General features: G+C 39.8%; 3 protein-coding genes, 1 long non-coding RNA gene and 2 other non-coding genes across 6 annotated transcripts; 1 reads left to right on the plus strand and 5 right to left on the minus strand.

Annotated features, from left to right (window-relative positions):
* Positions 1-16,522: 16,522 nt before the first annotated feature.
* Positions 16,523-23,924, minus strand: LOC141652190 (uncharacterized). Its single transcript, XR_012547018.1, has 3 exons — positions 23,829-23,924; positions 23,604-23,711; positions 16,523-16,779 (listed from the first exon to the last, which is right to left on the minus strand). It is a non-coding gene; the product is annotated as an uncharacterized LOC141652190 (long non-coding RNA).
* LOC141654409 (U2 spliceosomal RNA) lies at positions 21,408-21,603 on the minus strand. The gene has a single exon (XR_012547970.1). It is a non-coding gene; the product is annotated as a U2 spliceosomal RNA (small nuclear RNA).
* LOC141654127 (small nucleolar RNA U3) lies at positions 23,281-23,495 on the minus strand. Its single transcript, XR_012547698.1, has one exon. It is a non-coding gene; the product is annotated as a small nucleolar RNA U3 (small nucleolar RNA).
* Positions 23,925-25,203: 1,279 nt separating the features above from the next.
* LOC141653396 (uncharacterized protein At4g13200, chloroplastic) lies at positions 25,204-28,644 on the minus strand. Its single transcript, XM_074461149.1, has 3 exons — positions 28,333-28,644; positions 26,547-26,701; positions 25,204-25,587 (listed from the first exon to the last, which is right to left on the minus strand). Exons 1-3 carry the CDS (start codon positions 28,550-28,552, stop codon positions 25,360-25,362), a joined length of 603 nt encoding a protein of 200 aa, XP_074317250.1. The 5' UTR covers positions 28,553-28,644; the 3' UTR covers positions 25,204-25,359.
* Positions 28,645-30,471: 1,827 nt separating this feature from the next.
* On the plus strand, positions 30,472-31,637 carry LOC141651341 (uncharacterized). The gene is made up of 2 exons (XM_074459059.1): positions 30,472-31,487; positions 31,616-31,637. Exons 1-2 carry the CDS (start codon positions 30,472-30,474, stop codon positions 31,635-31,637), a joined length of 1,038 nt encoding a protein of 345 aa, XP_074315160.1.
* A 16,866-nt stretch (positions 31,638-48,503) lies between these two features.
* LOC141651342 (uncharacterized) lies at positions 48,504-52,616 on the minus strand. Its single transcript, XM_074459060.1, has 4 exons — positions 52,416-52,616; positions 49,928-49,997; positions 49,471-49,840; positions 48,504-48,822 (listed from the first exon to the last, which is right to left on the minus strand). The coding sequence occupies exons 1-4, from the start codon at positions 52,614-52,616 to the stop codon at positions 48,504-48,506; spliced, it is 960 nt and encodes a 319-aa protein (XP_074315161.1).
* Positions 52,617-72,089: the final 19,473 nt, after the last annotated feature.

A 72,089-nucleotide genomic window follows, 5' to 3' on the forward strand; every position in this document is an offset into this window, starting at 1 on the left:
GCTAAAAGAAAATAAGAGTATGAAAATGAATTAATAAGTGGGGTTAATATCGTAAATTCAACATGTTTTACACCGGAATCAGCGTAGCTGCGTAGGGGGTAAAATTTGATCAGAAGTGTTTTATAAGGGTGTAAAATATTAAATTTTTTTATAAGGGTATAAATTTAGAAAAGTTGATTTTATAAGGGTGTAAAAATTAATTGATCCTAATAATAATGAGTCCATGCAATAGTATAGTACTCCGTACTATAATCTTTGCTATACACCTTTATAACAATCTCCAAAACTTCTGGTAACAAAAAAATTAAAATTGATATATTTAATACCTGTTACATCGAGAGTATTACATCCGACACTCACACTTTGACACCGTGTAGTGTACTACTACGTGTTACATCTTGAACATTTTTTTTTTAAATTCATAGGAGACTCCTATTACAAATTGTACCTCTATAAGGCCGGAATTTGTAAGCTTTTTAAAAATAAACTATGACTTGTTTTGCACATTATGTTCATCAAATTAGTTCCCGTCCCAGTTTCTTTATTTAGTTTTGGCGCAAAGACCAAGAAAAGAGGAGTGAACCAATTATTTGATGACAAGTAGATCAAATTGCGATCCGAATTCTCTCCATTATTTGAAAAGAAATGAACCTCCATTACTTTCGAACGGTCCGAATTAAATCTTGGAACGATCTAGTGGTTATAATATTTCATAAAAGTAATGTTTTAATGAAGGGAGAGAGAAAATATATTAGAATAAGAGTGTATTAGAGAGGAAATTGAGAGAAAGTAATGGAGAGGATTCAAATTCATCAAATTGAGTGAGATTGATGATCAAGTCACCCATTAAAGGCCATTCCTAAAATATAAAGGTAAACAATTGACAGGGAAACCAAAAAATAGAATAGATAAACGAATAACCGGGACAAATGGAGTATATAAAAGTCATTAAAAGATACTCTGTACAAAACAATACAAATAAACCAACTTCAACTATTGGTAGTTCAATTTTAAAAAGCTTAACAACATTAATTTTAGCCCTTTTCCTTTTACGGAGTACAAAAATATAATAGATCATAGGTAGAAAATGCCAATGAAACTTGGTAGCATGCAAAAAATGTGTACTAATAAAATAAAAATATGATTTATATTTATAATAGCCTTTAACAAGAAGCCAGACAACAAAAAACAGTTTCACCCCAAGTATATTAATGCACCATAAAGTCACAGACCATACATATTGTGCTTGTCAAGTGGAGCTGCATGGTCATAGAGGACACTGTGTATACGTTGTACGTGGACACTATGTACTTCAACACTGTTGGGAAAAAACTCGTATTTCCCTCTTTGTGTAATTACGGGAAAAATAAATAAAGTGAGTAAATTAAATTGACAAAGACACAATAGAATTTTTGGTTACGCGGAAAAACCCAAATAGGTAAACAACCGCGGGACGAGTAGTCCAATTCTTCCACTATAATATTTGTAGTAGGATTACAAGTCGTCACCTTAATAAGGTGGATATCTCTCACTATTAATAGTGGCTCTCTTCTCTTACAAAACTCTCACAATAATAATACTAATTATTGTGGAATAGTAATATATGTTTTGTTGTTGTGATTGATGAAATGAACTCTCTAATCTCACGTATTTATAGGTGATCATAGAGAGAGTAACATATGCTTTCTTAAAAGCTTAAGATGAATGTTTCTCATACATTCATTCAAGCAGGCGTTTGTGTGCATTTGTAGAATGAACGCATCTTACAAACTCATTCAATAGATGAGTTACATAGCATTGAAGCCATGAAACATCTTGAGATCACTTAATGTGGAAATTCCCTCAATAAAGTAGATAATAACCCAACAAATCTCCCCCTTCTCGACTTAATTGGAGGGCATCACCACACCGGAACCATCGCAACAATCATCAAACTTCTTTGTTGATATGGTCTTGGTCATCATGTCGGACCAATTGTCATCAGTGTGAACTTTATCAAGTTGAAGCTTCTTTTCTTCTAACACATCTCGAATCCAATGATATCGAACATCGATGTGTTTGGATCTTGAATGGTAGGCTGGATTTTTAGCTAAGTGAATAGCGCTTTGATTATCACAAAGTAGAACATATTCTTCTTGCTTTTGACCAAGTTCTAGCAAGAAATTCTTCAGCCATAACATTTCCTTACAAGCTTCGTAACGCAATATACTCGGCTTCGGTAGTTGACAACGCAACACATTTTTGCAGTTTAGATCGCCAAGATACGACTCCCCCGCAAAAGTAGTCAAATAACCCGATGTCGATTTTTCGGAGTCGACATCGCCAAACCATGTTCGCATCACAATAACCTTTTAGCAAAGGTTCGCCTTTTCCAAAACATAAGCATCTATTGCTCGTTCCCAGGAGATATCTAAATATCAATTTCACAAAGCGGACCAATGTTCCTTTAGGGATTAGATAAATGGCGACTAACTACTCCGATCGCATAAGCAATGTCGGGTCTTGTACATATCATAGCATACATTAGATCGCCAACAAGCGGAAGCATAAGGGACATTCTGCATCTCTTGCCTTTCATTCTCACTAACTGGACTTTGCTTCTTACCGAGTTTGATATGTCCAGGAAGTGGCATACTAACCGGCTTGGCATTGTTCATCTTGAATTTCTCAAGGACTTTCTCAATATATCTCTCTTGGGATAGCCATAAGAGTTTCTTCTCTCGGTCACGAGTAATTTTTATCCCAAGGATCTGTCTCACGGTCCCAAATCTTTCATAGCAAACGATTTGCTTAGAGCTTTCTTGAGCGATACAATTTTCAGCTTATCTTGCCCAACAATTAACATATCATCAACATATAACAATAGTATGATGAAATCACCACTTGCGTACCTCTTCATGAAAACACAATGATCAGTTTGTGTTTTGTTAAAACCGTGCTCGGTCATGAAGGAATCAAATTTCTTATACCATTGTCGTGGTGCTTGCTTCAAACCATAAAGACTTTTGTTAAGACGACAGACGAGATTTTCTTTACCTGGTTTTTCGAATCCTTCAGGTTGCTCCATATAAATCTCCTCGTCAAGATCTCCATGTAAGAATGCAGTTTTCACATCGAGTTGCTCAATCTCCAAATCTAGACTAGCAGCTAGACCCATTACAACTCGGATGGATGACATCTTCACAACAGGGGAAAATATCTCATCAAAATCAATCCCCTTTTTCTGATTGCATCCCTTAACAACAATTCGAGCTTTGTATCGAGGTTTAGGATTGTTCTCTTCATTCTTGAGTTTGAACACCCATTTACATCTCAACGCTCGTTTTCCTTTAGGCAACTCCACTAGATCATAAGTGTAATTCTCGTGCAAGGATTGCATTTCTTCTTGCATAGCTTTCTCCCATTCTTCTTTATGATCGCTGGTTAGTACCTCTCGATAATTCTGAGGCTCCCCCGCATCAGCGATAAGTTCATACTCTTCTTCACTATATCTAGTGGATGGACGTCGTTCTCTACTGCCACGACGTGGTTCATCTTGAACTTGAGTATTTATATCATCTGCTTCAAATTGTTCAGTATTCTGATCATGATTTTGTTCTCTTTCTTCTCTCCCTACATCATCTGGTACCACAGGGGATGGTGAAGAATTATCACGAACAATAATATGAGGCTGAGACTTCTCGGACTCCTTTAGGTCTTCTATTGTCTGATCCTCGAAAAATACAACATCTCGGCTTCTCACGACCTTTCTTTTGACTGGATCCCATAATCTATAACCAAATTCATCTTTGGGTGAGCCAAGGTAAATACATTGCCTGGTTTTTGAATCAAGTTTGGCTCGCTCGTCCTTCGGAATGTGGACGAATGCGCGACAACCAAATACCTTCAGGTGATCATAAGATGTCTTCTTTCCCGACCATACTTCATCTGGAATGCCTCTATTTAAAGAGTTTGATGGCGAGAGATTGATAATATTAATAGCATTATTCACAGCTTCTCCCCAATATGAGTTTGGGAGTTTTGCGTGAGATAACATACATCGAACTCTTTCACAAATAGTCCGGTTCATTCTTTCAGCTATGCCATTTAGCTGAGGTGTCTTTGGAGGAGTCTTTTCTAGTCGAATGCCAAAAGACTTGCAATAATCTTCAAATGGACCACGGTATTCACCACCATTATCAGCACGAACGCACTTTAACTTCTTACCCGTCTGACGCTCCACCATGGCATGGAATTCCTTAAAGGATTGGAGTACCTGATCTTTGGTTTTCAACAAATATAACCAAACTTTTCTCGAATGATCATCAATAAAGGTGACAAAATATGATGCACCTCCTTGAGATTTTTCAGTCATAGAGCAAACGTCAGTATGAACCAAATCTAGGATATATTTTCTTCTAGATGGCGAACTGGATCTTTTAAATGAGACTCTATGCTGCTTTCCTGCTAAGCAGTGTGTGCAGGGATCAAGATATTTACCTTTCACCTTTGGTAGTAGGTCTTTTTGTGAGAGAATTTGTAAACCTTTCTCACTCATATGTCCTAACCTTTTATGCCATAGTTCTAAGGAAGAATTATTATGAGCAATATTTGCCTCCCCCTTGAATAGGCGCCCATGGGTGAAATATAAGGTACCTTCTTTCTTTCCTCGAGCGACAATCATATTACCATTGGTGAGCTTCCACTTTCCGTCACCAAAGTAATTCATATACCCAGCATCGTCAAGTCTACCAGCTGACATCAGATTAAGCCGCATATCGGGTACATGTCTCACATCCTTCAACATAAGCTTACAACCGGTACTAGTCACTAGTTGAATATCCCCTAAGCCAACAATTTTGCTTGTGACTTGATTTCCCATTTTCACCGTACCGAAATCACCTTTCTTGTAGGATGAAAATAACCATTCATGTGGGGTGATGTGAAACGATGCACCTGAATCGACAATCCATAGGCTTTCATCAGAAGCTAAATTGAGATAATTGTCTTCTCCGATTATAAATATATCGGTTTCTTCCTCAATTGCGACAGCGCTGGTGCTTGGTTCTTCTTTCTTCTTTGGGTCAATTTGATCTGGCTTGACCGTACCATTTTTCTGGTCTCTTTTCAGATTTCGACATTCGGGTTTTCTATGACCCGGTTTACCACAATAATAACAAGTGACGCTTGCTCTAGAACGAGATTTGGATCGTCCTCTTGACTTGTCACGCCCCTTGTTTCTTGAATTATCACGATTTTCACTTCTGCCTCTGTTTTCAACAACATTAACATCGGAATGTGTTGAAATTCCACGCTCCTTTCTTCTTGCTTCTTCATTTAGAAGACTGTCAGTAACGACATCCATGGTGAGATTTCCTTCAAGGGATGAGTTACTGAGTGTAACAACTAAAGTGTCCCAACTCTCAGGAAGAGAGCTTAAAAGCAATAGTGCTTGTAGCTCATCATCAATCTTCATATCCACCTTGGTTAACTGGTTTACAAGACCCTTGAAATTGTTCAAGTGTTCAATCATGCCTTGACCATCTTTATAATCTAACTTCACCAATCGTCTTACAAGAAGAGCTTTATTTCTAGGAGTTTTCTTTTGAATCATAGATTCAAGTTTTGTCCATAATTCATGGGCATTAGTGAAAGTAGCCACATGCTCAAATAAACTTCGGTCGATATATTTACGTATCATAGCGACTGCTTTCCGATTAAGGAGATCCCAATCTTTGTCTGATTTTCCTTCCGGCTTGTCTTCACTAATGATAGGCTCATACAAATCTTTACAATATAAATGATCCTCCATCATCGGTTTCCAATAGGAATAATTATCAGCCGTGAGTTTAAACATATCACCATCATAATGAGCGATGGTAGTCTCCATAATAATACACAAGAAAATATAATGAGCCCACTAACGTGGCTCTGATACCACTGTTGGGAAATGTACTTCAACACTTAGGTCGCGTGCTCGGACACTTAAACTGTCCACCATGACACTTCACTTGGAAAAAAAATCCTCTCTAAAATTGAGAGTTCCTCTAAAAAATAGAGTGTTTTCCTTAGCTGCCTTTTACCCACCGCCTAACTTTATCTAACACCACCTCCTTTTTTTCCTTTTCTCGCCTAATCCCCCCCCCCCCAACTTTGTGCTGCTGTCCATCATGCAACAGGCTTGGTTGACACATCATCAACCTCTTGTCTCCCCTCCACCTTTTTAACCACCTTGTCCTCCACCTTCTTTCACCTTCAACCGCCTTTAACTAAGAAAATCTTCCTGGTTCTTTGTTTAATCTCTGTTTTTATCTGCTTTTGGTTTCAAAATCAAACATGGCTTCTTCCTCTTCGTCTAATCCCTGTCAAGCTGGTGTTAGCCTTAAGTTACCGTTGCATCTTTATGCTGATTTCACAGGGGTCGATTTTTCCAAATCGCTCCTTGCCAAAATTATGGACCAACGTTATCTGGCTATTCCTCGAATTTACTCTAAGATCCTCACACATTGGACCCTCAATGGCACGGTTTCTATCCGTGCCATGAAACCTTATTACATCTTCGAGTTTTCGTCTGCAGCTGACCTTGCCTATTTTAGACAGAGACAAACAGTGACCATTGAGGGAAGCTTATTTGTGTTTCGCTCTGTTACAGCTGCTACCATACCGGATAACTTGCTTTTTCACATCGCTCCTATTTGGATCCGTGTGAAACATCTTCCTATTCCTCTTCTGAACACTTCAGTAGCTGCTTTTCTCCTCTCCCATGTCGGAGATATTTGTGAGGAGGAGAATTATCCGTCTCTAATTCCTCCTCGCAACTTTGTGCGAGTTAAAGTTTGGGTCGATCTTTCGAAGCCGCTGATTCCTGGCTGTTTTTTGGCTTTTAATGATCGAGAGCATCAATGGGTTGGATTCTCCTATGAAGGAGTTTTTCGATTTTGTAAAATTTGTGGACATGTTGGACACCGTGTGTCTTTCTGCCCTTCTGGTAAGGTGCAGGGGACTCGTGGTATACAGGCACGATTAGATGAGCTTACAGCTCGTGGTTTGTTGGTTTTACATGGACCCCCAGATTCTCCCTTTTACAGTCCTGAAATTTTGGGCCTGCCAGCACGTTTGAAATACTTGAACTCAGAATTGTGTTCTCTTGCCTCATCAGACCCTGTTATTGTTGATTCGGGTGGTGAATCACCAGTTTTCTCGTTCTCTTCCTCTTCCTCGGAAGATGATTCTGATGACAATGGTTTTGATTTCCCTCCGGACTTGACTGTCCATAAGGATCAATCAAGAGAGGTTTTACTTGAGTCTTTTCCTCTTGTCAGAGGCCCGGTTGTTCCCGGACCATTTGGTTTGGAAGTTGGGGAACCGTCTCATGCTAGAGACCCTTCCCCTGCTTTTCGAATGACTGTGCCTGATGATGAGTTTGATGCGTCTTCTGACCTTGGTCTTGCTGACCCTGCAACTCCACCACGGTCAGTGGATGTTACATGTCTTTTTCGTCCCTCTGATTCTGCCTCTGTTGCTCATCCTCCTGCTATGGACTCTCTTGGCAGGACGGTGAAATTTGTCTTTAAACGCAAGGTAGGAATCGGGTTTAATTTTTACAGCCGCACTCGATTTAAACACACTAATAGATCGGGTTTTATTGACTTGGCTGTAGATTCGGTCTCTGAACCAACTCCGGTTGAGTTGTTGTCTGGGTCGTTTCCTACTTTGCCTTTTCGTTTTAAACCGCCTGATGTTTGCCATGTTCCTTGCTCTTCGGTTTCGGGGAAAAAACGAGCCCTGTCTTCTTTCGATTTATCTTTACTGGACTTACATGTGAGAAAAAAACCTTGCTTGGAACAAGCCGGTCCATTTATTTTTATGAATGGATCTTCGCTAATGCTTGTTCCCTTTTCTTTGTTCAGAGATGAAGCAGTTGCTCCTGGTTTGGGTCTGGTGGCGGACCTTAATTCGCCACCCGTTTTCCGATGAAGATCTTTTGCTGGAATTGTAGGGGGCTAGGATCGACGGATGATCCTACAATTCCGTTTATACTTCGAAGTGTCCAGCAACATCATCCGTCCATTTTGTTTTTGCAAGAAACCATGACTTCTTCTGACTCGGCTTCTTATAGGACTTCCCATTTGGGCCTGCCTCACTATTGCGGTGTAGATTCGACTGGGCGTAGTGGAGGCCTTCTTTTGCGATGGGATAGTTCTATAGATTTAACTACCTTAAGTTTAGATTCTCACTTTATCCTCTGTAAATTATCTTCCCCTGGGGCACCTTGTATAAATAATATAATCTATGTTTTATTTATATATGGTGAAGCACGGTTTGAGTATCGACAAGCTTTATGGAATCATATAAGTTCCAAGATTTTGGGGCTTTCTCCTTTGTTGATACTTGGGGATTTTAATCAAGTTGAGTTGTTCGCTGATAAATTTGGGGGCACAAGCTTTATACGTGGCCAAAGTGCTTTTACCTCTTGGAAAATTAACAATGGCCTTTCAGATGTTCCTTTCTTTGGTTCCCGTTTCACTTGGATGAACAATCAGTACAATGGTAATATCATCATGGAACGTCTAGACCGCGCTTATGCCAATCAGGAATGGTTTACTCTTTTCCCTTTCACGTCTATCTCGCATCTCCCCATTCTGATTTCTGACCATGCACCTGTCATCCTTTCTCTGAGTCCGGATTCTAAACCACGTAAAAGGCCATACCGCCTCGATAATTGGTGTTTATCTTTCCCTGAAGTTCAGGATCTTGTTTCACGAGTTTGGAATACTCCTTTTTTCGGATCCTCGATGTTTGTGCTGTCACGAAAATTAGCTACCATTCGCCGTGCTATCTTGAATTGGGTTATACGTCACCGTATTTCTAATGGAATTAACTGGTCGGAAATAGAAGCTGATTTGGATTTATCTGCTGCAAGTATTGTGGATGAACATTCAGCAACACAATTTCAGCATCTACGCTCAGCTCGCCTTCAGCTTATGCGAAACCAGCGACTTTTTTGGATTCAACGTTCGAAAATCAAAGCTGAGGTTTTAGATGGTTATCCAACTCGCTTCCTTTTTAATCGAGTTAAACAACGAGCTACCAAGCATCGTATAATGGCTCTTCGAACATCTGATGGAGTTTGGTTGAATTCACCAGCTTCTGTTACAGATGAAATTGTCAACTATTTCACCAATTTGCTCTGTAATAATTCTACAAATGCACATGCCGGCCCGGGGGGTTTTATCCATCAGTTTTTGTCTAACTTGGATTTGCCCAAGCTCGGAACAGTTGAATGTTCTTTATTACAAGCCCCTTTCTCGGAAAACGATATTCTGATTGCTCTCCGAGGTATGGATGATTCAAAATCTCCGGGTCCTGATGGTATGACACCAAAATTTTTCAAGACTTTTTGGCCGCAAATAGGTCAGTTAGTGACTTCGGCAATTCTGAGATTCCTTAACTCTGGAGTTATGTTGAAAGAATGGAACAATACCATCATTGTTCTGATACCAAAAGTTGATAACCCGGAGTTGGTCTCGCAATATCGACCAATCAGCCTATGTAATGTCGTATACCGTTTAGCTTCCAAGTGTATGGCAAATCGACTCAAATTGGTGATGTCGTCTATTATTTCTGAATCCCAACAAGCGTTTGTCCCAGGTCGTCTTATGTCTGATGGATGCCTTATTGCTCATGAGATAATGCATTATATTAACAAGACTAAGAACGGGACAAACTGCTACTCGGTGATCAAACTGGATATGCATAAGGCTTTTGATAGAGTATCCTGGCATTTCCTCATGTCCGTGCTAGATCATTTTGGTTTCCCGCAGTCTTGGAGTAATCTGATATGGGAATGCATTTCAACAGTTACTTACAGTATCATGATAAATGGTGAACCTTCGCCCTCCTTTCATCCGTCTTGTGGTCTACGCCAGGGAGATCCTCTCTCTCCTTATTTGTTTATTATGTGTATGGAAGTTCTATCTCGTCACTTTCAGAAGGCTGAATCCCAGAAACAACTTGTTGGACTTAAAATTTCTCGGTATGCTCCGCCTCTTTCCCATCTTTTTTATGCAGACGACGCTTTCATCTGCTGCAAAGCTACACCTGCTTCCTTTGAGACTATCCGAGATATTTTTCAAGACTTTGAGAAAACCTCTGGACAAATGGTTAACCTCCAGAAATCTTTTATTAAATTCAGTCCCAATTCACCGGAGGACTTTAAATCCCATATGACCTCGATTCTGCGTATGAAAGCTTCTGATTCTTTTGGTACATATTTGGGAGTTCCGGTTGACATTCCTAGATGCAAGAAGACAGCTTTTAATGATATTCTGGATAAGATTACCACACGGATTTCATCATGGTCTTCTCTTCACTTATCTCAAGCCAGTAAGTTTGTTATTATCAATTCCATCCTCCTTGGTTCGTTGTTTCACATTTTGGCTGCTGTTCCTCTTCCTCTATCCGTGTCAAAGAAGATTGACTCTTTAATTGCTGCCTTCTGGTGGAGTAAAAATTCTTCACACCGATCAATTCATTGGCTATCTCAGCCGCACTTGCATGTTCCAAGAGACTCAGGAGGTTTGGGAATTAAATCGGTAACAGTTCTCAGTCAGGCTTACCTTATGAAAAATTTTTGGCGCTTACATCATAAGCCGACTGGTTTTTTGGCAAAATATCTAGCTCCAAAATATCGGAAGGACCTTCCAATTCCCAACCTCAAGTCCAAAGTTACACAGCCTTCCTTTGTATGGCAAGGTATTTGTCGGGTAGCTGCTATGTGCTCTGAAGCTATGGCTTGGAAAGCTGGAAATGGCAAATCCATGGATCTTGTTCGCAGCCATTGGGTACAAGGTCATCCCCCAAGTATGAAACAACCAGAGGATACCCACTTGCCTTCTTTTTCTGATTTTGTTCGCGAAGATGGTACATGGAATCCGTGCAATATTTTTCGTTTCTTTAATAGCTCAACTGCTAAAGATATTTTGGCCATGGAACCACCCATTCTTCAAGATGATGACTACCTGTACTGGAAGTACACTGAAGATGGTTGCTATAACCTTCAGTCGGGATATTCATATCTTTTATCCAAGCATTTGCCAGCAATTCCACAGTTTCCCTCTTTTCCTTGGAAATTGGTATGGCTTTTCCCGTTTTCAAGTAAATTTCCTCTTTTTATCTGGAAACTTGCCCATCATATCATCCCAACGAGGACAGTTCTGGCCCATAGGGGTTTTCATCTTGATACTTTTTGTCCTTTATGTCAAACGGATATGGAAACTCCTGAACATTTGTTCCGATCCTGTGATGTAATTCAACATATCTGGCGGTCATCATCACTTGGCATTCACTCCTTGGCTAATCCGAATGTCTCTTTTGTCCGCTGGCTTGCTGATCAAATTTCATATCTTCATAGAGCATCTTCTTCTGGGTTTAATTGTTTACTTCACTTTTATGCAATCTTAAGATCCATATGGCTCACACGTAACTCCATTGTCTTTGAGAACCGTGAGTTTGTGCCTGAACGCATCCTTCATCTAGCTGAAGCGCTACACCAATCACACCTGCAGCTGCCTTCTCTCCGATACGACGGCATTCCGAAACAAGCTCTACAACTTAAAGCAGGTAATCATTTTTCAACTTTGCAGCCTGCGATTTTTTTATCGGCTCTTCATCTGCAGGAATTCTCTACAAAATGGATATACAACTATGGTTGAGTCAGACTCTTGCGTGGCTGAATTCTCCTACATGCGTGCCTCATCCCTTTTTGTTGCTTATTCTCAAGCTCTACTTCAAGTTATGATCCGCCAGGAGACAGCTACCTACCCTGTAATTACTTTTGTGGTATCATCAAAAAAATTATGTTCAGTTCTGGCTTCTCAAAAGCCAGTACCAATAACTGTGCGAAATTCGCTACATGCAATTCGCACTTTTCTTCGTTTACATCGTAACTGGTCAGTTAGTCTAGCCACTGGTTAACTTCTAAGCTTTGGTTGTATTTGTAATAACGTTTTATCTATGCTTTTAATATATCGGTTTACCTTTGTCGAAAAAAAAATGACACTTCACTTTAGAGAAAAAAAAATGAAAATTTTGCAGAAAATAACTTTAAGGCATGGCCTTTTTGTAAAATGTTAAGAGTTAGTGTTAATCTTTCATTAGCCGCATTAGGAGATGCCATGGACGATGAAGCCAATTATGATTTTAAGGCGGTAGTTGATGTGAAGATATTGGTTTCAATATATTGATGTGGGAATAATGCACACCTCATCAAAGGAGCTTATTATGCTTGTATTTACTATTTAGGCAAATGATAATGTTAATTATCGAAGTCAACTATCTTTAAACTAACTTAATAATGTTTGCATTACTAACGTTTTTTAGTCGTTTTCTAACTTGCAATGTAACATCGGAAAATAAGAATTACACGGATATTTGAAATGGCGGATGTAGAGTCTTTAAGAGTACTAACTATTGTGAACTTGTACTTCTTAATAATATAACATGGAATTTTTTTAATTTACCCTAAGAATTTGAATTCCATATACAACTCACTAAGAATTTGATGATAACAGACAAAAATGTGTACTAATAAAATAAAAATATGATTTATATTTATAATAGCCTTTAACAAGAAGCCAGGCAACAAAAAACAGTTTCACCCCAAGTATATTAATGCACCATAAAGTCACAGACCATTCATATTGTGCTCGTCAAGTGGAGCTGCATGGTCATAGAGGACACTGTGTATACGTTGTACGTGGACACTATGTACTTCAACACTTAGGTCGCGTGCTCGGACACTTAAACTGTCCACCATGACACTTCACTTTAGAGAAAAAAAAACGAAAATTTTGCAGAAAATAACTTTAAGGCATGGCCTTTTTGTAACTAGTTGTCTCTCCGCGCGCGGAGTTCCAAGGACCATCTCCGTAACAAACAATGTTTTTCACGGAGCATTGCAGCGGATTCTGGACTGTTGGTGCACAGACGACTGTTACTTTGCTTGATTCTCTAGCTCGGGAAAGAGCAACATACAACTTATTAACCCGGTAAGCAAAGCAAACATGTGAGAGTTAATGAACATACGTTAACCTTGTGAGGATGCATATGAAGCAGCCTTAAAAAATCAAATGCATGACACACCTACAGGAGGATATTGCACACACACATTACTACTACAAAGAGTCATTACATGAACACCAGTTTGCACTAAATTCATTACATAATATATAATAAAGATATTGCCTTCACTAAAGGCTAATATGCTAATCAAAATACAGCTTCGACAGGTGGTCTACCGGACCGGCAAAAAAGAATGTTGATTGTTGCTAACAGGCAACTATAAGTAAGAGGATAGCACAGTAGTTCCACAGCATTAGATGCACTTGATAAAACCAAAAAGGTGAAAGAAACCAGTAGCAGACAATACCACACCTGCAAAGCCCTATGAACCAATTTTTTACGCATTCCTTGCACGCCTGCTGCCCATTCGCTGTTGCTTTGGCATCTTGTAAAAAAACGGGATAAGGACCTGCCAGACATACAACTACGTTTCTAGGACTTGCGAGACGTCGGCTTCTATGCGACCTTGTTCGCACAGGTGCTGGAGTAATTGTTGGTATGTCAGCACTTGCATTTTCAAATGCCATGTCATCCTGCTCCACAAGTAGGCAGGAATATGCAGGTTCATCAGGGATCCCAGTTATCCGTTCCCTTATTGTTAGGTAGCTCTCTTATTCAAGTTTATATAGTAAAGAAGCGAACTTAGAATCCCGGGATCCATAATTTGCATCAACAATCTCAAGATGGTATGCAGGTATTAGATACATGATGACTTTCCTAGCCATTTCGCTCTTTGCGTGTGCAAAAGTATCACAGCTTGGGCCAATAAGTACTTCTTTTGATGCATTGTTGAATAGAGGTTGGACTGTAATCCAAGATGTGTAACGACCATCGCAGTGCCTGACACTTTTCAGCGGTGTAGCCTGAACCGCAATGATATTGAAAATCTTCCTCAGAAGAGGCATATAATCTAGAGAAACATGTTTAATGCGGTTAGGGAGATCAGGCACATTTTCTTCAAGGTCGCCTCTGCTTTCTCCTTTAACAACATCTTCTAATTCATTGCGCTTGAGCCTGTATAGTCGGCTGCAGCGCTCTAAACTCCTGTATCTGTCAAAGGTTAAGTCTTCCACATGAAACGGAATGGTAATCCTATTAGCCGTCATGGGAAGCACCTGCAGGTTAAATATGTAAGATCAACTTTACACCTAAGGACTATGAAATGTAAACATGTACTGGTGCGCATTAAATGGCAGTACAAAATTATATGATGCCCGAGCAACATATTGCATTTATTATACTAATGTGGAAGCCGACGAAAATGTCCAAGAGAATCATAATGGAAGCGTCCTATTACACATAAAAAATTGATGCACCAAAAGTACAACAAAGTTCAGATTTTGTGCTAAAATTTCTTTCGATGTCAGCTACCATAACATAGATAAATCTGAAAATAACCTTAACATAGACAGAACTGAAAATAGCCTGCTATTTCATTCGACTTAACGCACTGTGCAGTGGTAGAGATAGGGGTTTTCGATGTTTACAGTTTTTAATTTTCGTTTTTTTAGTGTACCTTATGAAATTAAAAACCTAAATCGAAAAGTAATTCCCGAAATCACCAAAACTCGAGTAAGAAATGATCCAAATCAGAAATTACAATGATTAGTTGCTGCAAAAATTCAGAATGAAAAGCAATACCAGAAATTACCAAACTCGACTAAGAAATTCATTGCAGTCCTTATTTATCTGATTTGATACATGGCCATCACCTCCATGTTATCTTTTTGTAGTGAGCTTACAGCCAAGTCATGTCTCCCTTGCAAAAGGGATCAAATCCATTACGAATAAGATCAATACTATTAATACAGTACTCTCCAAATCTCGGAATTGGAAAGCATATGATTTCACAAGCAAGTTTCTTAAGGTTTTATTAATGGGTGAAGACGAAAATCAAAACACAAATGGGAGATTAAATCACCAACCCAACGCTAAACTTCAATTTTTGGCCTTGTAAAGAAGAAGCAAGCCACAATGAAGTGACCAGGAGGTATTACCACACCGGGAAGTTTAAGGCCACTTCGTTAGCCACATCCTTATGAAATCAAACAAACCAATCAAAAATCCAATTAAAACCCTAATTTTTACACAAAATTATACCAACAAAATAAAAAATCAAATCCATTACGATTAAGATCAATACTATTAATACAGTACTCTCCAAATCCACAGCCTCTTTGAAAGAGAGGAAATTAAAACACAACAAATCAGTAAATTAAAAGAGAGGAAATTAGCAAATGAAATCAATACCTGGGCTTGAGCGAGTTATAACCAGATTCACGAAAAATTTCCAGATCCACAACCTCTTTGAAGTTAGTACCCAGATTGAATGATTAATTATAGAGGCTATGGGGAATCATCAATACCTGTAGCCCTAATCGTAACAAAGGCGAGCAATCTTCATCATCAAAAATACGACCATCGATTCAGATTGAATTAGAGAATGAGGATGAGATAAGGATAAGAGAAGAATTTTAGAGAATTAGGATGAGAGAAGGATAAAAAAATGAGTGATGAAGAAACGAAGAGAGAAGGAGGAGCAACAGAGTGATGCAGAAATGAAGAAAGAAGGAGCAGTAACGGTAGTAGAAGATGGAGAAGAGCACTGTAGCAAGACTGTGTATCACATGTTGTGCACGGAGAGTAAGGCGAGCAATCTTCATCATCAAAAATACGACCATCGATTCAGATTGAATTAGAGAATGAGGATGAGATAAGGATAAGAGAAGAATTTTAGAGAATTAGGATGAGAGAAGGATAAAAAAATGAGTGATGAAGAAACGAAGAGAGAAGGAGGAGCAACAGAGTGATGCAGAAATGAAGAAAGAAGGAGCAGTAACGGTAGTAGAAGATGGAGAAGAGCACTGTAGCAAGACTGTGTATCACATGTTGTGCACGGAGAGTACTGCTCTACTGTTCCTCTTAGAGTGAATTCCCAGAGTTTGGACATTTAGAAGGGTCTTAGAAATGTTAAGAGTTAGTGTTAATCTTTCATTAGCCGCATTAGGAGATGCCATGGACGATGAAGCCAATTATGATTTTAAGGCGGTAGTTGATGTGAAGATATTGGTTTCAATATATTGATGTGGGAATAATGCACACCTCATCAAAGGAGCTTATTATGCTTGTATTTACTATTTAGGCAAATGATAATGTTAATTATCGAAGTCAACTATCTTTAAACTAACTTAATAATGTTTGCATTACTAACGTTTTTTAGTCGTTTTCTAACTTGCAATGTAACATCGGAAAATAAGAATTACACGGATATTTGAAATGGCGGATGTAGAGTCTTTAAGAGTACTAACTATTGTGAACTTGTACTTCTTAATAATATAACATGGAATTTTTTTAATTTACCCTAAGAATTTGAATTCCATATACAACTCACTAAGAATTTGAATGATAACAGACAAAAAAATACCTAATGATAACGTGTTTGTTCATTCATTCAACTAATGTTATGCAATATATACAATACAACTAATGCTAATGATAACAGACAAAGAAATTCCATATATTAACACCAATATATACAATACAACTAATGCTATGAAATATAGGGTTGTAAAAAACCGCAACATTCATTCATTCAATAAGTGAATATACTATCTTAAGTATACAATCTTATCAGTTATCATTGCTCTTTGCCTCTTTTGTCAATCTATATCACAAATCCTGAAAAAAAAAATTCTTTAATTGAAATAAAGATAATAAGACAACCACACACTAAATTAAACTATAATTGATGACAACCACACGTATAATTGCTTTGGTAGGTATTTTATGAGGGGTATCATACATATAAAATTTTTATTTTGCGCCTACAATGCTTATATAGTATCTTAGATGTCATGTACCTCTACAAAGTTGGTAGGAGTGTAATTGAACTATGTTTCTTTGTCTGTTATCATTAGATTAAGTTTCACAGTTTTTTTAAATATCTTAATTCAACGTGTTTGTTCATCCTTACCCTAATAAGAATCTGAATTCCATATACAACTCACTTCGGCATAGTTTATTTGCCAAGGCTAATTAAAAAGAGCGTGTTTATGGTTTAATGTAGAACATAACTCCCTCCTATTCAGCCGAATATTCTTCTTTCTCTAATATATGTGATGAATATTATAATATTCAGCCGAATATTTCTCTTTCTCTAATATATGTGATGAGTATTATAATGAAAGGAGACATTAGACTGATAGGAGGGAGTATTATACAAAGTACTCCGTACTTGCGTTACAAACAATTTTAGTTAATATTACTAGACCAATATAACAAAGGCCTTAGATTGCAGAGACAAACTAATAATTAGGGAGAGACGTGCTAATATTTTAGCAGTAAAGAGGAAATTGTAATTACGTCAGATTATCCATTGGAGAGAAGTAACCACGCTACTAAATCCCTCGTACGATGGAAGAACAAATTTTATAAAATTTCAGCTGCAAGCGAAATAATTTTACCCAAACACAGATAGTCAAATAATTACCGAAACACAGATAGTCTAAGGCTCTGTTTGGCAAAACTACCTGAAAAGGTATTTGAAACGAAAAAGGTACGAAAACTAAAACCTGAAAAAGCTAATCAAACGAAAAGGAATCGATAAGGTAATGAAAATTAGGATGATAAGAATCGATCATATAAAAATGTGTTTGACAAACTAGTGAAAAGGTAGCTGATTTTGGTAAAATGACGTAAAAGGATATGAAAATTATTTAATATTATAGAATAAAAGGGGTACAAAATGGAAAATAAGTCATTTCAGGTACCTGATTTCCCAAATGCTACCTGAGGTAGCATTTCATTTCAGGTACCTTATTTGACCAAATAAGCTACTTGCCAAACACTTACAAACAAATCAGGTAGCTGAAATTTTGGTCAAATAAGCTACTTTGGTCAAATAAGCTACCTGAAGTGTCGTGCCAAACAGAGCCTAAAGATCTACATAGTATAAAAGCCAAGTTCTTTCTTGGCTTTTGATTGGCTGCTCAATTTTAGGGATGAAAAAATAAATGGACCCCACCATCATTTCTATTAATTATTTACCCTCTCTCCTCTTTCCTTATTCTAATCTGTTTTCTTATTTTTTTCATCTACATATTCCATTTTATAGATATGATAATACACATTATATAACCTAAATTATACAAAGTACAAATTAAATGTTACATAGACATAAATTAAATAGCCTAAATAAATAAATAAACAAATAGAAAATTAAAAATAATTTTCTTCTTTTGAGCCAGAGACATTATTCAATCGTAAATTTGGCGGATGATTAGACGTTTTTTTTTTTTATGGAACAAATCAGAAAAAAATGTGAAAATTGCAGATCTATATATTTTGGTATTAGATTGTAGGATACTTACATGAATCTTTACCAACAATTAAAGTTCTTTTTGATATAAATCGGAGATGGGTGATAAAAAAAATTGAAGAATTATAAAAGATGGATGATGAAGATAAAATATCTTGATGAAAATAAAAAAGCCCCGAAAAAATCCATATTTTCGAAAAATATGGAACAAATCATAAAAAATGTGAAAATTGCAGATCTGTATATTTTGATATTAGATTGTAGGATACTTACATGAATCTTTACCAACAATTAAAGTTCTTTTTTGATATAAATCGGAGATGGGTGATAAAAAAAAATTGAAGAACTATAAAATATGGATGATGAAGATAGATGAATTGTGGAAAATGAGATGATCAGCTTTAGTGAAAAATGAAAGGAAAGAAGATGAATGACATGGGTAGGCACTATGCAGAGGAAGCAAGGAGGCGAAATTTGAGAAAAATTGTGAGTATTAGGTAAGTGAGGGTGGGTTTGGGTTTTCAGGTGTTTAGTTTAGGATTTATTTACTTCTATATTTAGATTTCAACTTAGTTTAATTATTTGGGACATAAATATTTATACTCTATAACTTAGTATTTCGGTGGGTTTGGGTTTTTATCATTATGGTGTTTAGTTTAGGGTTTATTTTAATTTAGTTTGGGCGTATATAGTATAATTATTAATTTGTATCACGACTTACATCGGATAATATTAATAGCATTTAAAATATAATTTGTTTTCAGTACTTCTGAATTTAGTAAGTATTTAAATATTCAATCATATGGAGCTATATCTTCATGAGTACGGAGTATAATTTATAACATGTTATTATCATTATACATCATATTATTGTATTATCACTTGAGAATAATATTACGCCAGACCACATTTTCACTAAACGAGATTTTGAATATCAGAATTTTAAAAATAACCGTGCATTTTTAAAATGCACGGCATATATTATCAAAACAAGTTGACCTAATATAAAAAAAATTAGGAATCCTTGATCTAACGGGTCGACAGGGGTCGATAAGGTCTCAAAATGGGTTATTTTGGGTTTGGGTCAATTCTAAACCACATATTATAATATACACTTTCTAACAAATATTACCAATACAATATGAACAAGTAAAAATTACAAATTGAATAATTAAAAAAGAAAAAAAAAAGCATTTCACAATTAGCCTTTAAGATGAATAAAGTACTCATGTTTTTTGTTTAGTTCAACGAAGCGCACATTTAATCGCATTGCACTAGAGTCTAGAGGGGAGGGGGAATCGAACCTGAGACCTATTGTCAAGGATAGCTCTGTCTTAACCACTAGACTAAGTACTTAATGATTAAAACAATAACACATATAGCTAAAATAAAATTTTCAAAACCGATAAATCATAAGCATAAAATCTTATCTCATATTATTATACATTAATGAATTATACAGAAGGAAAATAAGATAGCGTATAACCTAAACCTATGTCATCTGCCATTAAAAAACTACATAAAATGGCTTATAACCTAAATCTATGTCATCTGCCATTAAACAACTACACTGTAATAAAAATCAAATTACAAAAATCAAATTATCAAAATTTACGGTATACAAGGTTAATATTATTTTGTCTTGAGTTTTGCAATTATCTATTATGGTATAAAGATGATCATAAGCCGTATGGTCCAATATTTGTAATTTTATTATATTATTTATATTTTATACCTTGACGTACATTAGATGATTGATTAGTATTTAAAGTTAAAATATGTGGAATTGTGTTTTTAATTTTTATCCGTATTTAGTGTAGTCGTTGAATATTCAATCCCGTGCAATTTTTTTGCACGGGTTTAAAACTAGTTTAAAGCTTAAAACTGAGTTGGAGAGGTGCACCAGGCACAAGCAATAGTGCAACACATGGGCGACACGGGCCCGAACTGCTTGAAATCAACATTGGAAGCCAAAACAAAAGTATACTTTGGACCTCAAATAAGATATTAGGATAAAAGAATGCAAGTCGTGTAGTCATTAAAATTCCAACGCTCAGAAAATATCGAATTTTAATGACTACATGACTTGCATTCCATACGAGTGTATATCGTCTATTTTTAGAAACCCCACGCATCATATATGTCTGAAAGTACGATTGGTGATACAAGCAACTCAAGTGGTTTTCACCTAAACTTTGTTCTCATTTTATCAACACCATAATTTAGCAGCCACCCAGTGGCCAATGCTTTTTAGTGGCTTAAAGTACTATACAGTAACTCAGATGCAAAGGGGGCCTCCTAAATCTGATTGTTGATGCCTGATGGTGGGGTTACACCGGTAAATGCCTGATGGTGGGGTTAATATCGTTTTTTATTTTCTTGATTATGGAGTAGCAATCGGTAAATGTTGCTTACCTTGTGAGTAGCCGCTCTACAAATTTTGCTTCAAATCTCTCTACAAATTTCATGTGAACATTAAACATTTAAATCTATGAAACTGAGGTGGTGTGCTAATTTGTAGGAACAAATACTAATCACGTATCAATGGCAATCCAAAGCAGTTGCTGATTATATATGACCAAACACTAGTGAACATCATCTGAACACACAGCAAAATATGTACTGATATTGTTTCGCGTATAGAGTTCCTAATTAGTGATTAGAAGTTAGAACACATAACTAGAATTACTGAGAAGCAACCATAATTAAATTAATGTTAAAACAAACTTGATTTGTCACTTGCATATTGTGAGACGGGCAAAATCCGTCTTCAGCTTGTGACAAATAGTACCCGTCCTCAATGAGAATTTGTTAAAAACAAACCCATATAATTCGTTGATAACTTGGATCACTTGTGCAGGTGAAAAACAAATGTGCAGGTGAGTGGAATGTAAACTTTGTACACCTTGTGAAAATTATGCCCAGTTTCATGCCTTGATAATCGTCCAAGGAAAAATACATGAGAAGCAATAAAAATTAAACTGAACTGGAGAGGTGCGCCTGGCCCAAGCAATAGTGCAACGCATGGGCGACGCGTGAAGGTCCAGGCAGCAAGCTACCTTAATGGGCCTCCCCTCTTAAAAAATAAATTTAATATCGTGTGAGCCAATGGCCCACATATCAGATATTAAACTGATAAGAACAGATACTACACTTGATCTTAGCCAAAAGGCCGAGAAAGGTATGCTTATTACAATAGCTCATTGCCTATTTTATAGTATGACAAGTCCTTTCCTTTGAACTATTTGCTCGATGTGGGACAGAACTAATTTTTTATAACTTTTCTGTTTATCATTGCAGCCTATCACTCTCTCTATTGTGTAATGCTCCTACATGGCTACATGAATCCTAATCTCACCTAAAGCTATAGCCTGGTCTCAAACTTATTAATGTAGTCTCTAAATATTTAGTTCACTTTTCACAGGGGTGAAGGGGACTTGATGCCTACACCAGAACCTTTGATATATATTATTAAAACAGAACTACATTTGTCACCAACATCCGACGACATACCCGCAAACTTAGATTTGTAAACAAGAATGTCAATAATGCTCAAAATAGCCATGTTCTATAATTTTCAATAGTTCGCCGCCTGTCAAAACGCCAAGAAGCAACGCCCGAAGCCAAACAAAAGTACACTAAATTAGCTCCACATGTCCGTACCAAAAAAACAAAGTAGATTTTCTAGATACTAGACAATCCGCAACCACTATGTTATCCCAGATATATGTGATAACGTGCAAATCGTGTTTACCGAGTCAACCACCCTTTTATAAGAGTGACAAACTCAAAATTTAGGAGACATTGTCCCAACTCTTGAATAATTACGGTAAACACAAGGAGAACGAAGGAAACAAGCAAAAGAAATTATCAATTTAAACCCCCACAAAGTCAATTTTTCTAACAATGTAGTGTTTAGACAGATTCAAATTTCCATATAGTGAAATATGCTAATTTTGCAATCAGGATCCGAGGATAGGATCCTCGAATCCTCTTCAAGAGAGTAACTGCAGTACTTTTCTAACACACAAAGAAAGGGTAAGTTGGTAATTTCAAAGACCTTTTGATTCCCCCTTCCTTTGTTAAAAAGTACTAGACTTGTCGAGTTAACTGAAGAGAAGCGTTCCTCCTAATTTTGTGCTTAAGGTCTAGCCAAGTTATTTGTGGGAACGTATTGGTGGGACTACGTACTCATAAGGGATTACTTAACACTTAATAAGACAATTTTCCAGATGGATTTCCATGATATTTACTTGTATGATTTGCATTACTTATGTCTTTTAGTTGTTTTCTAACTTGCAATATGTTGAGATATTGTGTTGTGCTGATGACAAGTATTTCAGATGTTATTTTCTTTAGGCAGTTGTGCTATTAATGTGTATGTTTTTCAAGTTTTGAACTATGATTATCAAGTTTGGAAGAATTTTAATGAGATATAAAGCTAACAAAGGCTAATCCCCACAAACCCATCTCATCCTCTTGCTTGTTCGGGACCACAAATTCTCAAATTTTGATCCAAACCCGCATTAATCACACCTTTAGATCCTCACTTTTATAACTAGTAGACTAAACATACATGATTCATGACAATAACATACATGATTCATGTTTATTTATGACTACATAGCTCTTAACCCTTTGCAAGTCTATGATAAACATATATTGATATTATACCCAATATATTTACAGCGTAGTGACGTTCTTGCATACGAGTCGGATAACTCGTATCTTGAACAAGTACACCGGTAAAAAATAAACATATATTGATATTATACCCAATATATTTACAGCGTAGTGACGTTCTTGCATACGAGTCGGATAACTCGTATCTTGAACAAGTACACCGGTAAAAAAAAGGGGGAAGTGCGTCAGACAACCATGCGACCATCCCAAGCCCACGAGTGGACTGAGGAACGATCCTCTACAGCAAACCACTGGTCCGAAGATCAATGGCAGCCGTTAATCACGCTCTGATCGCATGGCTATGGGTTCATCAACCACACTTTGTTTTCCTGCTCAGAGATCTCGAGGATCTGATGACGGCTATAGATGTAAGATCCTGTTCAAGTAAGGTCGTGTCAAGTATCCTTTGCTGGGCTTCTATAAACATCAGTTTTCTCGAGTACTTCCCCGGTATGGGTTTTATTCATCATTAGACAAGTAATAACAATATGAGCTTATGTACCTGATTAGAGCGAGGAAATTCGCCTTATATATGCTTTGATATCGAAACGCCATTGTTTGATTGTTCTGCAAAGCACTTCATATGGTGTTCCAGATGATCTATCTAGAACTAAGCAATAATCAAAGAGTGAGTGATTATCACGATTAACTGGGTTTAATTAGAAAATAAAATGGACGATAAAAGTGAAAGCTAAGCTAAAAAAGGATGAATAAGGAGAGAGATTACCTTGGTCTTGCGGAAAATTCCGACTTGTGGTACAAATTCTAGAAGAGCTATGAGTCTATCACTACATCAGTTTGCTAGCTAGCAACGTGTCATCGTAATCGGTCGTCCCGTATCTCGTTTAGTTTGCCGAGTAGCTGAGACACTCCTCTTAATCAGTAGTCTCGTGTCCGACACCGTATTGGACACCGATATTTGTCGGACACACGCCTAAACATGTCACATACCTTTAAAGCCGTATCTAATTAAGTAATTTTCTTTATTTATTTGGACTAGTATTTGAACACATTTTAGACACACTTTCAAACGGAATCAAGTTGAATTTAGGCAGAATAGTGTGTTGTTTTATGGTGGGGAAATGAGTTAAATTGGGGGGTGAATGTCGTTCTCTACACGAGGAATGAAATGTCAAAAGAGATTGGTTCGAATATGGGTTTGGGTGGGAAATGAGAATGAGTTATAGTCAAAGTCAAATTTTACCTTCGCTTATTTAAATTTAATATCAAATACATGTAAAAAAATTAAATTGTACGTTGTTTATAACTATGCAAATATATTTTTATTAGATTTAACATACCCCGTGTCCTAAATTTTATGGGAAGTCGTATCACTGTCACGTGTTCGTGTCCATATATATATGTCCGTTTTGGTGCTACCTTTGAGGTTTTATGCAAGTTATGCTTGGCATTGAGTCATTTAGATACCACAATGTCCCTCGAAAATGTACTACGTCACACGAAAAACATTTTTAAAAAAAATAACGCCCGCTAGTGTGTGTTTTCTCTTTGACGCTATCATTCGCTTTCTAATAGGCTGGGCAAAGCTAACCCGATCCGATAATGCTTATCCGAGACCCGAAATTACCTGACCCAATTATGATAGAAACCTGGGCCAATCCGGCACGTACTTTGATTGACCCAATGTTTACCCTATTCCAAAACCACTCGAAAAACATTTTAAAAAAAAAAAAAACACCCGCTAGTGTGTGTTTTCTCTTTGACGCTATAATTCGCTTTCTAATAGGCTGGGCAAAGCTAACCCGATTCGATAATGCTGATTCGAGACCCGAAATTGCCTGACCCAATTATGATAGAAACCTGAGCCAATCCGGCACGCACTTTGATTGACCCAATGTTTACCCTATCCCAAAACCACTCGACCCATAATTGACCCACCCAATCTGAAAAGATCCAAAGAGACCCAAAATTACAAGTTTTAAGTCTTATTAGTTATCTACCATATACATCAAAATAAAGGGCTCATCGGTTGCAACAGTCCATTATAAATACTAATTAATTTTGAAAGATATTCTTTTGACACATGAGCCATCATATGAGCCTGTCTATGGCTAAGTGGAAATCAAATGAACACCATTACATATAGACATGAAGATATATAGGCATTTTTCGCAAATTCATAGTCAGTTGATGTTGATAAGGAATTCTACAACTTACTACGATTTGCATTTCATGGAGACTTCTATTCTGTCATTTAAATATTACTCTTAAATGTTTCTGGGAGTTAAAGACAAATATTACTCATCAATTGGAATAGCAGAACTAGAATCTTCATCATCTTCATCGGCACTAGACGTAGAGACATTAGTTTCAACTATAGCTGCTGAATTCACTGAGCTGTCACTAGAAGTGATTCTAACATCTGCATTTCTTGCTGTATAAGTCGGAGTAAGTCGTCCTTGTGCTAATAAGGCTTCACGGGCTGCTTTTTCTTTAGCGGTTTTGGCTCTATCCAACACATCCTCCTGCTCATATAAACAATATAGGGTAAATATAACCCTCCAGCATAGTTCTTTTTTATTGTACATATACACTGAATCATTTTGGGATTAAGGATCTGATGTTGCTGTTGTTGTATACTTGTATACACATACACTAGATGACTTTGGCAAAAGCTTCTCTAATTACCTGGGTATACCAAGTTCAGATGCATTACAAATCTTTTGGGCGAAGGCAAAATGGAGTATAGTTAGAGCACAAATTCTCAGATAAGTGTAGGCCAGTGCAGCACAATTTCTTTTATCAGATACCACAAGGAAGAAACCGATGCATGTCGGTTACAAGGCATCAACAAAGATAAAGCCACAGTCTATTATTAGTCCAAGATCAAACCTATTCCCTAAGTTAAAGACTTTCTATTCCCATAAAGTACTGATCTATGCATCTACAGTCTTTAATTGTGTTAAAAAATTGCTGCAAGGGTTCGATACCCACGAGAAAATGACTAGTTGCTAACAAGGTCAGTGAATCAATCACTCGGATCAATGACTAGTTGCAAACCAATTAATGCGGATTACAAGGTAATGCACTTTTTCTTGTAGTGGAAAAAAAAAAGAGGAGACTGAGATCAGAGATTTATAACTGGCAAGCCCACTTAAAGCACAATCATGCTCGACAGTGGGTCTTGCCCAGTTGAGTCTCTTGTTCTTCAGAAATGGCGCTCCCACTTTTGGGATGAAGTAGAAAGATTGTCCCATTGGTCGTACTCATTGTGTTTAGGATTAATAATGTTTATTCTTCGATGTAACTGTGTCCAAGACAGTTTGTTATCTGGGTATAAGATCGGTACCCAACCCTGACCAATTCGACCATTTTCTTAGAAAAATAAATAGGGAGACTTGCATAAAAGGGTAGAGAAAAAATGTGGACGAATAATTAAGTTGGATACTGAACGAATAAATAAAAGGAATTAATTATGCCTGACCTGGAAATCCTGAATCTGCTTTTGTTGCTCAGCTTGCAACCTGCCAACAGTGCTTAGGATTTCACCAACTACAGATTCAACTCGTTCTGTAACTGCTTCTCCCAGTGCTTTCCCTAAGAAAAAGGCATCCAGGACAGTTCGGCTGTCACCTTCACCTGAAAAATAAGTACCACTGGTTCAAATATAAGACTGGAGCAACAAGTAAAAACTTAAAATCAAACATCACTACATTAGCATATTGCAACCATAACTCATATAACTCGCATGCACACGAGGTGCATGCATTGCTTTTGTAAACAAACTGTATCTTTCAAAGTATGATTTTCTGCAAGAATACCTATCTTTTTTATTTGAAGAGGTCAAACATTTAGAAGCACTCCATACTAGGGAGGATGGGGCAAAGAAAATGCTACAATAGCAGAACTGTAAGATCCTCAAATGGCTAGTACCGCACCTCACCAATTGCGGCTTGGCTGCACCTTGTGTACAAGACGCACCCTTAAGGTGTTTTAGACTTTTAACTAGATCCTCTGTGCACCTTAAGAATGGATGTGCCTTTTCAAACTAAGGGTTCGTTTAGATTGGGTATTTGGAGGGGATGGGAAGGAAATTATACAAAATCCCGTGTTTGATTAGCAAACAAGGTTGGGGGGAATGTATGGGGAAGAAAATGAAGAGATCCATTTTCCTTCCGGACAAAAAAATTACTCCAACACAGGAAATATTTGGAGGGAAATTGTATCCAAAGACACCTACTCCATGTCCCCTCCCTTTCCATTCCCTCGACACCCTCTCCTCCCTTTCCCCCTACTTTGGTATCCAGACAAGGCCTAAGACTCAAACTACGACCCCTTGTTCAGGCTCATGTGATTGCAACATGAGAGGCCATCTTGTCCCTATCTCGGTTCCTTGATTCGCATTAAGCATGAGCCTATACTAGGGACAACTAATGACCTTGAGCATTTCCACTAATCTCTTGTCAAAAGATTGTCGAAATTCTAAGTCGAATCCAAGTTTTAAACAAAGGGCACTTAAAAAATCAACTCAAAACAGTAAAACTTAGCATTTGTGAGTCTATTAGAGTAAAACTTAATCAATGCTAGAAAGCTTAAGATCGTTTATCGCATCTTAACAGATATACTTGAGCCAACTACACAAGCTAACTGTTTCTCTTAGAATTTTTGCTTAAAAGATTTATTTAACCTATCCCTACAACCATCTACACACATGCCTTAGAACTTAACTTCAAAGTTCTAATTCGGTCCGACTTACGGAGTATAATAAACCACAAATCATTCACATGTAGTAACAACAGCTTAGGAACCCTGAAAAATCAAACAAATAGCTTGATACCAAGTTAATCCACAGCTCACATAGAGGCATGTAACTCATATTTCAAAATTGCTTAACATAGGAAATAGCTTAATATCAAGTTCATCTACAGCTCAAAAATAGGCATCTAACTTATACTCACTCCGTCTCAATCATTTGTTTACCTTTGATCAAAATCCGCTTCACAAAGAATATAAAAGGTAAACAAATGATTGGGACGGAGTGAGTATTTCATAAATTCACAACCTTTATAAAGCACTTGAATTTACATTTTACAACCCAATATTAGAAATAAAATATGCATTAATCAACAAAAAACCCATTAAATTATATCTCATTTAGTAATTATCTACTCTTTTGATTAAATTAAATTTACTACCAAAATATACCCTAACCCAGTTCATTAATTAGAACAAAAGTAGAATACTTTTGGAAAAAAAAAGAAGAAACAAACCAGGGCCAAGAGAGGAGCAGCAGGAGATGGGTCTGAGAGATTGAGAGTTAAATGAGAGAGAAAGTTGAGCATGATTAGGGAGATTATGAGGGTAATTAGCATTTAATAGTAATGGGAATTTGGATTTGGGGGAGATACTGATGTGATTAGGATGAATTTGGGGATGAATTTGTGAGGAAGAAGTAATTGATGTGGAAGATAATTTTGCATAGTTCGTCATTTTTAAAACACTTGACAAAAACCAGAGGTGATGAACAAGTTGGGTAGGATGTTTGGAGAGGTTAAGCACTTTAGCTAAATAGCTACCACTTCAAAGATGTTTCTTCTATATAAGAGTGCGGTAATATCGTATGTAATACTTCTTGTCATGAATTTTAACACTATCAACTCGATGAAATTTCGAGAATTTGTAGTTAAGTTAAAACAATCCGACCTTGATGTTAAACTAGTTGTACCCGGAAGAGTCTCCTTTAGGGTTTCCTGTGAGGGTTCCGTCTTAGATTTTCTTCGCTCAATCCTTTGCCTAAAGGTTCCTCCTTTCGATCCAATCGTAAGGGCTTCATTCTTTAGGTTTCTTCGTGCGTTTGTCCGGGTTTCTGGTTGAGGCGACGGGCACTGTTCTGGAGTTGTGTTGATGACTGATAGGGGAGATACGAGTATAGGGAGGGGTAAGGGGAAAGTGGATGCAGGAACGACGTTCGTTTGGGATGTGGGAGGAGAAGAAAAGGATGAGGAGGATTCACACGCCATGCTCATTGGTAAAATCTGGTCTCTGAAATCGATTAACGCGAGAGCAGCCGTGGAGTCAATGTCAAAACTTTGGTGTACGAAGGGTGCGGTGGTGTGTAAACTTATCGATGCGAAGGAGAAGATTTTCACTTTCAAATTCACAGACGAGAGGGAGAAAGCGAAGATCCTGGATGGACAGCCGTGGCATTTCGACAAGTTCATCTGGTGTTTTAGCGAGCCAAACCTAGAAGGGAGGATGACGGATGTACCATTACACTTTGTCCCGTTATGGGCTAGGGTTTACGACCTCTCTCTTAGAGGAAGGTCTAATATGGAGAATGTGAGACGCCTTGGCTCGCAACTGGGTAGCTATATTACGGTTGACGAGGTGCCATTACCTGAGATGGAACGGGCAGTTAGATTGCGGGTTATGCATGACGTTCGACAGCCGTTGAAGCCAGGGGTGTTCATTGGTCTTCCTTCTGGGAAGACGGAAGAATTTAGGGTTAAATACGAGCGCTTACCAACCTACTGCTATGGTTGTGGGGTTCTCGGCCATGGCGAGAAAGATTGTGAGGATGGCCCGCATGAGGAAGGGGAGCTTCGTTTTGATGAGACACTTCGAGCGTCGCCATGGAAAGCTACGAAAACGATGTTGGACAATAAATCTTCTAGGGCACGGTCATTAGCGAAGGTGTTTGAAGAGGAGAGCAGATCAGATGAAACTGAAGCCCTATCACATATGATTGAGAAACTGAAGCACATTAATCTTAAATCTAAAGGTAAGGGTCCTAGACCTGCTACTTCTTTTTCTCCTAATGCGGAAGGAGCGCCTGGTTTTTCTGCTGCTAGTATGGACAAAGGGGGCAGGGAGGGAAGTCGGGAAGGGGTAGAGGAGATTATGGAGGAAGGGACGGGAGGTAGGATATTAAACATAGGTGCTGATGGGTCGAAGCAGATAGGAGCGGATGAGGGAATTACTGGAACGGTGGATTCAGGAGGTAGGACAGAGATAGGGAGTGGGAGAAAGGGGAAAGAGACGGGTGGACATAAGGCTGGTTCGTGGACAAGACTTGACGGGGGGCAACGGGTGAGGGATAAGGGTGGTGGGAGCCTAATCTTGCATGATAACCGTGCTAGGGAGGAGCTCGAGATGGGAGAGGAGTCAGGGGGAAAGAAACAAAAACTTAGTAGGGGTGCTTTATTACCTGAGGTGGAGGTTGAAACGACTCAACCCCGCTGGGCATCATGAAACTCTTGAGCCTTAACTGCAGGGGGCTGGGCAACCCCGATGTAGTAGGCGGTCTTCGTAATCTGCTGCGAAGAGAGGCCCCAGATTTGGTCTTTCTTTGTGAGACCAAGTTGAGTAGTAGTGAGTTTAGAAGGATGAGGGCGTGTTTGACTGACTATATGGGGATGGAAGTTGATAGTATGGGAAGGTCGGGGGGCTTAGCTTTTCTATGGAAGAAGGGTGTGATGTGTACTTTCCGTTCTGTGTCGGTGCATCATATGGACTTTGTTGTTGCTGTAGATGAGGGGGAGTGGCGTGTGACGGGTTTCTATGGGTGGCCGGTGGTGAGTGATAGGCACCTGTCGTGGGAGCTTCTGAGGGAGTTGAGGGTTTCGAATGGTGACTTCCCATGGATGTGTATCGGGGATTTCAATGAGATTCTTTTTGCTACTGAGATGAAGGGCGGAAACCGACCCCAATGGCAAATGAACAATTTTAGGGAGGCGATAGACGACTGTGGGATCCGTGATGTGGCATTTGAGGGCTATGACTTTACTTACGATAATGGGCAAGAGGAGCCGGATAATAGACAGTCTAGAATTGAAAGAGCTATGGGGAATGAAAGATGGTTCGACATGTTTCCAAGGGCGAGATTGATTCATATGGATAGGGAATGGTCGGACCATTCTCATATCAAAGTTATCTTACAACCTAGACCGGACCGAGACGTGAGAGGAGGCAAAGTGTTTCGCTTCGAACAAATCTGGGTGGGTGAAGAAGGTTGTGAAGAAGCCATACGGAAGGCTTGGGCTTCGGGGACGGGGGACCTACCTGACACCTTAACGGACTGTGCTAAAGAGCTGGTTGAGTGGAAAGGAATCGGTATTGGGAAAATTGTAAGGGATATTCATTCGAAGAGGAGGCGCCTTAAATGTCTTAATGAGGGAGGTCGATCAGCACGAGCTATTAATGAGAGGAAGCAAATTGTGAAAGATATAGCTTCTTTGCTTAAACAAGAGGAAATATTTTGGAGGCAAAGGTCGAGGGCCTTATGGCTTAAAGAGGGTGACAAAAACACCAAATATTTTCACCAAAAAGAAGGGCAAAGGAAGAAGAAGAACCATATAGCGAAACTCATTGACGATGATGGTAGAGAGCACAACGGTACTGTGGCTGTGGCAGCCGTGGCTAAGGAGTATGACGCGTGTATTTTATATAGGGTTTTTACCTCATTTTTACACGCATTTCTGTACTATTTTACGTGGCATCTAGCTACAAATACCCCCGAATAGTCTACTTTGATTTGTCTTGTATATATTGCAGGTACAGACCGGAAAGAAGATAAATCAAGCCCAAACTCATCCCATTTGCATACATTTATGGAGAACAAGGAATCGGAGCTCGGAATCCATCACTTTGAAGACGCGTGAGCTGATTTCGGAAGGTGTCAAAGTGCCTTATGCGCTAATATAGCTCGATCGACCTCTTTTCAGCCGATCGAATGCTTTATCTCTTGGAGTTTCACTCGATCGAGTTGTTTTCATACTCGATCGAGAAGGCCATTATAAGAAGTCCTCGATCAAATGGTTTTTCCATTCGATCGAGTGGAATTGCTGCTTAGTTCCTCGATCGAGTGGTTTAATTCCTCTCGATCGAGAGGTTTTGTTCTGTAGCCGTGTTTCTTGCCTTATTTCATATGGACTTTGTAATTAGGCTTTGTTATTAGGTTAAGTAGTGTGATTTTCGACTACAAAAACACACTAGAGACTACGTTGTTTTTTGTCTTCTCTTCTTCTCTCTTAATCTCTCATACTCTTCCCTTGGTTCGAACCTTGTAATCGGTATTATACTTTTGTGGACATGGGCCACGTTCCGGTCCGTGGATTCGGGTCCACCTACCGATCCGCGGTCACGGGCCACCTGCGAGCCCACTTCGATCTGTGGACATGCAACGGTCTTTTGAAAGCCACGCTCGGCGGCGTAAAAATGCTTTCGACCGGATCGTTTTTTAGATCGGTCGGTTTTGTCTCGGTAAGGGTCTCGAAACGATTAGAGATGTTCGGAGTCGCCACCAAGCATTTGTGGGATGCCTGGAACCCGTTCGAATTCCACTTTATACCTCGGTCAAATCGAAGCACAAAGCAGCGTTTGACATAGGTACTAAAGATAAGGAAATCGTCCCTCTTTAGTATCCTATCTTTAGGATGACTCTCGTACGCCCTGGATAAGGTCGTCCACTATCCAAAGTTTCTGAGTAAGAGGTGAAGGTACGTATTGGGAAGCCCTTTAATCAGATACCCAATCCCGCCCGCGTTAGCGGCCTCTACTGATCGATCTTGGTTGGTTGAATGCAAAAGTTGATAAAACGGTTTAAATGCATGAATGCGCATCCAATAATTTAAACCTAACATGTGAGAGCTTTCTAAGTCGGTTGATTTAATCCAAGTATCAAGTATAATATGTCGAGTTGGATTAATAATTGATTTGCATGCAAGACGGAAATTAAACATCCATTTACCGTATTAGGTTTAGGGTGCATAACATGATCCATTTGTCTTAGTAAGGCATTTTTCAAACATGGTTTTGAATAATCGAATAATCATCTGATCCGTCCTATATCCGGGCTAGTCGGATTCGGGATCGTCCTGGACTAATGCTGGAAAGGAACAGGCCCTGTACCAGACGGCTACATGAGGCGCGAGCCAGCCGGCGATACAAGGGGCCTCCCTCTGGTTTTGTAAATGAGAAATGGAGGGCCTGTTTAGGCGCGGGTTAGCTCACGGTTTATGTGCCGTGTTCTGACCTTTTAGAAAACGTTATAAAACGTGTTGAAAATGGGTATTTGAACCCGGTTTGATTTAAAGGGGGGTTGTTTAGACCACATTTGTTGATTTGAAGAACTAGACTCGAATAATCATCATTGTTTTGATAATATTCGGTGTCGGGTTCGATTTGACAAACTTGACATGAATAGTTTTGAAAACGATTATGGACTAATTATTTTAAGTCCGTTTGAATGTTATTAGTCGATACTCATCATCGTACCCGGGTTAAAATCCGGCATGGTATGTAGAACCAAGGATGACTTTGTGTTGGGGACTAATATGTTTGTTTGAAAATGTAAAGAAATGAAATAAAAGGTTTAAAATACCTTTTAAATGTCATTAACCAAATATTATCACCGAAACACGGATTTAACCGTCATGGTATGAGGAACCAAGGGTGAAAAATGTTTTATGGCTAAAACATGTGAAATAAAATAAAAAGGGTTCGAAAATACTTGAAATGGTGAAAACCGATTACAAATATGAAAATGGATTAAAGGGAAATGACAAGAACAAACACGGTTGATCTCTGGTCTGAATACCCCATTTAGGCGCGGGCTAGTTGGCGACCTAAGGGGCTTCTGCCTCAGACCAAAAATCAGTTTTGGCTCGTTTATTCCATGTTTTGGTTCATGTTATGCATGTTTTAGCATGTTATAGTCATGAAACAAATGAAAACATAATAGAAGAGGATTTTTACACCCTCATACTTACATGTTTGGTTATGGCGAGTGACCGACGTAACTGTAACAACTCGTTTGTTCGGAAAAAACTCGGTTTAAAACCGTTTTGGTAAGTAAAAGAGTGTTTTAAGTTTAGTGACGGTGTAGTGGTCGAAGTGGTCGGTCAAGTGATTTAATGCACGATGACGGTACCAAACAATGTGTAAGGCTTGTATTTACGATTGGTAGGTCGTAAATACGTGTCGGGTTGTGACTTAAGAAGTCGAGTCGAGAATTTTAAGGGAGAAAAGAGGGGGCGGACACTCGCGTAAGTCTCAAATGGGTGGCATTTGAGGGGTATTTATAGGAGAATGAGTGGTTGTGTGAATTTTGAGCGACGTGGCCACTTGGGCTGCTCAAAGAGGCGCGAGCCACGTCGCGGTTCTTCGAGTTGTGTTGTCACTTTCACAACAAACGCAATCATGATTTGTTCTATCCTAGGTTTTGTAGTCATATGTTTGGTACTTGACCAACTTGAATCCGGGAAAACTTAAGGTAGAAGGTTTGAAATGTTTGTTTTTTGTGTTTGACTCGGTTTGACTCGTTGTTGGAGTCGGGATTTGAATTTTTGAGTCGGTTTTTGGTCCGGTGTCGGTTTTGACTCTAGTTAGTGTCATTGCGACCCCGTCGTCGTGCATTAAACACTCCAGGTATTTTTGAAATGTTTTAAAATGTTTTATTTTCGAAATCGTTTTAAGTTTTCCGACGTAAAGTTGTACACAAACTGTCGATCAAACGCGGCGATTCCAAAACATGTTATAGTCCGATAATCATCGGGTGTTTGTTGGAGTCTCAGCAGATACTGGGTATCTACAACTTTCTTCTAATTCTTATTCTTAATCTCTTTTATTGCTATTACTTCTTCTCTTCTTCTATTTTTGCGATTGCTTTGTTCAATTCTCTCTTGTTTATTGTTATGATGTTTAATTCTTCTTGTCTATGTATGGTTATTGTTAATCCGATGATGATGCGTAGCTAATTTCCTTTGCTAAGACTTAGGGGATCCATGATTATGAAGGAATTGTAAATTGATATATTAGGTTTAATGCTCGTGTAGTTTATGTTGTTAATCGATATATTTAATTGTTTCTGTCTAATTGAGTCGACACAATTAGTCATTTAATCGTAGTAAACCTTCACCTGGACCAGAAGGTTGGAAAGGGTGAGACTCGTAGAGAACATTAGGGCACCGTAGTGAGGGCGGAAGCTAAGCTATTTGTGCTTTAGGGCGAATTGAGACCGGAAGGAGATATTCACTGCCCCATAGACCATACTTGCATTGACCTGAGACCTAGATTGCTTGACTGAATGATCATGGTGAACCGACTGTCTTAGCTATTTTCTCCTTATTTTCTTAATCCTTATTCTCTTGCCTTTCCCCTCTTCCTTAATCTTATTAGTTTACAACAAACAAATTCAAACCCCCAAATTGGTTACCGTGACAGACTTAGTTAAAGCTGGCATTTTTCCATCTCCCTGTGGAGATCGACCCGACTTCCCTAGCTATATTAGTTAGAGCCAGTTGGTTATTTTTGATAGGTATACGACTAGCCTGTCAAATTTTGGCGCCGTTGCCGGGGAGGTGGCGTAATTTTGTTTCTTTTTTAAGTTTGTCTCTCGTCTCAAGGAATTTATTCCTTGAGACTGATCTCATATTTTTGCAAGTTTTTGATTAGTTTGCAGGATATCTGTTCTAGAAGAGAACATTGTCGTACCTGCTCCAATCTGTAAATTCTATCTGCCAGGATGCCGAATATAGCCAACCATTCAGAGCCGATAGTGGATTCCCTTCCAAAAGGTTTCCTACTACCCACTATTGACTCAGAAACCTTTGGAATCCACCCATCCTATATACAGCTGGTCGAGAGAAATCTCTTCAGGGGGGTACCTGGAGAAGATCCGTGCAAGCATATAGAGCTATTTACAGAGTACTGCTCCACCATTCCTCTTGCTGCTGGGGTGACACGGGACAGAGTGAAGGGAGTTCTCTTTCCCTTCTCTTTAGCTGATGATGCCCGGGAATGGTTGAGGGATTTAGACAGGGAAACAGCCGGTGTAACCGACTGGAATTCTCTTGCCTTGGCCTTTTACAGGCGATATTTTCCACCACAGTGCACTAATGCGTTGAGAGCTCAGATTACTACATTTGATCAACTACCTACTGAAGACTTGAACGGAGCTTGGACTAGGTTCAAGAGGCTCATCCGTTCTGTGCCTCATCATGGTTTCAAGCGCTGGTTCTTGTGTACCCAATTTTACAATGGGTTGCATCCGGACCAGAGGGCTATCCTTGATAATGCAGCTAAAGGGAGATTCCCGAAGAATGTAGAGGATGATCAAGGGTGGCATATTATTTAGGAGATGGCCATCCATGTTGCCGAATACGGAAATCCCCGAGGAGGTAGGAATGTGAATGAGTTGGTAGTAGCTGAGGTGGAGAGTCCTAGCGAAAATCTAGGTAGTCCGGAGATTGTAGAGACTATGGGTGAGCATGCACAAGTTTGTGCTATTACTGAGCATGAGATACTATGCGGTAGATGCGGTATGGAGGGGCATGACCCTATTGGTTGTCTGTGCGAGTGTAGAGCGTGTCCTTGCTTATCAGAAATTCAGGCAATGAGTTCTTTTTTCTCAATTATATGAAGACTTGACGAGTGTTTCTACCTCTTCTACGCCAATGCCGCAGCCGGGTTCCTCCCCTACAAATGGGGAGTATGCCTAACTGAAATCCTTGGTTTTGAACTTAACGCAACAATTTGGGGAGAAAAGTAACAAGGATAATACCGCTATTGTGGAGTTAACAGAGCAAGTTGCGCAGTTAACGCTCGCACAAAACCAAATTCATCATCCACCCTCGTGCGATCCACCCTCGTGCGATCCAGTCAATGCCATCAATCTCCGAAGTGACCTTGCTTATGAGGGGCCAAAAATGCCAGAAAACGAGGTTGTGACAGCTGATAATGTCCCGGAGGATGAGTTGGACGAGTTTACGGGCGATATCCCTGCTGCATATTGTCCAGGCACTCGATCGAGTGAAATTTCTACTCGATCGAGTGAAATAATCCATCCAGATGCTCGATCGAGTATAAATCCTACTCGATCGAGAGGCGCTCAATTTACAGAATTCGATCGAGCAACTAATTCTTCTCGATCGAACGCTTTGGCAGAAGAAACCACTCGATCGAGTGACAATGGTACTCGATCGAGAGAACCTGAAATACAAGAGCTCGATCGAGAGCTTCATATACCTCGATCGAGTAATTCTAAAGACAAAACCACTCGATCGAGTGAGGAAAGTGTTCGATCGAATGCCAGAACCAGCAGAGATCCTATTTTAACATCTAATTCCGCTATCGTGTCATCTTCCCCTGCTGTGAAGACGTCACGTATCGATAAAGGTAAAGAGAAAGTCGCAGTCCACTCATTGCTACCGCAGTACCCTTTCCAGACGCCGAAGGACGCAAGGGTTGAGTGACAGTACGGTAAGTTTGTGGACGTTGTCAAGAACCTCCAGGTAACTGTCCCCTTTACCGAACTTATTACCCAGGTACCTACTTACGCTAAATTTATGAAAGATATTGTGACGCGTAAGAGAGAGCTAAGTGAATTTGAGACTGTTTCTTTTATGGAAGAGTCTAGTAATTTACTTTTAAATAAGGCTCCACCTAAAATGAAAGACCCGGGTAGTTTCTATATTACATGTGTTATATGCAATGAACTAATAGATAAGGCTCTTTGTGATCTAGGAGCCAGTGTCATGCCTCTGTCTGTCTGCAAGAAATTAAAAATGGGTCACCTTAAAATGACTAATATTACACTACAGATAGCTAATAGATCTGTAAGACGACCCTTAGGTGTCTTAGAGGACGTGCCTGTGAAAGTAGGCAAGTTCTTTATACCAGTGGATTTTATTGTTTTAGATATAGCTGAGGACACCCGGACCCCAATTATATTAGGAAGACCGTTCCTATGAACAGTCGGGGCCATTATTGATGTCAAACAAGGGCGTTTGACTCTTGCAGTAGGGGATGACGCGATTACTTTCAGTCTGCCTGGCACTTTGGCTCGGCCAATGATAGAGGATACATGTTATTCTGTTGATATTGTTGACGAGTCTGTCTATGACCTCTGGTCGGGTTCTTTTATAAAGGACCCACTAGAAGCTCTTATGCTTTTGGATGAGTGTGTAGATAACCCAGATAACAATGACACTATGATGGATTTGCTTGAAGCTGCTTTAGATGAGCGTGAACTCACCGACGCTGAGGGAGAGCAAGTGAAACAAATGATCAGTACTCTTTGCTCCATAGAGGTAAAGGTACCTGAGCGTAAGCCTCTTCCCTCTAATATAAAATATGCTTTCTTAGATGATACTGAGCAATATCCAGTTATTGTTAGTGCTAAACTTGATAATGATTAGCTGACTGCTTTGTTAGCTGTGCTTAAGAAAAATAGGAAAGCTATGGGTTATTCTTTGGATGATATCAAGGGGATTAGTCCCGATATTTGTATGCACAAGATAGAGCTGGAGAAAGATTACAAACCTTGCAGACAGGGTCAGCGTCGGCTGAACCAAAAGATGCAAGATGTTGTGATGGCTGAGGTAATGAAGCTGCTCGACGCAGGTATTATCTATTCTGTTGGTCATTCCAAGTGGGTGAGTCCAGTGCAGGTAGTTCCTAAGAAAGGAGGGACTACTGTGGTCAGGAATGACAAAAATGAGTTAATACCTACTAGAGTAGTGACTGGTTGGCGGATGTGCATAGACTACAGATAGCTGAATGCCGCCACCAAGAAAGATCACTTTCCCCTTCCTTTTATTGATCATATGGTAGAAAGGTTAGCTTCTCATAAGTTTTTCTGCTATTTGGATGGGTACTCAGGGTTCTTTCAGATCCCTATTCACCCAGATGATCAAGCTAAGACTACTTTTACTTGTCCTTAGGGCGTGTTTGCTTATTGCAGGATGCCCTTTGGTTTATGTAATGCCCCTGCTACCTTTCAAAGGTGCATGATGGGGATATTTTCAGAGTACATTGAGTCTATTATGGAAGTTTTCATGGACAATTTCAGTGTTTATGGAAGTGATTTTTCTAACTGTCTGTCTAACCTTGATAAAGTGTTGCAGCGCTGCATTGATGTTAATCTTGTGCTTAACTGGGAGAAGTGCCATTTCATGGTCAACGAGGGAGTTGTCTTAGGGCACTTTGTTTCTGACAGGGGAATAGAAGTTGACAAAGCAAAAGTGGAAGTGATTCGGCAATTACCCCCTCCTGTTAACGTTAAAGGAGTGAGGAGTTTCCTTGGTCACGCTGGCTTTTATCGCCGGTTTATCAAGGATTTTTCAAAGATTGCTAAACCACTTACACAACTGCTACTTAAGGATGACCCTTTTGTATTTACTGATGAGTGTCTTTCTTCTTTTAACAGGTTAAAGCAGGCTTTGGTATCTGCGCCGATTATACAGCCTCCCGACTGGGATTTGCCGTTTGAGATAATGTTTGATGCCAGTGACTATGCACTAGGAGAGGTGCCAGGCCAAAGGAAAGACAAAGCTTTAAATGCAATCTACTATGCGAGCCGAACTCTGGATGAGGCTCAAGTGAATTACACCACTACTGAGAAAGAGCTGCTAGCTGTGGTTTATGCCTTAGAGAAATTTCGTTCTTATTTGATTGGGTCGAAGTTCTTGTTTTTATCGACCATGCAAAGATCGAGGCACCTCCTTGCTAAGAAGGAGGCTAAACCACGGCTATTGAGATGGATACTCCTTCTTCAGGAGTTTGATTTGCAGATAAAAGATAAGAAAGGAGCTGAGAACGTTGTGTTGGAATATGTGTCCTCCGACAATAATGCGATCACAACTGTTGATCATGATGATCACATGTTTAAGTCTCATTATAAAGAATACAATTGGGAAGTAATATTTACTGTCAACTGGTCCACACATATCGGTAATGATTGGCTGACTAGAGTTTGACATTACTGTCGTGCGACGGTGGTGATCAGTTGATCCCCTAGGTCATACCTATAGGGCAACACTCTTAATTGATCAATTAATTGATCGTATAACGTTACGAGTCAATTAATTTAATTAAAATTGACGGACGATTTTGGAAGTAATATTTACGTATCTCATTGAAATTGATTAAAATGAGATACGGTCTGAGTAATCGAATTGTATCATTACTCAGATGAAATTATTGTTTAAGGAAACAATTAAATTTGAATGAATTATTATAAATACAAATTGTTGTGATTTATAAATGGTAAAATATTTTGGTACAAGTAATTATGAATTACTAAGTCGATTTTTGTATATGACGTATTTTTATTAATACGTTGATTTTTAATATGTTAAAAATACATAACAAATTTATGTAACATATGACATGTGACATATTGACAATTGACAAAAATAAAATGGATTCCATGTTATCTATGTGTACCGAAAATAAGAGGCTCATTAGGCTAATATTGTGTTGGATATATTAGTGGAAAACATGATGATTACAAAATAGCTAGCCATGCAAAACCTATTGTTCTTGTGAAGGCAACCATGAGCATGCATTGGCTCTTTTGTTCCTCCTCTCCCACCCGGTTTTGGGAAGAAAACCCTTGTGGTTTTTCTTCTTATTTTTGCTTAATATTCACTAAGATAGAGACTAGTGATTATTATTCATTCATCCCATCTAAAACAAGAGTTTTTAGAAAGAGAAAATTTCCTCCATTATTCCTCTCTCTCAACCGGTTTTGGGAGAGATACCAAATAATTTTTGGGTCAATTTTTCTTACAAAATTAATATTATCTAGTATACATTATATTAATTTTATTAAGAGTGTGCTTTGGGTATTAATCCTTGGGAGAGATCCTACACTTGGGTCTTTGTTCATCCATTGAGGAAAGCACAAGAACAAGAGAGAAGGAGATCTCTCTTGTGCCCTTATAAACCGAAAATCACAATGTAAGATGTACATTTCTTCTTTATATTGTTTATTAGTTTGCATGCATAAGATCATTTATTAATTTTATGACAAATTAAAATGGAACATATATGAATATGTTAGTATATAGATCTACTTTTCCTTCAATCGGTATCATGAGCCATGGTTGTTTGCATGCAAATCGGTTAAAAGTTTTTCCGAGTTATAAAGATTAACATATAAAACTTGTATAATTTGTGTTATTATGATATATCACAAAAATTAATTTTTGCATGTTAAAGTTTCTGATCCTAAAATGTTTTTATGATATTTTGGTTATTTTATGGATTTTTATTGTTCATATTACATAATAATGACATTAAAAATATGATTTTATGAATAAAATGTCATTTTCGGACTAAAAATAGCTAAACTTCGAATTTTCCAGTGATTTTTGGATATGTTGTCACATATATTATTTTGAGATAACCTGTAAAGTTTCATAATTTTTGGACTTCTTATGCGCGAAAAATGGATTTTTCATTATTAAATTCGGATTTAGGTGAAAAATAGGTTAATATGAGATAAATTTCGAATCTGGTCATAGAAATTTAGTATGTTGTCACATGCAATTTTACAAGATGTGTGTAAAATAATAGGCTATAGTAAAGTCTTTTTGCATGATTTATGGATTTTTGAAGAAAAATAGCATGAATAGTGACTTTATTAGTGAAATATTAATAAAACATACTCTATGACTAAAGAAAAACATCATATGTTGCATTTTATTATATTTTTCAGATCTAAAATTGAAAAGTTAATGAATATAATTTTTCACATGTTTTTATGATTATTTAGTTAAAACCGATAAACCGCAACATTGTTTTTCCGGATAAATTTCGAAAATTTTAACCTAAGTTTTTGAACATTATGAGTGTCATGATATTTTTCCAGAATGTTCATGAGTTTAAATTTCAAATTTCAAATTTATTTGAAATTTTGTGATTTATTTGAAGTTTATAGCTTATTTTTGTAATTTTTGGTCCATTAATGAACAATTTTAGAAATATAAGTTAATTATGGTCAAATAATTAGTGAAGACTAAATTTTGAGTCCTAAGAGGTTAGGGTAATTAACTTATGCATAAATATGAATTTATGTAATTTTTGTGATTATAAAATGTTGAAATCACGCAAATCCGTAAAAACCGAGTAATATACGATATTGGCTACTTAAAGGCGATTTAGCATAAAATTTGGCATGTTCATACATATTATAATGCTGCATTTTCTTTATGATTGTCATAATTTAATTTTATGTAATTTTTGAATTATGTAATTTTACTTAGTATGGCCTTAGATTTTAATTGGTATTACCCGAAATGTATGGGAATATCGATTCGGTTGTAATTTATTGTGATCTCGTATCACCGTTTTGTAATTTAATAGATTTATTTTATTTTAGTTACAAATGTATAATCGGAAATTATGTAATTTGTTATGTAATTTTATTTACTTCGGAGTTTCGAAAGACGAATTTCTTCAAGATGGCGATACATAAAGACGGTGTTACCTCGAGATACATGCCACAACCGAAGTTCAAGGGACCAATGGAGTTGGTTTCCGAATATGTAATAGTTAATTAGATTTTCTATTTTTAGGAAGGCCATACTAGGATTTATTATTATTATGTTTGCATTTTATTTATATGTCGCATGCATCGCTAAATCGCCATAACTAAAACATGCATCATCATCTAATCGAGTTTATAGACCGTGTCAATTAAAATTATCGTAGTTCACCACTTTAGTTCACTTAAAACGTGATAGATAATAAATTGACATGACCTCTCGCTAAAACAAAACAATTGAGACATAGCCTTACCAAATAGTAGAAACCATGAAAACCTATTTCGCGAGGGAGTGCACTCGGCCCTACCGGGGTACAAACCTTGTTACGTAGGGGAAGTGGGTGATGAATGTTTATCCACCGAGTTCATGTTAATGAGGGTTTCATCGGCCATACCGTGCCCAAGTTGATGTGGATTTGGATCATGGACACATTTATTCGAAATTTGGATTGAGCTCAACGGAAGTATTCGTGACCGTAGTTGCATGTGTTCCGGGCTATAGATAATTATTAGAGTAATTTTATCGACCAAGAGTTCTAAAATTAGAATCGATTAAAACGTTAATCCACCGAGTTATATTGATAAGGGTTTCATCGGCCATACCGTGCCCAAGTTAATATGAATTTGGATCTTGGAATCATTTATAATAGTTGGGTAGAGGTCACTATTTAAATGTTCATATCTTGTCAATCTTTTTACAAGTATGATTTAAAAAGACAAATGTAAATATTTCCTTTTCCTCCATACTTGTAGTTCATTACAATGAATCCATCAAATGCTACCGCACCGATAACTATTGAGTCTTACCACAATGTTTTTGACGACGTTTGCTCCAACAATGATTTCGACACTACTAGAGAACTTCATTTTGGGATAGGTTCGGATGGAAACCTTAACTTCATCACTTCTTCTAAACCACCTACTACTACTAGACCTCGTGTGAGCCCGTCTCAGGAAGACTACCTCATACAATCTATAGGGTCTTTGTCTCTGGAAGATAAAGATGCCAAAACTAGTGGGAGCTCAAGCAATCAAGTTCTTGCTTCAAAGGGCAAAAAGTTCAAGAAGAAGGGAAAGAAAATCAAAAACTTCAAGCAAGTTAATGATGAGTGCCATTATTGCTATGGCATGGGACATTGGCTTAGGAATTGTCCCGTATATTTGCGAAATATAAGGGAAGGAATCATCACTCCAAAAGGTAAAATTCCTAAGGAAATTTATGTTATTGATATAAATTATACTTCCACTACGACATGGGTACTAGATACCGGTTGTGGTTCTCACCTATGTAATCATTTACAGGGTTTAAGAGACGTGAAGAGGCTTAGCAAGGGAGATGTGGATCTACGCCTTGGAAATGGAGCTCGAGTAGCGGCCGAATCCAAAGGAACTTATGTTTTAGCTTTGCCTAATGGATTTGAGTTGTATTTACATAATTGTTTTTATGTGCCTACACTCTCTAAAAACATTATTTCAATCGCTATGCTAGACATAGACGGTTTTTGTTTTGTCATTAAGAACAATCGTTGTACTATTTCTAGGAACGACTTGGTTATAGGCCAAGCTTCCTCTATCAATGGCATTTACATTTTAGAGACCTCAAATCCGACTAATGATATCTATAACATTCAATCAAAGAAACTCAAATCAATTGACCCAAGTGAAGCGTTCATTTGGCATTGTCGATTAGGTCACATAAACGAGAATCGCATCAAAAGATTAATTTCGACTAATGTGATTACACCATTTGATTATCAATCATATGGTTCATGCGAATATTGCCTACTTGGCAAAATGACTCGTAATCCTTTTAGTGGTAAAGGGACACGAGCTAGTGAGCTATTGGGACTCATACACACCGATGTGTGTGGACCAATGAGTATCACCGCTCGTGGTAATTATGACTACTTTATAACCTTCACTGACGACTTAAGTAGACATGGGTATGTCTATTTAATGAAACATAAGAGTGAAGCGTTTGAGAAATTCAAGGAATTTCAAAACAAAGTAGAGAACCAATTGGACAAAAAGGTTAAAGCACTACGTTCCGATCGTGGTGGGGAATATCTTAGCCTTGAATTCGATTCACACTTGAAAGATTGTGGTATTATATCACAACTTTCTCCACCTGGAACACCACAACTAAATGGTGTTTCCGAAAGGAGAAATCGAACCCTACTTGATATGGTTCGATCCATGATGAGTCAAACCGAGTTACCGAACTCGTTTTGGGGATTTGCGATTCAAACCGCAATTAGATCTTTGAACAATAGTCCCACTAAATCCACCGAGAAGACTCCATATGAGATGTGGACGGGAAAAGTTCCCAATATATCCTATATGAGGATTTGGGGATGTGATGCTTACGTCAAAACTAAGAATGACAACAAGCTTGCCTCAAGATCCGAAAAATGCACCTTTGTAGGTTACCCCTCGCATTCTCGAGGATACTACTTCTACAAACCTCAAGAAAACAAAGTGTTTGTGTCTTGCGAGGCTGTCTTCTTAGAAAGTCAATTCATTTCTAAGAGACAGAGTGGGAGAAATTTTGAACTTGACGAAGTTCAAGAGCCACAAACCAAGAAAGAGACGCAAGAAGATGTTCCTTCGTCGTCTAACGCGGTTGTACCTCCTCCACTAAGAAGAACAGGCCGAGTAATTCGCCATCCCGATCGATATGTGGGAGTTATCGAAGAAGATGGAACACTCGATGTGTTGCTTATAGAAAGTGACGAGCCCGCTACCTACAAAACCGCAATCTCTAGTCCTAATTCCTCCTTATGGCTTGAAGCCATGAAGTTCGAAATGGATTCTATGCATGAAAACCAAGTTTGGGACTTGGTAGATTTGCCTAAAGGGGCAAGACCCCTTCAATGCAAATGGATATTCAAAGTCAAGAATGGCATAGAAGGACATGACGATGTCTACAAATCTAGGCTAGTGGCAAAAGGATTTACCCAAGTCCAAGGTCTCCATTATGATGAGACCTTCGCCCCCGTAGCCATGCTAAGATCCATACGGATTTTGTTAGCGATTGCCGCATTTCATGATTATGAAATATGGCAAATGGATGTCAAAACCGCTTTTCTAAATGGGCATTTAGAAGAGGAGGTGTACATGATACAACCCGAAGGTTTTGTTGATTCTAAAAATCCTAACAAAGTGTACAAGCTTAAGAGATCCATTTATGGTCTTAAGCAAGCATCTAGAAGTTGGAATCATCGATTCAATCATGTTATAAAGGAAAATGGTTTCACTCGAAGTGTTGAGGAACCGTGTTTATACATGAAATTTAGTGGGAGCAATGTTGTGTTCCTAATCTTGTATGTCGATGACATACTACTCATTGGAAATGATATTCCAATGTTGTCTTCTGTTAAGAAGTGGTTAGGTAACCACTTCCAAATGAAGGATTTAGGAGAGGCACAACGCATATTAGGTATCCGGATCCATAGAGATAGATCTAAGAGGATATTGGCACTAAGTCAAGAGTCTTATGTTGATAAGATTCTTCGACGGTTCAGCATGGACAAATCCAAAAGGGGTTTGGTACCTATGGTAACTGGGACAATATTGAGCAAGACTCAATCTCCCTCCGAACCCCATGATGTTGAACGCATGAAGACGATCCCTTATGCTTCCGTTGTCGGATCAATCATGTACGCCATGATATGCACACGTCCTGATGTCTCGTATGCCTTGAGCATGACGAGTAGATATCAAGGAAATCCAGGTGAGAGTCACTGGATTGCTGTCAAGAACATCCTTAAGTACTTGAGAAGAACTAAGGATTCTATCTTAGTGTTTGGAGGAGACACTGACAGGGTTGCGACAGCCGTGTCAAATTTAACTTCCCTTAACCAAACCTTTGCTTGTCCTCAAGCAAACTAATGCAACTAGCTAGGACGAAATGGATAGGAGTAGAACATAAACAAGCTGAAGACCGTCGGCTTAAACCATTTAATGCATAAGAATCAACTACTAATAGCTCAATATCAAGGTAAACGAATTTATGCATATTTCAAAGAGACGTTGAACTTTTGACCTTGCAAGACTTTTAAAAATGGACTCTCACGGGTCGCTAAATCACACAATTAAGCACAAGGTGATATATGATATAAGATAGAAAAAATAAAGAACACTCACCTAACTGCGACCTATAAGAACATGCATGCAATCTAACATGAATAAAGTCTCTACAACCGTACATACGCATTCCAACCAAACTGATGACCATGACACATGCCGAGGACTTACATATGGGTAAGTGAGGTAATAGGTAAGAAGGGGCTAAAATGAATTTGGATATGTGGGGTTAATAGCCAGGCTAGCAACAACGGATCCAAATTATACAACTTCCCTACTTCAAACTCCATACAAAACAATACGAAACAGTGCAAATTGGATGCACACAACTCACTAATCACCATAAAATTATCAACTCCCCATAAGATATAGATTAAACATGGGAGTATAAATCACAACATACAGTCTTTCATTTTCCGCATATGATTTTTTTCTTTTTTTTTTCTTCTCTTCTTTTCGGATTTTTCTTTTCTTTTTCATTTTTCTTCAATTCTTTTTCAATATTCCTCCTTCATTTCCTTCACCCATCCATCTCATGAAAAGATATAAAAACCAACTGTAAATCAACACATTCCCAACATTGCGACCATTACTAGCTCGGCTAGGGTAGGAAAAATGTGGATTGTAGCTAAATAGGGACAAAATAGGCAATTTGGCTATGTGGAGCTCATGGGTAAAATGAAATAAAGGGGTTGCCTCTCCAAACATGTGTCACCAACCACAGACCCGAATGCATACAAGTACTAAGTAGACTAAACTCATGCTTATGCAATTTGATGTTACATGCCTTATAAGGAGTAACTACTCACTTCCTACATGAACTGGTCATGGATGACACCAGTTATAAAGCTCTAAACCTCAGAAAGATATTGTAGTTTGCCAAAATTTCAAGTCAAGTCTACTTGTTCAACGAATTTTGAAACGAAATTCGAGAAATTGCAAAGACTTTTGCTAAAAGATGTGAAACAATGCAAGGCTTAAGCAAAAAGACAGTTATCAGCAATAAAAAACTCCAATCAGACTCAACCAAAAATGCATAAATAAACATGATTGTTCTTGAATTTTTGAAATTTTTCAATTTTTATGAGATTTTTGATTTTTATGAAATAAAATACAATGCAAACGTAAGTAAACGTGATAACAGAAATGCAATAAAAACAACATACAGACACGATATGGATGCAAACCCTCCCCAAACCAAACTGTACAATGTCCCCATTGTAAAAAGTAAAGGAAAAGAGATGCAAACTAAAGAGAGGGAGAGCCGAAAACTTACAAAAGCGCGCAAACCACGGACCTCCCCAAACCGAACCAGATAGAGAGGTTAGTAGGTCTCTCGATCGACAAAGGATCAGGTCGATCGAGAAGAACACGGTACTCGATCGAGACAAGTAACACTCGATCGAGGCTTTTAGCGGCGCATATACTCGATCGAACAGGTAGGAGCTCGATCGAGAGCTTTAAAGGGAAAGGACCACTCCATCGAGCAAGAAAACTACTCGATCGAGGGCTGTTGCATCAGTAAGCAACAGTACGGTACCTGTGCTGTACAAAATACGCATAAACTCTATTAAAATTGTTCAAACGCACACCAAACAGAAATAAAGAGTGTCAAAAGTTCCAAAAACAAACACAACAAATTACAATCGGGTTGCCTCCCGAAAAGCGCAGGTTTATGAGGTCCAGCACGACCTATAAGCGTCAAACATCACTCTCCGCCATCGCGTCGAAAAAGAGAACTTCGACGCGGCCAACAACAGCATCAGCCCCATAATAGTTCTTCAAGATGACCATTAACTTTGAAGCGATTCCCCTCGGAGTCCTCTAACTCAACCGATCCAAATTTTGTGACGCCGGTCACCGTGTACGGACCACTCCACCTGGACTTCAGCTTACCAGGAAACAATCTCAAACGGGCATTAAACAGTAACACCTTTTGCCCAACATGGAACTCGCGGGGTACAATCCTCTTATCGTGCCAGCGCTTAGTCTTCTCCTTATAAATTCGGGAGCTATCATAAGCGTTCAATTAAACTCCTCCAGCGCATCTAGCTGCAGTAAACGCTTCTCACCACACAAGTCAGCATCATAATTAAGCTGGCGGATAGCCCACCAAGCTTTATGTTCTAGCTCAACAGGTAAATGACAAGACTTTCCATACACTAAACGATACGGTGAAGCACCGATTGGTGTCTTAAAAGCCGTCCTATAAGCCGACAACGTGTCCTCTAGTTTAGCACTCCAGTCTTTCCGTGATTTAGACACTACTTTGCTCAATATCTCTTTTAGTTCCCTATTAGAGACCTCAACCTGTCCACTAGTCTGAGGGTGATACCCCAAACCCCTACGGTGTTTGACACCATATTTAGACAACAAAGCAGTCAACTGTTGTTCTCTAAAATGCATACCCCTATCGCTAATGACGACCCTAGGGACACCAAAACGGGGAAAAATAATCTTACGAAACAACTTAATCACAGTCCTGGCATCACAATTAGGAGTGGCAATCGCCTCCACCCACTTAGACACATAGTCTACAACTACCAGAATATACCTGTTACCCTGGCTAGACGGGAATGGCCCTTGATAATCAATGCCCCATACATCGAAAATCTCAACCTCTAAGATGCCATTCTGAGGCATCTCATATCTCTTGGAAATGTTTCCCGTTCTCTGACAAGCATCTGACTAGCAACAAAAACTTTAGTGTCGCCGAAAAGAGTTGGCCAATAAAAACCGATCGCAATACCTTAGCCACGGATGCGTGATGGACCGTGGTGTCCTCCCAAGGGGCCGAATGATGACCTTCTAGGATAGCTTTGGTCTCCCACTGCGGAATACACCGTCTCGTATAGTCCGTCCGCACACTCCTTAAATAAATAAGGGTCATCCTAAATATCGCTGCGTGCATCGTGTAAGAATCTCTTGCGGCCGCGATGAGATAAATCGGTGGCGAGGTCGATCGACAACAAAGTTAGCATAGTCTGCAAACCAAGGATCAGCACCATCCTTAGAATTCACAGAAGTCACAGAAAAAACATCAACAGAAAATAGAGAGTCATCAGCAAATGAATCATTAATAGGAAGAGAATCCTCCCCCTCCTGCTGCGTCAGACGCGACAGATGGTCGGCTACGACATTTTCTGCTCCCTTCTTATCCTTAATTTCCAAGTCAAACTCCTGTAAGAGGAGTATCCATCTCAACAATCTGGGCTTAGCTTCCTTCTTGTTTAGAAGGTGTTTCAGCGCAGCATGATCTGTAAAAATAATAACTTTAGAACCCAACAAATACGATCTAAACTTGTCTAACGCATAAACAACAGCTAAAAGCTCCTTCTCCGTGGTAGCATATTTCACTTGAGCTTCATCCAGAGTCCGGCTCGCATAATAGATCGCACTCAGCGCCTTGTCTTTCCGCTGGCCTAGCACCGCTCCTAGTGCATAATCACTGGCATCGCACATGATCTCGAAAGGCAGCTTCCAATCCGGAGGCTGGATAATGAGTGCAGAGACCAAAGCCTGCTTCAGAGTGTTAAAAGCAGAAAGACATTCATCATTAAAATCAAAAGGAGCATCCTTTAAAAGCAACGGTGTAAGCCGTCGAGCAATCTTTGAGAAGTCCTTGATAAACCGGCGATAAAAGCCAGCGTGACCAAGGAAACTCCTCACCCCCTTAACATTAACTGGAGGGGGTAATTGTTCGATTACTTGCACCTTTGCTTTGTCTACCTCAATACCCCTGTTGGAGACTAAGTGCCCAAGGACTACGCCCTCATTTACCATAAAATGGCACTTCTCCCAGTTTAGCACCAGATTAACCTCAATACATCGCTGCAAAACTTTATCAAGGTTAGCTAAACAATTATCAAAGTCATTCCCATAGACACTGAAGTCGTCCATAAAGACTTCCATGATAGACTCTATATACTCAGAAAAGATCCCCATCATACACCTCTGAAAGGTAGCAGGGGCATTATACAAACCAAAAGGCATTCTGCGATAGGCAAAAACACCCTTCGGACAAGTAAAAGTAGTCTTTTCCGGATCATCTGGATGAATAGGGATCTGAAAGAACCTAGAGTACCCATCCAGATAACAGAAAAACTCATGAGAAGCCAATCTCTCTATCATCTGATCAATGAAAGGAAGGGGGAAATGGTCTTTCTTGGTGGCGACATTTAATTTCCGATAATATATACACATCCGCCGCCCGGTCACTAGTATAGTAGGTATTAGCTCATTATTTTCATTTCGGACAACTGTAGTACCTCCTTTCTTAGGTACCACCTGAACGAGACTTACCCATTTAGAATTCCCAACTGAATAAACAATACCTGCGTCGAGTAGTTTCATAACCTCAGCCGTCACAACCTCCTCCATCTTCGGATTCGGCTTTCACGACCCCGTCCGCAAGGTTTGTGATCATCCTCTAGCTCAATCCCGTGCATGCAGACATCGTGGCCGATGCCCTTAAGGTCATCCAACGAATATCCCATCGCCTTTCTATTTCTCTTAAGAAACGATCAATAAAGCGATTAATCGTTCGTCGTTGAGCTTAGCGCTCACAATCACCGGGAACCGCTCAAAGTATCATCAAGAAAGGCATACTTAAGGTGAGAGGGAAGAGCCTTACGCTCGGGGACCTTTACCTCGACTGAGCACAAAGTGTGTGCCAAGTTTTTACCTGTTCGGTGAACGTCGACAACTCTATCTCATCCGTGGTAATTCCAAGCGGCTCCTCGACTTTATCCTCGTCATCCGAAAAATCGCACACTCATCTAGAAACATCAAAGACTCTGCGGATCCTTAACTAAGGAATCCGACCAAAACTCGTAAAGCGAGACTCATCAATAATATCACGAATAACAAGTATCCTCTATCATCGGTCTAGACAAGGTCTCGGCGGACTAAACGTAATCACATCATCCCCTACCTCTAGAGTCAAACGCCCGAGTTTGACATCAATAATAGCTCCACACACACAAAAACGGTCTACCCAAAATGATCCGGGTACGGGTATCCTCAAAGCAATGTCTAATACAATAAAGTCCACTTTGGAATAAAGAATTTGCCCACCTTGACAGCACATCCTCTAAGATACCTAAGGGTCGTCTAACGGACACTGTCGGCCATCCGTAGGGTGATATTGGTCATTTTTAGGTGACCCAATTTAAGCTTAGAAAAGATAGAATAGGGCATGACACTGACACTAGCTCCAAGGTCACACAGCGCCCTATTTATCACCATATCTCCTATAACACAAGAAATAGAGAAACTACCTGGGTCTTTCAATTTAGGGGGAGACTTTCCCGAAATTAAACTACTAGACTCTTCCATGAAAGCGACGATGATTGGTTCTCCAAATTCCCTCTTACGCGTAATAATATCTTTCATAAATTTTGCGTAAGGAGGTATTTGGGTAATTAACTCAGCAAAAGGAATGGTTACCTGAATATTTCTTACCATATCTGCGAATTTGCTGAATTGTCTCTCCGTCTTCGTGTCGCGTAATCGACTCGGGTAGGGGACCTTGACCATAGGAAGTGGGTCCTCTTCTTTCTCTTTACCTTTATCAGTTCTTGACACCCTCGCAGCACAGGAGGGTACCCCACTACGGTCAGCATTGGAATGCGTGTCCGTACGCTCAGTATCTCTCGATCGAGGCTCAGAAGTGCTCGATCGAGAGCTTTTCTTACTAACCTCTCTCGATCGAGAGGTTTCATTGTGTAGCTCACTCGATCGAGAGGTGTCGGCTCTCGATCGAGGGGTTTCTTCCTCAACACTGGTCGATCGAGAGGTAAGATCACTCGATCGACCACCTTTCAGCAGTTCTTCGTTATTTTGCTGAACAGTAATCCTTGGCTCGGCATTTGAACTTTCAGGGGTATGTTCTGGTTCGTCATAAGTGCGACCACTCCTCAAACTTATTGCATTTACCGGGTCTTCCTTTAAGCACATCGACTCACACTTTTCGAGCAGTTTACGGTGGGCATCCGCACCAGATTGCTGCTCAAGATGTTGTGTGTGAATGGCGGCCTTCAGATTGTACTCGACTTGAATATTGTCAGCATAAGGCTCCAAGGAAGAGCCTCCTTGCCTAAACTTCCGATAGGCTAGAACTCTCTCGGATGTAGCCATACATGAAATGGGATTGTGTCCCCATTCGCCACATCTTCCACAAATTACCTCCACAGCTGAACTATAACCTGTAAGCACAAAAACACTTGGGCCGAGAATGAGAACTGTCTTAAGGAATAAATTCCCTAAGACAAAAGACAAACAAAGAAACTATAAAATTGCACCGCCTCCCCAAGAATGGCGCCAAAATTTGACATACTGCCGCAACCCCTGTCAAAGATAAAACCAACGGGTCTCAACTAAATATAGCAGAGGCAGTCGGGTATCGAATCCACAGAGAGATGGGAATCCTATAGTCAACTAGGTCTGTCGAAAGTAGCCAAAATGGGGGTTTGTTGTTTGTTTTCTAAAAACTACGAGTAAAGGAGAGAATAAAAGGAACGAGAGAGAATTAAAATAGAGATGAACAAGAAAGAAAAGTACTAGGATTGTCGGTTCACCATGGCTTCTAAAGTCCGGACTAAATCATAGATGCCCTAAATTCAAACTGTGGGTAATAAACGTCACCTTTCGGTCCTTAGTTCGCCCTAGGCAATACTAGTTTAGCTTTCGCCCTAGCTAGTATAAATCCTACTGAAATGCTGCAGAACTACCCCTTTTCCAATCTTTCGATCTAGGAGAAGAGGATATCGAGACAGTTAATTGAGTGCGTCGACTCAAACAATTAAAAGATATTAAGGCAGCAGATGCAAACAACTAAACTACGGGTATTCTAATTAAATCGTCCTTCCTACGCCATGGCTACCCTAAATCCTAGCAAAACGATTAGCTATTCATGATCGAAATGAAGAACAATAATAGCGAAGTAAATGACAATAGATAACATAATAAATGAAGCTGAATTGAAATTATACTAATGATAATACTGAATTCAACGAAAGAAGAATTGAGAAATGGCGATGAAAAGTATTTCCGATCCAGAAACTAAAGCAACAGTCTTTGTTCTACGTCTTAAATGTGATAATTAGGTCTCTAGTATTCCTTGCCTATTTATAAGAAAAATAGCAAAGAAACAAAGCGTATAAAATAACAACACAATCGAACTAAAGCCCATCAGCGCGTGGCCTCTCGATCGAACTCCACAGTTGCTCGATCGAGAGGTTTGCCTAAGTATATCCCTCGATCGAGAACAAGACATCTCGATCGAGGGGTTCTTGACTCCTTGTGTGTTCTCCTAATCCTTTGGATGCCTTCACGCGTCTCAAGACGGTAAGGTTTCACGCCGATTCTCTTAAGCAAGCTTGGAGGACCGCAAATAGGCTGATTTCCAGTCATTCCGGTTCGTACCTGCAAATAATGCAAAACAGACCAAAGTAGACTATTCGGGGCATTTGTAGTGAAATACTACGGAATAAGCAAAGAAATGTGTGCTGAAAAGGCCTAAAAAGGTCTATAATAAATGCACACATCAGACACCGAACTTCGTGTTAATGGTCACACGGACTCAAGCTTCCAAACAAATAGAGATGACATGAAATCACAAGCTGGTTTTGTTTTCATGCTCAATGGTGGAGCCTTTAGCTGGAGAAGCTTCAAGGAAGTCAGAATCAGCGGATTCAACAACGGAGGTCGAGTACATTGCAAAGATCGAAGTCGCCAAGGAAGCTGTGTGGACCAGGCAATTCACGGAAGGTCTAAGAGTAGTAACTACCGCCAATGATCCCATCACTCTCTATTGTGATAATAGTGGGACAATCTTCCAAGCTAAGGAGCCGAAGTATAGTAATAGATCTAGACATGTACTTAGAAAATATCATGTAATAAGAGATTTCATTGAAAGAAAGGAAATTGCGATTTGTAAGGTTGGGACGGATGACAATATAGCCGATCCGCTCACCAAGCCTTTATCGCAGGCTAAGCATGATGGACATGTTGCGTCCATGGGACTTAAACGTGTACCAAGTTTTTGTTAGATTTTGAAATGAAATAAAAGTGTTGTTTTGTTCATGTTCACAATCACATTTGTCTTTTATCTTTAATTTATACTTTGTTACATCCAAACGGGTTGTAGTGACAATTGAACCCCGTTAAAGTGAACACGGATTAACATAGTAATTGCCCATAGTCACTTGTATGAGGTGACGTCTCGAAGTGACTAGAGTGTGATACGATTGATGGCAAGTTCAAGTGCCATAGAGTCATGTGAGATGACTAGTCGATCACATAGGCAGACTGTTAGGAACATTTTGTCGGGCCTAATGACCGCTTGTAGAGTTCTGGCAAATTTATATAGCCTGGTCGTGGCGAGAGCTGCTATAGTATTCAAATGAGTCGATTCTTTTGACTAAAGACTATTCGCCTAAGATGGCAGAGTTACAGATTAACTTTGATTTGTGTTACTACGACCTTCGTAAATGGGGTCAAATGGGCATATTTTGGGTTATGATGGCTGTGGCTAGTTGAAGGGAATTAGTGCAATAGGAATTGTCCACCCCTAGTCAGGGTTATAACAATATCTCAGGGCCACTCGAGGAGTAATAAACTAGAAATGCGTGGCCCCGCTCGGATTGTATCCATGGTGGATAAATCCGGTCAATCAGTTATTCTCCAGATCGAGGAAACCACTCTCGATATGATCACTTGCAAGTACGACCTGAAAGACACCTTGCATTGAGTGGGAGATAGTAATAGGACAAGAGAATTGGTGACGCACACTTGTCGAGGACAAGTGGGAGATTGTTGGAATATGTGTCCTCCGACAATAATGCGATCACAACTGTTGATCATGATGATCACATGTTTAAGTCTCATTATAAAGAATACAATTGGGAAGTAATATTTACTGTCAACTGGTCCACACATATCGGTAATGATTGGTTGACTAGAGTTTGACATTCGTCGTGGGGACGGTGGTGATCGATTGATCCCCTAGGTCATACCTATAGGGCAACACTCTTAATTGATCAATTAATTGATCGTATAACGTTACGAGTCAATTAATTTAATTAAAATTGACGGACGATTTTGGAAGTAATATTTACGTATCTCATTGAAATTGATTAAAATGAAATACGGTCTGAGTAATCGAATTGTATCATTACTCAAATGAAATGATTGTTTAAGGAAACAATTAAATTTGAATGAATTATTATAAATACAAATTGTTGTGATTTATAAATGGTAAAATATTTTGGTACAAGTAATTATGAATTACTAAGTCGATTTTTGTATATGACGTATTTTTATTAATACGTTGATTTTTAATATGTTTAAAATACATAACAAATTTATGTAACATATGACATGTGACATATTGACAATTGACAAAAATAAAATGGTTTCCATGTTATCTATGTGTACCGAAAATAAGAGGCTCATTAGGCTAATATTGTGTTGGATATATTAGTGGAAAACATGATGATTACAAAATAGCTAGCCATGCAAAACCTATTGTTCTTGTGAAGGCAACCATGAGCATGCATTGGCTCTTTTGTTCCTCCTCTCCCACCCGGTTTTGGGAAGAAAACCCTTGTGGTTTTTCTTCTTATTTTTGCTTAATATTCACTAAGATAGAGACTAGTGATTATTATTCATTCACCCCATCTAAAACAAGAGTTTTTAGAAAGAGAAAATTTCCTCCATTATTCCTCTCTCTCAACCGGTTTTGGGAGAGATACCAAATAATTTTTGGGTCAATTTTTCTTACAAAATTAATATTATCTAGTATACATTATATTAATTTTATTAAGAGTGTGCTTTGGGTATTAATCCTTCGGAGAGATCCTACACTTGGGTCTTTGTTCATCCATTGAGGAAAGCACAAGAACAAGAGAGAAGGAGATCTCTCTTGTGCCCTTATAAACCGAAAATCACAATGTAAGATGTACATTTCTTCTTTATATTGTTTATTAGTTTGCATGCATAAGATCATTTATTAATTTTATGACAAATTAAAATGGAACATATATGAATATGTTAGTATATAGATCTACTTTTCCTTCACGTTGTAGCTGATCATCAATCGAGACTGTCACAGCAAGAGGGAGAAGATTCCTTACCTATCGATGATTCTTTTCCTGATGATTCTTTATTTGCTGTATTGTCTTCTATTATTAATCAACAACCTTGGTATGCAAATATATCTAATTACGTTGTCAGTGGCAAGCTGCCGCCTGACCTTTCTCATCGGCAGAGGAAGCGTTTTCTGTATAACGCTAAGCAGTATTTCTGGGATGATCCTTATTTGTTTAAGGAATGTGCAGACAGTCTCTACAGACGGTGTATTCCGCAGTGGGAGACCAAAGTAGTCCTGGAAGGCTGTCACTCATCCTCTTATGGTGGTCACCACGGTCCATCGCGCACCGTGGCTAAGGTACTTCAGTCTGGTTTTTACTGGCCTACTTTGTTTGCTGATGCTAAGGCTTTTGTTTTAGCTTGTGATGCCTGCCAACGATCGGGGAATATTTAAAAGAGACATGAGATGCCAAAAAATGGTATCTTAGAGGTTGAGGTTTTCGATGTCTGGGGCATTGATTTCCAAGGACCGTTCCCATCCAGTAAAGGTAACAGGTATATTTTAGTAGCTGTTGATTATGTGTCTAAGTGGGTTGAGTCAATTGCCTCACCTCATTGTGATGCCAAGACCGTGATAAAGATGTTTAAAAAGATCATATTTCCCCGATTTGGTGTCCCTAGGGTCGTCATTAGTGATGGGGGAATGCACTTTAAAGAAAAGAAACTAACTTCCATTCTGTCTAAGGTTGGTGTTCAACACCGGCGTGGTTTGGGGTATCACCCCCAAACTAGTGGTCAGGTTGAGGTCTCTAATCGCGAGATTAAAGAGATCCTATCTAAAGTAGTTTCTAAATCACGGAAGGATTGGAGTCTGAAATTAGAAGACACATTATGGGCTTACCGAACTGCCTTTAAGACACCGATTTGTGCATCACCTTATCGGTTAGTTTATGGGAAATCATGTCATTTACCTGTTGAGTTGGAATGTAAAGCTTGGTGGGCAATTCGTGAACTTAACTTTGATCCTAAGTTATGTGGTCAGAACTGTCTTTTGCAGCTAGATGAACTAGAGGAGTTTAGGCTCAACGCCTATGATAGCTCGCGCATTTATAAGGAGAAGACGAAGAGATGGCATGACAAAAGAATTTTACCTCGAGAATTTCATGTCGGGCAGAAGGTGTTACTGTTTAATGCCCGACTGCGATTATTTCCTGGCAAGCTGAAGTCCAGGTGGAGTGGTCCTTATACAGTGACAGCCGTCACTAAATTTGGATCCGTTGAGCTAGAAGGTCCCGAGGGAAATCGGTTCAAGGTGAATGGGCAATATGTGAAGCACTATCACGAAGCAAATAAAGCAGACAATCGTGTTGAAGTCTTGTACTTTGACGAGCTTGACGAGCCAGTTAATTGATGGCAGAAAGGTCGTGCGGGACCTCTTAAACCTGCGCTTTCCGGGAGGCAACCCAGACTGTTTTGTTGTACTCTTGTTAAACTTATTTCCTTTCCTTTAACTGTGTGTTAAACTTTAAATGCCATACTATGCGTCCCTTGTATTTCCTATGCTTCTTATACGCGTTTTGCAGGTGAAGCAGCTCGATCGAGTGGTTTTTCTACTTGATCGAGCACTTTTGCTAAGATTTACACTCGATCGAGCAACTGCTATCCTCGATCGAAATGCTGAAAATCACGTTCTCTCGATCGAGTAACATATTCTCTCGATCGAGTGTTTTTGATGCCATTGCTCTCGATCGAACTATTCTGAGTTGTTCGATCGAGCAAATCCTTGTTCTAGCGGCAATTTTCCGTCTGCTGAGCTGCTGTTGGACTACCTATGACCTCCCATGTTCATGGTCGGTTTGGGGAGGTCCCTCTTCATGACGTCTTGTAAGTTTTCCGCCTCCCGTTATCCTTTTCTTCTTAGTTTGCATTCCTTTCCCTATTTTTGGTAAAATGAGGGCATTGTACGGTTTGGTTTGGGGAGGTATGCATCCATATCTGTGTCTGCATGTTTTCTTGCATTTTAGTTTGCAGGTTTATTCATTTTCACATGCATCATTGTTTTTAATTCAAAAAAATCACATTTCACGTTTATTTTGAGTTGGAACGTTTGAACTTTGACGCTACATTGAATATTTACCTCTGCCCTGCATATTCTTGACATATTGTTGGCATGATATGTGCATAATCTACGAGTTTTTGTTTCCCTCTTATCTGAACGAATAGACTTGACTCATGTATTGGCAAGCTACACTACATTATGAGGTTAGAGCTTTATAAACTGGTGACATTCATGACCGGTTTCATGTAGGATGTGAGTAGTATTCTCTGTAAGGCATGTAACATCAATTTGCAAAAGCATGAATCTGGTCTTCTTAATACCTGTATGCATTCGGTCTGTGGATGGTGACGCATGTTAGGAGAGGCAGTTCCCTTTTATTTTATTCTACCTATGAGCCTCACATAGCCAAACTGCCCTTTTGTCCTATTAGCTACAGTCTATAATTTTGCCTACCCTAGCCGAGCTAGTGATGAGTAGCTGTTTGGAAAGCTTTACTGCAGTTTGGTTATATATCTGATTTCAGAAATCGGTGGAAGAGTTGAAGGGAATAAAAAGAAAAATGTTGTGAAAAAGAAAAATGAAAAAATTCGAAAAAAAAGAATTGAAAAAGAAATATTAAAAGAAAGAAAAATCATATGCGGAAAAATGAAACAATTGTATAGATGATTTTCACTCCCATGTCTTATTTGTATCCTATGGGGAGTTGACAAGTTTATGGAGTATTGTGAGTAGAGTGCATCTAATTTGCACTGTTTTGTATTGTTATATTAAGTACGAAGTTGGGATGCAGTTTAAAATTTGGATCCGTTGTTGCTAGCCTGGCTATTAACTCCACATTTCCAAATTCATCTTAGCCCCTTCTTACCCATTACCTCACTTACCCAAAAGTAAGTCCTCGGCATGTGTCTTGGTCATTAGTTTGGTTGGAATGCATATGTACGGTTGTAGAGACTTTATTCATGTTAACTGCATGCATGTTCTTATAGGTCGAGTTAGGTGAGTGTCTTTACTTCCTTCTATCTCTTACTTATATACTCAACCTGTGCTTAAATTTGAGTGATGAGCGACCCGTGAGAGTCCGATATCTTTGAATCTTGCAAGGTCGACGGTTCCGTAAGTTTGAAACATTGATTTAATTCGTTTGCACTTATCACTTGCCACTTTGTTAATTGTTGCATTAAACTGGTTTTGGTGGATGATGTGTAGCTGATGCGTTGGTCCCGTTCCACTATTTGTTCTTAGTTGCATTCATAGTTTGCTTGGGGACAAGCAAAGGTTTGGTTTGGGGAGATTTGATGCGTGTATTTTATATAGGGTTTTTACCTCATTTTTACACGCATTTCTGTACTATTTTACGTGGCATCTAGCTACAAATACCCCCGAATAGTCTACTTTGGTTTGTCTTGTATATATTGCAGGTACGGACTGGGAAGAAGATAAATCAAGCCTAAACTCGTCCCATTTGCATACATTTATGGAGAACAAGGAATCGGAGCTCGGAATCCATCACTTTGAAGACACGTGAGCTGATTCCGGAAGGTGTCAAAGTGCCTTATGCGCTAATATAGCTCGATCGACCTCTTTTCAGCTGATCGAATGCTTTATCTCTTGGAGTTTCACTCGATCGAGTTGTTTTCATACTCGATTGAGAAGGCCATTATAAAAAGTCCTCGATCGAACGGTTTTTTCATTCGATCGAGTGGAATTGCTGCTTAGTTCCTCGATTGAGGGGTTTAATTCCTCTCGATCGAGAGGTTTTGTTCTGTAGCCGTGTTTCTTGCCTTATTTCGTATGGGCTTTGTAATTAGGCTTTGTTATTAGGTTAAGTACTGTGATTTTCGACTACAAAAACACACTAGAGACTACGTTGTTTTTTTTCTTCTCTTCTTCTCTCTTAATCTCTCATACTCTTCCCTTGGTTCGAACCTTATAATCGGTATTATACTTTCTTCTAATTCTTATTCTTAATCTCTTTTATTGCTATTACTTCTTCTCTTCTTCTATTTTTGCGATTGCTTTGTTCAATTCTCTCTTGTTTATTGTTATCATGTTTAATTCTTCTTGTCTATGTATGGTTATTGTTAATCCGATGATGATGCGTAGCTAATTTCCTTTGCTAAGACTTAGGGGATCCATGATTATGAAGGAATTGTAAATTGATATATTAGGTTTAATGCTCGTGTAGTTTATGTTGTTAATCGATATATTTAATTGTTTCTGTCTAATTGAGTCGACACAATTAGTCATTTAATCGTAGTAAACCTTCACCTGGACCAGAAGGTTGGAAAGGGTGAGACTCGTAGAGAACATTAGGGCACCGTAGTGAGGGCGGAAGCTAAGCTATTTGTGCTTTAGGGCGAATTGAGACCGGAAGGAGATATTCACTGCCCCATAGACCATACTTGCATTGACCTGAGACCTAGATTGCTTGACTGAATGATCATGGTGAACCGACTGTCTTAGCTATTTTCTCCTTATTTGCTTAATCCTTATTCTCTTTCCATTCCCCTCTTCCTTAATCTTATTAGTTTACAACAAACAAATTCAAACCCCCAAATTGGTTACCGTGACGGACTTAGTTAAAGCTGACATTTTCCCATCTCCCTGTGGAGATCGACCCGACTTCCCTAGCTATATTAGTTAGAGCCAGTTGGTTATTTTTGATAGGTGTACGACTAGCCTGTTAGAGTATTTCGAGCAGCTTTTTGAGTCGAGTGGAGCTCGGGTCCGGGAGAGCATTTTGGATGTCGTGGCTGGATGGGTCACTAATGCTATGAATGACACGCTTAAAGCCGAGTACAAAGAGGAGGAGATCATTCTAGCCCTCAACCAAATGCACCCACTAAAATCCCCAGGGCCGGACGGTATGAACGTGCTTTTTTATCAAACTTACTGGCACATTGTTGGTCCATTGGTTGTGCGTACGGTGTTTTCTATTCTCCGAGGTCAGCAGATTCCCCCGGAACTCAATAAGACTCAAATTGTACTGATTCCTAAGAAGAAAGCGCCGGACAAAATTGTTGATTTTCGGCCAATTAGTCTCTGTAATGTGGTGTATAAGCTTGTTTCGAAGGTGCTTGCTAACCGACTGAAGGTCTTTTTGGGTGATATTGTCTCCGAAAATCAATCGGCCTTTACCCCGGGTCGGCTGATTTCGGATAATATTTTGGTTGCTTTTGAACTTTTTCACCATATGAAAATAATAGAAGTGGGTATGGACACATGGCACTCAAGCTTGATATGGCTAAGGCATATGATAGGGTCGAATGGTATTTTTTGGAGCGGGTTTTGAAGAGAATGGGGTTTGATGAGGGTTGGACCCAAAATGTGATGAAATGTGTCTCGACGGTTTCGTTCTCTATTAGGGTAAATGGAATGCTCACGGATGAGTTCAAACCGAGTTAGGGAATTAGGCAAGGGGACCCGCTCTCCCCCTATCTGTTTATTCTATGCGCGGAAGTGCTATCGGGACAAATGCGAAAGGCGGCTGAAGACCAAACGATTAGAGGCATCCGGGTAGCTCCTTCTTCGCCTATGGTGACCCATTTGCTTTTCGCGGATGATAGTATCTTGTTTGTGCGTGCTAAGGAGGCTGAGGTTCGCAAGGTTAAGAGTATTTTAACGGAGTTTGAGGAGGCTTCAGGTCAGTTAGTGAATTACAATAAGACGACTGTTAGTTTTAGCAAGGGTACGAGTGACACGAGAAGGGCACAAATCGCGGGCTGGTTATCTGTTAAGGCAGTGGAGGAACACGATCGGTATTTGGGTCTTCCCATGGTAGTTGGTCACTCGAAACAGGTTATAGCTCGGGTTATACGCGACAAAATTTGCCGTAAATTGCAAGGATGGAAAGGAATGCTGTTATCGAAGGCCGGGAGGGAAGTTTTGATAAAGGCTGTAGCCCAATCTATTCCCACCTACGCTATGAGTGTCTTCAAGCTTCCGTCCAATTTTTGTGATGAGCTCCGGTCTTTAGTTTCGCGTTTTTGGTGGGGTTCGCAGAACGGCAGGAGGAAAATCCCTTGGCTTGCATGGAACAAAATGTGTCAGCCCAAGTGTCAAGGAGGAATGGGGTTTCGACAAATTCACGAGTTTAACCTTGCGTTACTCGGTAAACAAGCATGGCGTATGATGACAGATCGCAGCTGTTTGATGGTCCGAGTCTTGGGTGGTAAATATTTTGCAAATCGCTCCTTCATGAAAGCGGACCTCGGTAGTAACCCGAGTTATACCTGGAGAAGCATCTTTGACGCGAAAGAAGCTCTCGCACTAGGCTTGCGCATACGGGTTGGTAATGGCCTGAGTACCAGAGTCTGGTATGACCCGTGGCTGGTGGGAAACAAGTCGAGAATGGTGTTGTCCCCTCTTGGTGATGCTAATGACGATATGATGGTGGGTGATCTGCTGAAAACGGATGGGAGTGGCTGGGATTTGGCTAAGGTACGTAAATATTTCCTCCCTTTTGAACAACAACGAGTTATAAATATACGGGTCCGCAGTGGAGAGACGGAGGACGACTGGGTTTGGGATTTGGAGAAGTCGGGCTCGTATTCTGTGAAATCGGCATATACGATTCTTATGAGCGAGCACGAGGTGGAGGCAGGCCCGTCGGATTACTCAAGGGGTGGTTGGTTATGGAGGAAAATATGGAGCTCTCGCACTCTGCCACACATTAAGATGTTTTTATGGCAGTTTTGTAGCGATGCAATCGCGACAAAACGTAATTTAGCATCCCGAACTAAGTTGCTTGATGTAACTTGTCCGGTTTGCTTGAATGAGGTGGAGACATGTCACTACCTTGCGAGGGGTGTAGGGGGGCCTTTGGTTGTGGGAAGGGTTGAAAGTGGAGGTAAGGTCGACGAGGGGGTATGTGTGACACCCCTATATACAAGGATGTAATACCCGCCCTTTTAGAGACCCTTTGACCAGCGTTGACTTACCTTGGGAACGGTAATAGTCCTTAGAAGTGCGTGCCAAGTTACCTTGGGTTGTGAGTTGTGCGTGGTACTCGATAGAGTAGAGGCTACTCGATCGAGTAGCTCGGATACTCGATCGAGTAGGGGACACTCGATCGAGTATGAGGGACACTCGATCGAGTAACGGGTTTTCAGCGAGGGTTTATAATCGCGTTTTGTTATATCCGCAAACCATTTCCGCCTCATTTCTTCAGATCCTTAGGTCGCCTCCTTCCCTTCCCTTCACCATATAGCCTCCATGGAAGCCTTTGAAGGTTCTTGTGCCTTAGGAGAGCATAGCTTGAGTCGGGTAGCGGTCTTTTGCCGGGTTTCTCCTTGTAGGTATGTCGTCATCATCATCCGTATCCTTGTCTTTGCAGTTAGGGTTTGCTTGGTAGTGATAGATGATTGTGTTGTGTATATAGGTGTTGCTTGATTCTTTGGATGTTTCGTATGATTGGCATGGAAAGGTTGCGGTTGCTTAAAGGTAGGTTCGCCTACTCGGTTTCTGTGGATGGTCTAGTGTGTCGGTTGTTGTGTTGTGGTTGTTGTATTGTAGTTGTGTTTGTGTGGCAGTGTATATGCGATAGTCGGTTGGTGTATGCGGTTGGTTGGTTGTCGTTGTATTGCGGTATGCTCGTGATTGTTTGTCTCGGTTCTCGAGATGCGTTCTCGGTGAGTGGAGTCACTTGCGGGAGTGGCTTCACGCCCTAGTTTTGCCCTCCGTGGAACCCGCCACGGGAGGGGATGTGCACATTAATGGGACGGGGTTATCGCTCGGTATGATGAGCGGGGATTTGGTGGGTACGGTGCGGTCCCCCAGCTGGCGTGGTGGTCCGGTGGACGATCGGTGACGGAGTTGATTGGAGTGGGTGTGCATGTGTGTGTGCTTGATTGTGTTGTGTCGTGTTGATAGATGTTGTTGGTTTTGTCGTGTCTTATCTCAGTACTGACCTTGTGTGGTTGTCTTGTTGTTTTATGTGTCTGCCGTGATCCCTTATGGTGAGCAGTCTGTCTTAGCAGGTGTTGATGTTGTTGATAGCTTGAGTCCGGGCAGGGATGAGTCTTCACGATATTTGATAGTATTAGAATGTAGCCAATGAGTTGTACCTTTATTTTGTTAAGTTGGTTGTAACGCCTGTAATATAACTATAAATGTTCTTTTATCGACTTTTGATGATTACTTACCTCGGGCAACCGATATGGTAACGCCCTTATATGCTAAGGAAGGCCTAGTTAAGGCTCGTCTGAATATGGGGTTGTTACAAAGTGGTATCAGAGCGACGATTTTGGAACCTGTAACCAATGAAAATAATGAACGTAGTGAGTCTAATAAAATGAACCTGGTGTATGTATGATGGGAGCCCCAGCTGATGCTAGGTTTTAGGTGAGTAGGCGCCCTCATTTCAAAATCTTGGCCCCATGGTACTTAAGCCAGTCACTGGGTATGGGAATGTGGAGTCCGTGTGTATGACTAATGTGTATGTTAATTTCGTTGGAACTACCCGTGGATGAGTTTTATTGAAGTTGGTATGAGCATGATAGTCGCACTTGAATCGTATATGGTAAAGTTGGATAGAATTAGTGAGCTTATGTGATGTAGGTTTTATTTAATGGAAATGCGTGAAAGTACGGAAGTGTATGCTGTAATATGAAAGGTGGACGTGTTGGTGTTTACTTTAGGTTGTTAATAATAGCGAACCTATATGAGTTTATAATTTCTACCGTAGCTATAATGATGATAGTTAAGGAAGTGTTGAGATATAGTACGAGAATTGGTAATTAGTAGTGCGTATATACAATGCTTGGTGATTGAAACTTTCCGCTGTGTAATGATTAATTTGTGTAAAATAATTTGCTTATGATTGAAATTGGAACGTGATAGGCTTTAATTTGCTATGTAAAATATGCATTTGAATAACAGATGAAAGCATGATTTATCGTTAATTATATGTTTCATATTAACGTGAACACGAGTTTGCTAGTAATGTGGTAAGATAAGTTTAAGTATGATATGGTGTGATGACGTGATTATGCATATGAAGGACTCGGTAGCAGGTAAGCCGAGTTGGGTAAATTTGTTGTAGCATGATATGACATGAATATTGTCTGAGGAGACGGTCTGATATGCTTGAGTAGTAATGGTAATCCATGAGTGAGTATGGTAACTAGTGACGAATTCCGAACATGGTTTGGAATCGACACGCAATGTTGTTTTTGCAGGAATCTTCAAAATTATTTCGTACTTCTGACCGAGTACTTAACCTTACTTGACCGAGTGCGAGTGCTTACTAGACCGCGTAGAGCTCACTCGATCTAGTTAGGAAGCTATGACGTCGGGATGTGGAAATTTTCTGCAGATACTCGACGAAATAGCACCCACTCGATCAAGTACCCTGGGCACTCGATCGAGTAGGCTACAGTACAGAGCCTCTTACGGGTTTCTTAAAACCCTTATTTCTTCTTACTCTCCTCATTCTTTCCTCTTTATTTCGAACCCTAAGCCTAAATCTCTCACAAAACTCTCCTCTCTTCTAGTGTGGGTGGTGATTAAGCTGGGTATTTGCTTGTTAATTTTGTTCTTTTACTTTCCCTATCTAATCAAGGTATGATTTTCTTCCTTATTTACATGTTTCTATTACTTTGAATTTGTTGGAATGATGGTGTAATCTGAAATTTGCGATTCACATGGGCGAATTATTGCTTTAAATTGTTGTAATATGATTCACATGCTTTCGTTTCATGAATGTTGGTGATTAATTGCTGTAAAAATAGGCTAGAAATTGCAAAATTTGGGGACGAATTTTCTAGGGTTTGCAAAAATCAAAATTTATTTTGGGTTGATTTCTACATGTTAGATGATGAAATTGAGTACTACATGTTGTATATACTATGTTGAAAGTTGGATTTTAGTGATTCTCACCTTAAAAGTTGTCTTAAAACTCCGTCTTAAAAGTGCCCCAAATTGAAATTCGTTTTCTATATTTGAAATTTGGTGTTAGATATGATTGTTTAAGTAAGGGTTAAACTTCAATATGATAATGGTGATGTTAATTGATGGTGAATATGTCAAAATCACATAAATTTGTGAGAGACCGTCTGACAAGTCTAATTGAGTTGTTTGTTTCTAATATTGAAGGTTGATGATGATATGTTTTAAATTACCTTTCTATGAGTATGTACGAATATCTCACATGTTATTAAGTATGTATATAGAGTAGCATTTGGATCATGCTAGGATGTCAGAATTGGTTGAGTAGATTGTGTTTGTCATGCTAAACTTTTCACAACAATAGAGATCGTCTGAGTTACTATAAACTGAAGTTTTATACATATCAATTGGGAATTTTTTGGTGAAAGTGTGTACCTAGCTGAGTATTCAAAGTTCAATTGTATGAATTATGTGCTTTACATGCCTATGCAAGTTTGTTTAAACCATATGCTGGAACAAATGTCGAGACTGAACTTAGGGACCCGTCAGAGTAAGAGGGGGAGGGCTTCACAGCCCGAGCCTGGGGAAGGTAGTGGACCCGTAGTACCCGCGGTACCGGAGTACCCTACGGTGGTGTTTGTAGATTTTAAACAGAGAGAGCGTTTTGTGGCGTTGCAAAAACGCAAAATGAGGCCTACCCGTTGTGTGGATACCACACTTCTGACCGACTTGGGAATTCAGACGGATGTCCGTCACATATTTGAGACTTTGGGGTTTACGGGGTTGTACCGGCTGAGGAAGCATACTTACCCTTTTCTTGCCTTGGAGTTTATGAGCTCGTTTAAATACAAGCCAGCTGCACAAACTGTTGAGTTCCGTTTGATGAACACAAGTTTCCTGTTGACCATGGACCTTTTCGCGTCTCACCTTGGGTTGGCCAAGCCTCCCAAGGATTCCATCGGTGAAATCCCTTCCGAAAAGTGCGGTGTCGCGCGCCTAATGCCTTGTCTTACCGGAAAGCCAGCTCCCACCTCAAGCAACATGTTGATTAATGATGTTCAGCATGTTACCTTGAGGATCTTGCTTCGTTCTCTTTCGAACCTCCTTTATGATAGGCCGGACATTAGTAAACTGAACAATCATGAGGTGTTGCTTCTGATGTCTTACCTCAACCCGGAGCGGACCGAGAGGGTGGTCTTTAATGCTCCTGCCATGGTCTGCGCTAGCCTTGCTTTGATGGCTACTGCCACTTCCCGGTACTTGAGTTGTGGCGCTATCGCCACTCGGCTAGCTGAAAAGCTAACCTCCTTTGAGGCTTCTTCCGAGTATGTTCCTCTGACTACACCGGTGCCTACTATGGACCGCGACTACTACCTCGACCTGAAATGGTTGAGAACTTTAGCTGATGGCAGCCTAGCTTGGAGGGTGTGGGGCATGAGCTGGATGAAGATTCCGGCTCCTGACCACCTCCCACCGACAGAGCCTTTAGACCCGGTGGTTGCAGCTGTGGACTCCGATGAGGAGGGGGAGGATGATTATGGACCTCGACAGTTGCGGACGTACCTCATTGACGACACGATCCTCCAGGTGATGCCCGAGCCGAAGAAGGGGGAGAATGCGGCCGTGGTGGAGGAGAGGCCCGGGTTGGGGAGAGGACCCCGTCGAGTGAGGGAGAGGACCGCTGAGACTAGACCACGGCCGGCAGCACCACAGCAGCAACACCCTTTTCCGTGCTACCCCTACCTCGACACCCCGGAGACGCGTTCGAGCTACTTGGCAGAGAGAGTGTCACCTACTTTGACACTCCGGAATATACATGAGATGGCGTACACTCATGGGATTGGGACCGACGGACCACATCCAGTGTGGTGGAGTGGAGTCGGGGACTATAGTGGGGTTTTCCACTCTTACGGGGTGGATCAGTCAGCTTGGGGGACACCTCAGTCCTTTGCTTATGGTGGCTTGACCCCATGGTATGTGAGTCCTGGAGCTGGAGCGGGGGTTGATGCGGGTATTGGATCATCGGGAGCGGGCACATCAGGAGGCGATGGTGGTGGAGATGAGGTGATGGAGGAGGAGGAGGAGCAGCAGCAGCAGGAGTGATACTCCTATTCTTTATCTTTGTGTTTGGTTGATGGTGTTAGATTATGGTAGTCGTTGTTTGTTAGAATTTTTATTTTGGGATTTGTATGGTTGGCCATAAGGCCGGATTTGCTAGTGTGACTTTATTGCAGGATTTTGGGAGTCGGGAAGTCATCCCGACTCATGTTATGCGACGATTATATATATATATATATATGCGGGTTATGACAGGTTTTCCAAGATTTTGACCTGTAGGTACTCGACAGAGTACCCCATACTCGGTCGAGTAGCTACAGGTGTGACAGGAATGAGGCATTCTGATCTCAGGGCTACTCGATCGAGTAGCCAAGACACTCGATCGAGTAGCGGGCACTCGATCGAGTACCACTACCTACTCGATCGAGTAGCACTGTTACAGGAACTTTCGTAAAATTAAAATTGTTTAATGGTTATATAATTACATGTTTGATGTTTAACATGAGTATTGATGATTAGTAACGTATTCAAACCGTTCATTTCATATGTTGGAAGTCGTGCTTGGTTTTAAAGGCGTATGTGCAACGAATAGTGAAGTTGTAATTATTCTTATTTCATTCATTTTACATCCGTATTGTCTACAAGTTATATTTCACCGGATTCTATATATACAAATTCAAATGCTATGCATATGCCTTCTTGACGGTGACTAGTTAATCGAATATGGTTGCATACATCCGTATGGTCTACTAGTTGTACGAGTAATATGAGTAATGTCAATAATGAATAATATGGTTTGGATTTATGTCACGATGCAAGTAATAAGTAACACGTGTAGTAATTTGGTGGTGAACTTCGGGGACGAAGTTCCTTTTTAGAGGGGAAGAATAATGTCGCAAAATAAAAAGGCCGATTTTGAAATTATGTTGTTGTTTGTTTATAACGTTTTCTACGACTTTAATCACATCTCTTGTATGGAAGTATAATTGTTTACACTTGTTAGTGGAAGTAATTTGTATGTTGAAGTAAAGTTGAATGGTATACTTAAAAGGCGGCCATAGAAAGATAGTCAGGAGGCCGTGTGTTGGAATAGAATTATATTGTTGAGTACATTAGTGGTGATAAAGTGACATGTTTCGCGTTGTTGGTTGTTGCTAGTGAAAGTGTAACCTTGTAGTGTGTTGGGTAATCGTTAGTTGTGCCGGTTTGTGTAATGAGGGTGGTATTTCAAGTAGTAACGTGTAAGAGTCGACCTATATAGAGTGTTAGACAGTTGATGATGATGACATGGGGGATGGTATTTTCGGGGAGTAGTGGCCTGTGTCGGAAGAGTATTGATGTCGTTGTGTTCCCGTGTCTTGTGCTTTGAGATAGGTGAGTTGAACTTCGGGGACGAAGTTCTTTTAAGGGGGGAAGACTGTAATACCCGCCCTTTTAGAGACCCTTTGACCAGCGTTGACTGACCTTGGGAACGGTAATAGTCCTTAGAAGTGCGTGCCAAGTTACCTTGGGTTGTGAGTTGTGCGTGGTACTCGATAGAGTATCTCGGATACTCGATCGAGTATGGGACACTCGATCGAGTATGAGGGACACTCGATCGAGTAACGGGTTTTCAGCGAGGGTTTATAATCGCGTTTTGTTATATCCGCAAACCATTTCCGACTCATTTCTTCAGATCCTTAGGTCGCCTCCTTCCCTTCCCTTCACCATATAGCCTCCATGGAGGCCTTTGAAGGTTCTTGTGCCTTAGGAGAGCATAGCTTGAGTCGGGTAGCGGTCTTTTGCCGGGTTTCTCCTTGTAGGTATGTCGTCATCATCATCCGTATCCTTGTCTTTGCAGTTAGGGTTTGCTTGGTAGTGATAGATGATTGTGTTGTGTATATAGGTGTTGCTTGATTGCTGGATGTTTCGTATGATTGGCATGGAAAGGTTGCAGTTGCTTAAAGGTAGGTTCGCCTACTCAGTTTCTGTGGATGGTCTAGTGTGTCGGTTGTTGTGTTGTGGTTGTTGTATTGTAGTTGTGTTTGTGTGGCAGTGTATATGCGATAGTCGGTTGGTGTATGCGGTTGGTTGGTTGTCGTTGTATTGCAGCTGTCTGTGATTGTTTGTCTCTGGTTCTCGAGATGCGTTCTCGGCTGAGTGGAGTCACTTGCGGGAGTGGCTTCACGCCCTAGTTTCACCCTCCGTGGAACCCGCCACGGGAGGGGATGTGCACATTAATGGGACATGGTTATCGCTCGGTATGATGAGCGGGGATTTGGTGGGTACGGCTGCGGTCCCCCACTGGCAGGGCTGGTTCAGTGGACAGTCGGTGACGGAGTTGATTGGAGTGGGTGTGCATGTGTGTGTGCTTGATTGTGTTGTGTCGTGTTGATAGATGTTGTTGGTTTTGTCGTGTCTTATCTCAGTACTGACCTTGTGTGGTTGTCTTGTTGTTTTATGTGTCTGCCGTGATCCCTTATGGTGAGCAGTCTGTCTTAGCTGGTGTTGATGTTATTGATAGCTGGAGTCCGGGTAGGGATGAGTCTTCACGAGATTTGATAGTATTAGAATGTAACCAATGAGTTGTACCTTTATTTTGTTAAGTTGGTTGTAACGCCTGTAATATAACTATAAATGTTCTTTTATCGACTTTTGATTATTACTTACCTCGGGCAACCGAGATGGTAACACCCTTATATGCTAAGGAAGGCCTAGTTAAGGCTCCTCTGAATATGGGGGTGTTACAAAGGAGCCTTAACAAGACCTTCCCTAGCATATAAGGGCATCACCATCTCGGTTGCCCGAGGAAAGTAATCATCAAAGGTCAATAAAAGAACATTTAAAATTATTTTACAAGTGATAAAACCAAACTACTAATATAAAAGATACAACTCGTCCAAGCTATATAACTACTTCTTAACGTTACTCGTGAAGACTCATCCCTGCCAGGACTCCAACTACCATCAAAGACAACACTTTAAGACCGATCGCTCACCATAAGGGATCACGGCAGACACAACAAAACAAACAAAGACAAACCAAACAAGGTCGAGAATCGAGGCAAGACACAACAATCAACTACCAACATATTACAACACAGCTAAACACACACGATACCACAACCACTCCAACCAATCGTCACCGATCGTCCTTTGGACCGCCCGCCAGTGGGGGACCGCAGCCGTTCCCACCTAAGCCCCGCTCATCATACTGAGCGATAACCCTGTCCCATTAATGTGCACATCCCCTCCCGTGGCGGGTTCCACGGTGGGCGAAACTAGGGCGTGAAGCCACTCCCGCAAGCAACTCCACTCAGCCGAGGACGCACCTCGAGAACCAAAGACAATCAATAACAGACAGCTGCACTATAACAACAACCAATGAAATAGCACACACCAACCGATTACCATACACAATCAGCCACACGGTCACAACAACGATACACTAACGATACAACAACCGACACACTAGACAACCAACAGAAACTGAGTAGGCGAACCTACCTTTAAGCTAACCGCAGCAATTCCTCGATC

Source organism: Silene latifolia, chromosome 4 (genome assembly GCF_048544455.1).
Source record: "Silene latifolia isolate original U9 population chromosome 4, ASM4854445v1, whole genome shotgun sequence".
In the NCBI taxonomy this organism is placed as follows: domain Eukaryota; kingdom Viridiplantae; phylum Streptophyta; class Magnoliopsida; order Caryophyllales; family Caryophyllaceae; genus Silene; species Silene latifolia.

Excerpts from the sequence above, each read along its gene's own strand:
- LOC141653396 (XM_074461149.1), bottom strand. The coding sequence starts at position 28,552 with ATGACGAACTATGCAAAATTATCTTCCACATCAATTACTTCTTCCTCA. Across the intron at positions 26,702-28,332 it reads CTGCTCCTCTCTTGGCCCTG|GTGAAGGTGACAGCCGAACT; the intron begins GTTTGTTTCTTC and ends CTTATTTTTCAG. Across the intron at positions 25,588-26,546 it reads AGCAGATTCAGGATTTCCAG|GAGGATGTGTTGGATAGAGC; the intron begins GTCAGGCATAAT and ends TTATATGAGCAG.
- LOC141651341 (XM_074459059.1), top strand. The coding sequence starts at position 30,472 with ATGGGGATGGAAGTTGATAGTATGGGAAGGTCGGGGGGCTTAGCTTTT. Across the intron at positions 31,488-31,615 it reads GTGGCAGCCGTGGCTAAGGA|GTACAGACCGGAAAGAAGAT; the intron begins GTATGACGCGTG and ends TATATATTGCAG.
- LOC141651342 (XM_074459060.1), bottom strand. The coding sequence starts at position 52,616 with ATGGCTACATCCGAGAGAGTTCTAGCCTATCGGAAGTTTAGGCAAGGA. Across the intron at positions 49,998-52,415 it reads TGTGCTTAAAGGAAGACCCG|GCTTTGGTCTCTGCACTCAT; the intron begins GTAAATGCAATA and ends ACTCTGAAGCAG. Across the intron at positions 48,823-49,470 it reads AAGGATGGTGCTGATCCTTG|GGGTTTGGGGTATCACCCTC; the intron begins GTTTGCAGACTA and ends CAAACACCGTAG.